Source organism: Corvus brachyrhynchos, unplaced genomic scaffold (assembly GCF_000691975.1).
Source record: "Corvus brachyrhynchos isolate BGI_N302 unplaced genomic scaffold, ASM69197v1 scaffold71, whole genome shotgun sequence".
Classification (NCBI taxonomy): Eukaryota; Metazoa; Chordata; class Aves; order Passeriformes; family Corvidae; genus Corvus; species Corvus brachyrhynchos.
The window spans coordinates 4,628,377-4,699,307 of record NW_008237609.1 but is presented as its reverse complement, the minus strand read 5'-3'; the positions used below and the strand labels follow the sequence as shown (position 1 = coordinate 4,699,307).

The window sequence follows — 70,931 nt, the reverse complement described above, 5'->3', positions numbered from 1 at the left end:
AATCCCCGAGTTGGTGAGTGACTCCTCCTTATTCTGTAAAATGGTGGGAGAACATTCCTTTTGACTCAGAACATGAGAATAACCTCTGGAACTAGGGCTAAGTTTCTCCTGAGCCTTCTCTTCCTGATGCAGTTCCTGGGATTTCCCCACCTTCCATTGTGTCCTTGTGTCCTTTTTTAGTGTGACCTGGTATGCAACCTAACAAAGTTCTTTGCTAGAAGTCAGGTATGTGGGAAAAATTCTATGCACCAGAAACAAGAGTCACAAGCATTTTTCTTTAATTTTATTACAGAGAAAAATTGAGCCTATATAGTTATATATGAAGTAGGAAAAAATTGTTCTTATACAACCAAATTGCTTTAAATTTTAACAATTTCCATTCGTAGATCTGTAGTGATGAACCAAGTAGTGCTTTGAGTATGCTGAAACCTCTTGGTTTATCTGGTAACAGTGTAGTCAGCAGAATGCAATGCAAGGTAAGATACACACAAAGATATGGAAGAGCACAGAACAGTTATCTGTCAGATGCAGCAGCATAAACAAATTAAAAAGTTTCTGAAAGAAACAACAACAAAAAAAACAACTTAAAAGGCATTTCAACCATGCACAAATATAAGAAACTCAAAATTTTTGTTTCAGTCATGACAGTCTCGTACCAGATACACAAAGGAAGAAAATGAGAACATTAGAACAGAACCAGTTTTCCACAGAACTGTACAAATTACTTCATTAGTTCATCATCAAAGAGGAGAGGTATTCCAGTTTCATTCCTATCTAGATAAATTCCATTTTCAATGTCTACGTTCTCCTGCCAGTGGTATTTTTTTAAGCTGTTTAGAATACCTGCTGATTGAATCTAATCTTGCATCCTTAGCTGCATTCCAGATGCTGTAGTTCCTGAATTTGTTCCTCTTGACTGGAACCTTAGATTCCGTATTAAAATTTTCCTTTGTGCAATGAATAGGATAACTATAAGACTCAGGACAGAATTAATGACAGCATGCAATGATAAGAGATTTCTCTAAAATAGGTAATAAAATCATTTACCAGTATTTGGATCTGTTCCAATCTCTACCTGTGTTTCTTACACATTCCCCTACCCTGCTGAGAAGTTTTGAGAAAAAATGTGGGTTAAAGTTATATATGGATGAAGATTGTTTTCCTGTTTTGAAATACATATTTACATGCATTGTGGGCATAAGCCAACATTAACCTAGTCTTTTTAGATCTGCAGGAGCTTTTTTAATGACTTTTATTTTATGCAGCTCTTCCTAGTGATAAAATTTTCTGAGCTTCCATACCTAAAACTGTTGTTGGGTCACATATCAGAAAAATAGTTATGTTTTTACGTTTATTTAAAAATCACAAGTAAATGCATTTTGCATATTTTGCTTTAAAATTTATTTGTATATGTACTTTCCTGTAAAGCACATAACATCATATTCCTTCCTCTTTGTTGACAAGAAAGGTATTTTTTTCCACTCACGAAACATTATGTCTCCAGTCATTCATTGGTTATTATAATTTCTACATATACTTTGTTTTAGAGTGGCCAAACCTTTCCATTAAACAGGATAAGTGTAATAATCATTCCCAATACAGAATTACAAAGGATTTTGAGAAGTAATTTCATCTACCCTGTGGTGTCCAGCACTTCTTCCTCCTTTTTCATTAAGCAAGAATTACATCTTCTCTTTTTCAGGGAGATGTTTTCATATCATGCACTCTTTCTTCTCATGGTCTCCCAGATAAAAATTGAAACTTGTACAACAGTGTTTCCCAATCTTAGTTGACAGAAAGGGCTGTTTGCTGTTAAATGTTTATTTCAGCTTGTCAGGCCTTCAATATAGTTGGCATTTGCAGATTTTAATTTAAAACAAATCAACAACAGTCACCTCATCCCTAAGGAATGATTAAAACAAGCTAAAACCAACAAAAGACAAGCAAGTCCAGAGAAGAATTTGCACTATTACGTTAGTTCAAAGCTCATGGCCTTTTACTAGTAATGGAAAAAAATCACTGTTATTAGGCTAAAATCAAAAGAGGCTGAAGATGGAAATTTAGATTTTGGAATCAATTCCCTGCATCTCTTCTTTAAAGTAAAACTATACAGTGAGAACAGTCATTTATTCTGCTGAAGTGTCATCTGGCTTATATTATATCTTGACTCCAACCACCTGTGGAGAAGGCAACCTCTCAGAAAGGAGCCTAGTTGTAAGTGATTTCTGTACAAACCAGTAACTGTCACCTGCTTCTGGGGCCAGGGAGATATCCCTAGTTCACTTTTGTTAATCAGTAGTGGCAAAGTAGTGTGTACTGTTTCCCCGAACCTTAAATCATCCGTATTCCCTACCACACTGAAAATACGCTGTAATTAGGAAAAATGCTTTTCTTACATGGTTTGAGGATTGTTCTAATCTGGTTCTTATGGTAGGATATTATTTTGAATTATCTTTGGGTGTTTTACAATATATTGTTTACAGGTTGACCAAACATCCTTACTCCATCAGGTGCTGAGGAATTATACAGAATCTCAGCAAAGTGAGGCATTGGAGGCAGGGTTTGATATTCATAATATACTCATGAGTCTGGGTTTTTCTTTGGTTTGATTTCTATTTTACTTTGGATATTGCTTTGGATATTACTCTATTTTTGTCCTTTGGATTGATTACATATTTTCAGCTGGAATGCCTGCAGTAGGCTGCTGTACAACACCTTCAGCTTAGCTTAATTGAAAACAAATAAATGTCATGTGCTCTGACACTGCTCATTTTTGCATACTGAAGTGCACTAAAAGTACATGACCATTATGTTTTTCATTTGAACCAGCAATGTATTTTTTAAACAGTTCTTCCAGTTGTCCATTTACTGAGCTTTGATTTTCATTGGAGAAACTCAGAAACTACAGTCTGGTTTCTTTATATTGAAAATGCACTGCTAACAACTTGCAGTTCACAGGGCAAGACTAGAACTAATTTAAAAAGCTCAATGAACTTCAGCAACTTTCATCAAGTTAAAACTTCTGAAACATTTGTAGTATTTGCATTAGATTCTCAGATGCAACTACTCTGCTTTGCATACATATGCTTCACGTCCTGCTCAGAATGGTCTTAGAGGAATATTTACAATAGTAACACTGTATCTGTCTAATTTTTATAGTGGATCTGCAAAGAAGGAATAAGGAATTTTGAGAGGACTTCAGCTCATATTCACAGCTGTGTTTGGCCTTTAGATTAAGCTTTAGTTACCACCTTTCTGCACTTCTATTTTCCTCAATAGATTCTTAGTTATTTAATTTTTGCTTCACTGAACTATATAATTGGCTCTAGAAAGGTGAAAACATGATATAATTCTATTCCACTTTGCATTCCTTGTTATTCCATTCAACTTTTCCACTCATAAGCACCACCTATCCAAGAAAACAGATGTCTATTGTCCTGAACTACATTGTGTGAGGAATCATCACACTGAAATAATTTGCAGTCTTAATGATGATGGTTCTAACATATTGACAATTTATGTAGTAGTATCCAGACAATAATGACACAGTGTGTGGGGCTTGTTAGAAAAGTGCCTGCTAGTATTTTGTTTCATGGTCTACTAGAAAACATGCACACCCTGCAAAATCAGAAAGAAAAACAAGATATGAAGAACGTAGCTTAATTAAACTGCAGCTTAATTACCCAATGTCCTGTGGGAAATACCCAGCAAAGGTTCATATAGTCCAGCTCACCACTCATTCTCTATTTTTCTCCACCTATGTGGGTAAGAAAGCTGCTTTATTGTTGTACCAGATGTAGAATACCCCAACTTTTTTTGAAGACTTCCTTCCTCTGTGGATTCTCAAGGAATCAAGCCTCTGCAAATAAAGGATAGCAGAACCTGACATCTGCCAAAAAAGGGCAGAGACAATTAATTGGTTGTCCTTCCTTCTCAACCACAGCTGGTACTTTGACAGCTCTCCTCTCATGTCAATGAAAAATCCGTCTGCTCCTTTTTCAAAGTCCATCTGCTCTCTTCTATCAGTCCTAAACACCCAGTGCAACAATTTTTGATAGGTAACCTTCCAACCTTCTTATTTGCATTAAAATACTGCTACCTGGTCTTTCATATTTCTTTCTCTGACAGAATACTACAGTATCTGTCTATGCCCTTCATGGATGCCGTCCAAGCAAATGTCCCATGTATGTGCTAAAATCAATTTACCAAAAAATAAACTGTTTAAAAGATCAACTCCCTGAAAAATCCCCAAATTCTAATCAATGTACTATTTAGTCTAGAAGATGCCTTGTGATTGACTTATATAAGAAGCATAAGCAGTGACAAAACCAAATTGTTCCCATTAGCACTGACCTTCAGGTACTAGAGATCCTGGATCTTGTTGGCCAGAGAAATCTACTATTTAGCTTGCACAAAATATGCTACTAAAAGCTGAAAAGTCTCTGCAGTTTTTGCTCTCAGTGATTCAGTAATTCATCTACATGATACTACTTTCAGTGCTCGCATGCTCTCAAAACTTCTAATACTGTTGAGAAGCAAATGGAACCTGCTTTTCATCTATCTGTTCATCCGTAAACCCATGTAAGTCTTTGGTTTGATTTTTTTTTTTTTTCTTTTCTTTGTTTATATTAGTGTATGATAAAATTTATAATAACCATCAATGCAGATTAGGCAAAAGCTGATGAGTGTAAAGTGCTAATCTATAAAGAGCTGAGTCAGAAAAAAGGCAGGGAAAAGCAACCTAGACTGTGTATACATTTCCAGAAAATAAGTTTATTAGGAAGGAGAAACCATACTTAGGAATTTTCCTCTGCCTATTTTATAAACTCATTTTAAACTCTAACATTTGTCTTGCTCTGTGCCCTAAATATCATTCCAATACTTATAAAAGTTACTTTTATTCATGTTGCATCTCTGTTTAGCTGATATTTTTTCCTATAATTGATGTGAAGTTACTAATCTGTAGTTCTAGGATCTCCTTGGAGTTTTCTAAAAGCACTTGCCATTGGCTATGTAAGTTCATTGACTAATTCCTTTAGCGCTGTCTGATGGATTTAATCTGACCCTACAGATTCCAAACATTAATTTGGTCCAGGTATTTTCTCATTTGCTCTTTAACAGTGTTGATGTCTGTTCTCTTATGTTGTTCATCTACTCCCAGCATAATTAATCATTTTACACTAGAGTCCTTTTGAGTGAATTGAAGCAGAGCAAGTACTTACAAATTCTAGTTTTTATTCCCTCCAGTGTATTTCCTTTCTGATAATTAGAGCCTTTACCTTTCCTTTTATCTTTCCTTTTTCTCTGAAGTATCTAAATAATTGTTTTTCTTTCCTTATCTATCACAAAAATATATTACTACTGAAGTTTTCTTATCTGCATTATTTTTTTATAACTTCGTATCCTGACTTTGCTTGCCCTTGCAATAAAATGTTGCAGTTGCAAAAAATTCCCATCTCTGCATGTTGTAGAACTTCTACCTCCAGACAGATTCTTTTTTTATTTTATTTTTAATTTGTTTAATTTGTGGAATATTCACTTAATGTGAACCAAGTGACATATAGAAAAATTTCAAGTGTTATAGAATAAAATACTGAACGTCCTTAAACCACTTGCTACTAATGGCTAAGTAATGCTTCAGGGAATTTCATTAAATTGGGGGGAAAAGGCAGTGGATTGAAAGTAACATGGGTACTGACTTTGACATGGGTTTGGAACAATTATGACACAAAGTTTGAATAGGAAGAGATGAAGGCTTCAGCATCAAAGAATTATTCAGCCCGCTACAAACCACACAGTTTTAGGAGAGGCTAAAACTTCATGTTAGGGATGCCTAAGACACAATTCAGTATGGCTAAGTAGCAGTAAAAGAAGGTAAAAATGATAAAGCTTCACATTTTAAAACATCTGAGCATATATAACAATAGTCCCTGGACTTTCCAAGTTAACAAAAACAAGAACAAGAATAGAGGTTAAAACTTAACAAGAACTGTTAACAGATACAATGTATCAGCTCACATGAAAAGTAAAAAGAGGAAGGTATACTTATTTGAATGTGATACTTGGTTAAAATAATGACTGAAGAGGTTGTTCTCCCCTGAATATTTATCTGATTTAAATATTTATTTAGCTTTTGAAAGGTGAGATACTCTCTTTTCTATTCAGCATACATGAAAGTGTTGAGCAGCATCACTAAGTGGGCTTTTTAGTTTTTCTTTAAAATAGCGCATGCTTTGATAGAGTAATGAGTAGCTATTACTTTAAACAGTTACTTATCGTAGCTTCCCTTAATTGACACAAGGAGAGTAAAGTGTCAATGATCAAAACATTTTTAAAAATCGCTTTACAGGACTCTTTCTAATAAGCAATACTGCTAAATATGACCTTTGATCTGTTTGTGGATTGAATCTTTAAGTGCCATAGAAAAAAGAGATCCTGAGTCTTTGTTAAATGAATACCTGTTGTCTCCAACTCTGATTCACCAGAACACAATTTGTGCAAGCATTTTTATTTCTGCCTCTTATGAATATTCACGAACATAATTATTTTAATAGGTAACAGATGACATACAGTTGCAAAAGCATAATACTGCAGAGAACAAATAATTCACTAAATTCATTCACTAATGTCTGACTTCTCCATAGCTGTATAATAAGCTGTAATGGCTCTGGTCCATGGTGATTCTTAGTTGCACAGGTTCAAGTGATCAGGCTTGAAAGCTCTACGACACAAGAAGCGGGAATTGAAACAATCTTGACATGTTTCTTGTCCACTTCTCTTTTTGGGTGATGCTTGGGTTTTTTATGTTGCTGTCCCGCTCCCAAAAAAAGGGTTCTTCTCTGGTCCTGACACCCTTTACTTCGGTTTTGGTTTTACAAGTCATGTTCTGCCTATTGACATTGCCATGCACTTACCTTGTCTTTTGTCTGGCAACTTTTTCTCTCACTTGAATACCTGCTACGGGCAGCTGGACATGCTTTTTCACATCTCAGATACTCTGTAAAATACATTTATATTGTGTTTGCCTATGCCATCCAGAGTATTACAAAATACATCTGTACCACTTGTCATTGACTGTTTTAGTAGAGTTCCATTTGGGTACAAAGGCAATTCCTACTCATTACATCCTGCTTAGTTAATTTACAATTTGTAGTTGTTGCAGCCTCTAATTAGACTGAGATAATTTTCTTGGTAGCATTTTTTCAGATAGAGTATCTTTTTTATTTTTTTTCTCTCTGTTTTAGTTATAAAGCATACAGATGCATTTATTTTCTGCTGCAATGGGATTCTGTACGTTAATTTGTTAACTGTGATTCACCCATTTATGACTCTACAGTGGCCACCATTAAAACAAGTGGGTAGAGTTGTCTGAGATGTTATTTTTGGGTTTTTTTCCTTTGTGCACTTTATAGTTCATTTTGGTTAATTCAGATTTTCTTACTTGCCTATAAATTCTCTTGTTTAGGGATCAACACTGACAAAAAATTTTCATCTTAGCCCACCAGCACTCTAAAGAGTTAGTTTGATAAAATGGTGTCAGAAACAAAGATTGCCTTATCTATTCCTTTTCTTCTTTATATTTAGATCAAAATCTGAATTTAATTCCTGGAACTCTTTGTTTTAATCTCACGTGGCACATGTATTGTTTAATGGAAAACACAGCTATCAGACTTATTTTTTTGTCTTTTACAAAAACCATATTTTCTTTGATTAACATACTCCCCTCCCCAAATTGCAAAAAAACAGAAGAGAAAAAGAACAGAGATGGGAAGACTAGACACATTCAGAACAAAAATGATTTCTGGAATCTAAATGTTTAGGAATATGGCTAAGTAATACCATAGCATTTTGCAACAGGCTTAACACTTGAATTATATTGGCTGTGACAGAAATATCTACTTCTGGATTTCAATTATTATACTCATCTAGTGTTATCCTTGGGATATATCTCTTAAAAATTAGATTTTCAGTAATGAATTTCATGGGGACAAGATATCGATATAAATAGACATAGACATAGATATAGATAGATATAGATATAGATATGTAACATACCTCCATTAAAATATGCAAGAGAAATACAACACCAGGCATTTCAATGTCACTTCTAAATTTCAAAAGTGTTAATGACAAAAACAACTCTTTACTGACCGTGACAGAATCTCAGTAAGCGCCATGACTTTTCCAAGGTTGCCATAAGCCAAATATAAAAAACAAGAACAAATTACAAACCTGAATAGTTAACAGGGGAAATATGCACAGTAAACAACATGGAGCATAGTGATATTAAATACAATTTAGGAAATTGAAAGAGCAAAATTAAAAACTGCTGAGGCATAAAAGGAAAGTTTCATATAGCTCCATGAAACATAAAGACAATAATAATATACAGGTTGGTTTTTTCCTCACAGTATTTACTTTAAAGACTGTAGCCTTTTTCTCCGACATGGAAGAGTTAGTAATCTGGGAAGTCTAGCTGTTGGAAGCCATGTTGGGTAGACTAATGAAAAATATGACCTTTCCTTTCAAACTTTGCCTTGTTACTATTATCCATTTACCACTCATTCAAAGTTAAAATATTTATTGGCAGAGTTTGCAATTAAGAAGCTTCCAACTTGTCTCTTCTTTTTTTCTTGCCCTTGCCATCCACCCTGCAAAAGGATATTTACCTTACAGTAAGTGAGGTAATTTACAGGGTAATTTAGAGTAAGTAACATAATTTACAAAATAAATTTTAAAGGCTGTCTACTTTTGCAAGCTTGAAAATACAGAATAACTATATTCATCTGAAAATGTTCATCCAGGTAAGCAGAAAGACGTCAAAGAATGCGTAAAAGTTTAAAAAGAGAATAGGACAATCTAATATTAAAGTGCCTGTGGACATTTATGCAGAAACTAAACTGAGCAAACTTACATGTTATTGTAAGAAACTGTTTTTCTATAGGTGTTAACTCTCTTGTTTCTTTTTCATCATTAGTGACAAAACGACTTCATGGAGAATACAGGTTTTTTCAAGTACAGCAATATATATTTTTTTCTTCTGCATGCCTTTGGAACTGTGGAGAGTTCATGCTATAGCTTGTGTTTGCTGTAGTCAGGTGTAATATTTTGTCTAGTTTCAATCAGTATTAGTGTAAATATGATGGATTGCAAAGAGGATGGACATGCAGCTTTTTTTAAGAGCAGATATCCTTGAGTAGCAGTTTGAGGATGTGTTTTTCATGCACACGCATGTTTATATCTTGTATCTTGGTGGTAGGTGAATTCTGTTACACTGTGAAAATAGTGGCTGCTCCTCTGTGAACCTCTAACCGTGGCAAGTGATCTGCACCAATATAGGAAGTAATGATGTAGATCCATGCTGCCCTTGGGAACATACATTGTTTACAAAGCTGCAGTGATTGCCTTTCTTGGATTCTGGCTACTTAGAAGATGGGTCAGATTTGCTAAATACTTCATTAACCTTGTTTGGTCCTATTACCCCTGAGCAACACTAGCCAGCTATGGACAGATTCTCCTGGCAACAAAACTTCAGGAGGATGACAAAAAGTCTTTACCTTGCAAAATATCTGAGAATACATGATCATGAAAAAAGTACAGATAGACTTGGTAGTTACCATACTTTTATCACAGATTGCTTCTATTCCAAACGTAATTGGAATTCATGGGAACTCAAGACAGTCAATCAAGCAGTTGCTCTGCTTTAGCTCTTTTTCCTTCTCAGTCTTTCATCTCTTGGACATGCTTCTTAAATATTAAATTTAAATTACAAAATAATCTCTTTAAGACAGTTACCATAATTCATTTTTGTATTTGTTAAGATTTTTTAAGAGTCTAGAACAGCATCATACTTTTTTAGAAAGTACCACAATTGTACATTAAATAATTGTTAAAACATTTTCTATTCTTTGTCTATTCTGTGTATCACATAACATTTAGGATAGAACTTTATTTTCTTTGAACGTTATGGTGACATTATGGTGATTTTATAATGGTGATTTCATAATTGTGATCAGGGTTGTGCTTCAGGATATTAATATTTTCAATTAAGCTATTGCATATTTTAACTTGCTGTGTATTTAATTTCAGTTTTATGTTACACATACCTTGTAACTTAAATAGTTAAAATTCTAAGGTATTGCTGCATTGAAAGTATGAGTTACACTTTGACACATCTTGTTATTTATTCTACTTTTAAAAGGTCTTATGCTATTATCCATGAACAGTTGCAATGTGTGTAAGTACATCAAGTCACTATTTCTGTTGTAAATAATGACACATTGTCACAGTAACTCATAAGATCTAACCTACTAAGATCGTATTGACTTGTAAATTACCTAGCTAATAAATAAAAATTTTATCACACAAAACTACAGTTAGTAGTTTCCATAGAAATCATCATAAAAAACTACTATTTCATCCATTTCCAGATGATAAAAATGAAATAGAGTAACTGAAAAATCATGAGTAGATCAATTCACTGGTCATGTTCAATTTTCTTTCTTAGTACTGATGAGTTCTGCTGGTAACCCTAAGCCCATCTTGTTGTTCAGTGATGAGTGTCTAGAGAAATGCATCAGTCTTTTTAGCTAATATGTAAGACTGGTAGATAAGAACTAGTCTAACTGTAGTCAATAACAATATTTTTCCTTCTCCATTTTTTATAGTATCCCCTTCTCTTTACAGTAATTAGATATGTTCTGTTCTATGCAGGTGAATAAATGGTACTATGTTTTTGTAAAACTTGAATATAAATATATTCTCAAAATTAGAAGTTATAATAGAATATTTTATTATGCTACAGTTCCCATTTCAGTTTTCAGACTAATTTCTGAACCTGTTAGAGCTGTCACAAATCAATTAATCTATGTTTGTTCAAGAAATCCTAATATTGTAAATGATTCCCATTCCACAGATTAAAAGGGGCTCTCAATGATACTGGAGATGTTGGTCAGAATAGGCAGTCGAACATGACATCCTAGTAAAGATCCTAGTAACAGCAACATGTGAGAAATGCCTAGCAAGGCAGTTGTGTCACTGTGGAGAACGTTATCAGGAGTTTGTGGATGAGAAAGGAGTGAGGAATAGTTGTCAGAGCAGTGAAATGTGGCTAGCAAAAATGTCGAGCAATGGTAAAGCAACTTGCGCCACAAGACCAGCAGTAGCTTTCATTCAGCTTTGTTACATAGAAAGAGCTGCTATTCCCAGACTGTGAATGACATTTTAGTGCAGGGGAAATTATGTGGCTGGCCTAGCCATTGCTTGACAATGTAAGACTATAATTTGTTTTTATTGTAGAAATTGAGTATTAATTGTTCCCTGGTGTAGTCACAGCACCAGGCCTGACGGAGTTCAAGAATCATTTGGACAATACTCTCCAACACATGGTGTGATTCTCGAGGAATCCTCTGCAGGGCCAGGAGTTGGACTCAATCCTTGTATGTCCCTTCCAACACAGGGGAAGTATTCTGTGACTCTGTGATTCTGTGATAACACAGTAGGGAACAAGAAGAAGGAAGAAGAAAGGAGTCCAGAGAAGATTTGAATACCATTTCTAATTTTATTAGGAAAAACAACCTGATACAGAAGGATACAGAAAAGAAAGTATATTTTTACTAAAAGTTTATTACATTAATATCATCGATCTTTATAATTTATCAAGAGCAGTTTACTAAATGTACAGTACATGAAAAAACAGTATTAAAAGCAGCTATGTTAACTCCGTAGCATTCAGATTTTTATTACATTTTTTTAGCATGATTACATTCTATTTTGATAAAAAAATCTCTAGGGAACCATATATTGCTCTGACATGGGAGGAGCCAATGAAGACATGCTGCAACAGAAAAAACCAGTATAAAACATGGTGTCATTTAAATGTTGTCTTGTGGAATACATATGTCTGTATTGAAAAGGTTTTCTCACTTATTCTTACAGGTTGAAGGAACTAAGACTGATATAACTGTATTAAAATTTCTTCTATTTGTTTGATGTCTTTTATTTTAATGGGATCACAGGCTTATTCATCATTCAGCAGCTGTTTTCTTTCAAGGGATTTTTACTTAAAATACATTTTTTTAAAAATATTATAATTTTACTGCTCAATGAACCTTACAATAACAACATTTTAGCATCTATCCACCATGGCAGATGGCAAACTAATGAGGCCTGCTGTAGCTGCATACTGATATGTTCTGTACACAACACTTCTGCACTCCAAAGGGAGGTCAAAGAGTAACTTTTATTTATATTCTTTGTTGTATTTGGTGGTTGAAAATCATAAGACAGATTACCAGAAAAAACACTTTTTGCACCTTTTAATTAGATTTGCTAATGTTTACTGCATGTGATCAACCTATAGAGCTCAAAAACAACAGAGTCCATATTTCAGTGTTCTTTAACTTGCATTTTTTAAAAAAAGGAATGGCACTATTCAAAAATTATTTTTTTCCATCTATTTAAAATTCACTTTAAAATAAAAGCTAGAGGTATTTTTGTTATGTTTGCATTTGTCATTTAGGAAAACTAATACATTAGTGGTTTTAGCTTACAAATTTTAAATAAAAATACATACTTAATATACTACCTCATTTTTTTTGTTTCAGGGCACTTTTGTTGCAAACTCCACCCTTTAGGATTCCGTATTTTTTCTTCATGAAGATAACAGATAATGTTCATTAAATCTAGTGGAGGCTAATCTGGTATAACTACATGTTTTAGTGGCTTCATGAAAAACAAGGTGATGAAAAATCATGAGTCTGATAATAAGTGGAATTGACTTGACCTCAGTCAAAGTGTGCAATATAAATAGTTGATCTGCATTCCTTGATAGAGAGAGGAGAGCAGCAGAAATGTCAGACCGAGGAACTGACTGTTCTAGAAAATTATTTACCTACCCCCTTTAAATTAATACCTGAATCACTCTTTGGAGTTGTTTTTCTCCTAGAAGAAAATCCTATGTGAATAAACAACATCTTACCTATAAAAACAGATTATATATAAAACCAGATTATGCTGCTGTTTTTTACATCAATTTTAGTCATTTTTTCCCCTCAGAGGTATGTTCCAAACTACTTGAACCAAGAACAGAATATCTAGTTTTAGACAAATAAAGTTTTACCTTTACTGTTTCACAATCTTTCCTAAATCAATTCCATGATCCCATTAATGATTGAAAGCTATCCATGAGAATCTGAGTAATCTCATTAAATTAGGGTCAAAAGTTAAAATATTGGAAAGTAAATTACTTTCAGGAATATAGCCTGAAATAACATTGCAAGTAATCAAGTAAAGATGATAACAACTTTCCTTTCAAAGCACTGTTCTTCACTGATTGCCAGTGCTGTGCTGTGTGCTTCTGTGTCAATAACATATTACTGAGACGATCATATTTCACAAAAAAGGAGAGTCTTGAAGTAATAAATTTTAAAACTGGTAATCTGTATCTGACCTTCATATACACTTCAACTATCACTTTTCAGGTCTTCTAGCAAATTTCTTTTATTATCACTTGCTTACAGCAGGAGATAGTTGTAGTCTTAGAGAAATACTGACATTAACTCTTATCAGTATTCTTACAACATATTGAATAATTTTAATAGTTTTATTATAATTGAAAGTTCAATATAGGTTTTCTCCCTGTAAATACTCTAATGTTACTTCCAGTGTGCTCATTTTTCAATCATATAATGTCATTAATTTAATTGCATTTAGTTTTGTTTGTATACCAGCATAAAAGGACTGGGACACTATTGTAATATGATATTAAAAGTAAATTTATTTTATATTTGCTTTTTGATTTAACACAGCTAGAAACATCTTGTCACAGCAGTAGGATTTCAAATATCACCTTAGCGTAAGTGCAAAATTTGATAATTATATATTTAGCATTGTGTCTTTTTTGCTTTTTTTTTAATAAGCTGTTTTAGTTTTCTTTCACGTGAAGGATTGTTCTGAAATAGCCTGGCTGAAGTAGCTTATCACATAAGAAAATTAGCAGTTAAACAGATGAAAAGAAAGTAACAGACTGTTTGTCCTCATTCTTTCACAGACATAATAATGTCTTGAAAAACCATATTCTCATCTTTACCATTTGCTTCAATCCACTGACCACAGCAAAAGATAAAGCAAATAGACTTCTTACAGAGCCAAAATTACTGTTATTGCACAGTAGCTTTAGACATGTTTTATCAAGATGCAAGTGATTAATTCCCTCACTGAACAAAATTAGATGGCTGAATACTGCTTGTAGTGCAAGTTGGCTGGTCTTCAGCTACATTGTCTTTTTTCTCTGTGCCTGGCTGCATACTCATAGATCTTGGAGCAGAGTTTAAGTGATTGCTTTCTTAAGTGGAACAACCCTACATACTAATTATTGCCAGTCTGATTTTCTGTGTTTATCCTACATATTATTTAATAGATATTTCATATTTCTACTCAGCATGAGGGGCTTTTAAGAATGTCATTAAATACTGCATAATCTACTCATTATCTTAGTAATTTGCCATAGAACACAAATTATAGTCAGAAGATGCTCACCCACTGTATTTCTGGAAGTCATGCAGGGAATCCACATTAGAGAAGTATTTGCATTTTTCTAGGAAGGTGTGATTTTCTTTCATCTTGTCATCTGAAAATATAGTATGAGTATTAGTTATAAATTGTGAAGTCACCTTTATGCTGGCTGTCTGATAGCTATGCATTTAAAAATTTTGCTTTTATATCTCTAGATGGTGCTATATGTACCTCTATTAGTTAAAGAAATATAAGAAATTTTAATATAAAATTATACAAATCATAAGTATGACAAAACAACTAGAACCATAAAAATGATTGTGAGAAAGTTCTTCCTGCACTTACTGTAGGCCATGAGGCATGTTTTGCCAGGTGATTCTACTCACGGGAATGTTAATCCTGTGCTGTATTAAGTAGGAATCACAAACAAGTGCCATAGAAAGACAACCTACATTTTTGTAGAAAATATTGGGCTATTTTCTTATCAGAAGTAGACTGGAGAAGCTCTTTTTTCATTTAGCCCTGCTATTTGCAATATTTGCTGTTCTCCCCATACCTTCATACATATGCATTCCTTTTCCTGTATATTTGTTTTTAATTGAAGAACAGTTGAAAAAACACATTCATTTGTGCTAAACTGCTGAGCTCCTTAACAGATAAACAATACATGAGGTTTGTAATAATTATAATTCATAATAATAATAAAAAAAAAAGTCTGGAAAAGGTTTTGGGTTGTAAGGAGCACTTTTCCAGTGGAATTAGACTGTTATGTAGATTAACAATTTTTGAGTACGTCATAGGTATTTTATATTCCTTATAAGAAGCTTCAGGGACACCACTGCATATTTCTGTGGGTACCATGTAACCTGAATGCAAAGAAATTTTATAGATTTATAGGCATATTAATTTGGCTAAAGAAATTAATCAAGAAACATGTTCATGATAAGGGCTACTAATTGAATACTCTTTACTATTACACTAAATTTAAAAAGGAAGTAAGATAAAGAATGATAAGCAAGTGCATAACAATATGAATATATTTTGTATTTCTGTACCTGAATCCATATTATTTTTATCCTTTGTCCAAATAATAAGTGCAACTGCACAAGGATGGATCTTGATTGCCCTCTACCTTTATTAGGCACCACAGATGGAAGCTACCCAGTCATAGTTCATCCAGAGTAGATTCTCTTTGCTGGCAGCTGATTTCCATTGTGTGGCTGATCTCAGTCCTTTGTCTCCAGTCTTTCAACAAGCATATTTGTAACATCCCTTTACAGGAAAATAAACAGAGTTTAAACACTGCAAGCAGTCCAATATAAGCTTCTGAGAGAGAAGTAGACAAGAGCAAATCAAGTTCTCATTTCAATCAGGACTTTAAAAAAAGCTTTTGGTAGCTTAAAATATGAGCCTAAACATCCTGTCCACGAGTGAAATAAGAAATAATTCAAGAATGAAGTGAGAAACCTATTATCTTCACCAGATGTGGAGGATTTGGCGTCCTTTTTCAGTCACAAGAAAGAACAGATTTATTTGTAACTTTTCTTTCAGACCCATGCCTTAATGAACTCCCCTTCTTTAACTTACAGTGAAATTACCAAGAGAAAAGGAAGAAGTAACTAGAGACAAGTGACCATATACAACTTAACTAATAGGCACAAGAAAGTAAACTCATATTTTTTTCCAAGACTGAAACAAATCTTCCCAGAGGTGTCATAGGAGTAGCACATCTTCCGGAAAGAATTGTACATTAACATTTGCATGACTTTATAGCAGTACATACTGACTTTTTCAAAAATAGTTTTAACATAAATTTGAAAAATTTATGAAATTAGAAAAAGAATACTTTGTTTGATGTTCATGAAAGCAAACATGATATTGTGAACATACATAGATGTTCTTTGTCAAAAAAATAAAGGACAAATCTTATGATGACAGCTGCATCCCATTCTTGGGATCTCTCCAGACTTTGCAAGATATTTTGGGTGTGAGTACAAAGCAAAATCAATATGTGCACTTTGGCTAAATCCCAGTGAGGCTAAGAAAAATGTTTCTACAATTTAGTCTTTACCTTAACAATTCAGGATGAGTCAGGGAAACAGGGAGATCTTTTGTGAATGCCAGATATCACCAGACTTTGCTTCTTTGCTTTTTTTTTTTTTTTTGGAAGTGTTTTTTAATTCTTATAATGTAAAAGATTATTTCGGCTAATAAATAGTCTGAGCTCATAACTCAAACACTTCTCAACCTGAGATTTTAAGAGCAGGCTGCCATGTGTTTTTAGGATGGACAGATGAGCAAAATGCGAGTGACACTTTTCCAAGTAAGAGTGCATATTCATGCAATTAGGCATAATCTTTTTTAGGACTCTTTTGACACTTCATTTGCATATTTTAGTAAAATAGAAGAAGAGTAGGATAAAACAAAATCCTCCTTAGCTTGTTATATTGTTCCATAGCATTAGATGTTAACCTAATTCCTCTTGTAGCTTCTCCTTGTTGATAGCATCTGTTAATATAAATCCTGTCTATGAACAGACTGCAGAGTTCCTAGCTTGGTCTACCCTGTGACTTTTTTTGTGGTAAGCAGAACAATGTATTATGAAAAAAGAGAGAATGTAGGGCCTGATCCAAATAGCTGCTTTTTTTTTTTCAGTTGAGCTCAATGTGCTTTCAAGTCAACTTCTCTAGAGAATCCCTTGCAAAGCAATCTCTATGAATGTTCATCTGAATTTTTAAAGAAGTGCACTTAGCATAAATCCAGACTGTTTTGTTTCTTTTTTTGCAATGCACATCAAAAATGCTCTCTGAAATTTTTGCAGAGAAAACAGCTATAATCATGTGTTGGAAAATATTCATTCTTTCTATTTGCATGAATAATTAAGTTTTGACTAGACAAAGAAACATAATGGAGAGAGGAAAAGCATAAGAACGATTCTACTCTAATTGTTTGGTTGTGCATTCATAGATAAGAAGCCTAATTTTTGCTCAGAAGAATGTATGAGTAAATAATACAAAGCAATTTCAGAAAAATAGATAGCATACACATCTTCAAATCCTTCAAAGTTTCTCCAAAGATGACCTTCTCTTTGTGATTGTAAATTTCTTATTGTGGAGGAAATATAGCTTTAATATGTCTATAGTAGAATCATGTTGCAAATGAAGTTCTTCTATATACATTTTTTTCGCCCTAAACATCTGAATAAGAGGGGCACATTTTGCTTCTCTACCTATATCTTCTGAGATAAATGTGTGTTAGGACTTCAGTAGTTATTCTATGGAAGCTAATACCAGCTTTTGTAATATTTGTTCAGAACCCTTAGGTCACTAATGGGCTTTCAGTGACTTCCTTTGATTTGCCTGCATCAGCATGCAAACCGCTGTACTTTCAGCTAAAATATGTGGCAGTCGATGGCTTCCCAGAGTGAAGAGTCTAACTGATGAGACTGCACAGTGCTAAATCAGAGTATAGATAGGTACCTTCTTACAAAGTCTTAGTCACCTAATTTTAATTTCTATTTAAAAACCTACAGCTTTTCCTATCATTTTCTAAAAGCTAAGATAGTTTCTAGAATTTACTGGCTTCGTTTTATGCTGATCTCAGATATCCAAGTCTTTCCAACTCCACTTGAATTCATGAATTCTAATGGAAACAAGGCAGAAAATTATTAATGTAAACTGTCTACGGTGTAAAAGTCTTTTCCACATCCAACAAACACTTAGCTCTTTTGCTTACTAACTGGTTAATGCCCTAGAAGAATCTGTTAAAATAGGTATTCCATGTCCAAGACATATGGTTCTAGCCTGCTTTAAAATATCATGGCCTGTTTTTAACTGATTGAATTATACAATATGGAAACATAACTGTTTAATATCATTTTATTATTTCTTTTGGTTTTATTTCAACTTAAACACAGTCATGTGTTTGAAATTACGAGTGCAGAGAACTATTGTTATAGATTATGTGCCACTTGTCTGACGTAATTTTCAAAACCTGGAATTTAAATAAAGTTTTTCTAAGGTAGAGGTTTCAAATAAGTCATACATGCCCTAAAAGCCTCTTTTCTTCCTCTTAATTGACTGTAAGGAGACTTATGAAAATATCTAGTGTAGAAGCATCTTTTTTTTTCCACATAAAACATCAATGGGTCCGGTCCTACTGCTGATAGACTGGCATAATTAAATTCTTAGGACAGAACAAAATTTCAGAATACCTTTAATAAACAGAAATTTTGAAGTGTTTGTTATATCATCTTCAGTAACATTTTCACTCCAATAGTAGTACTAAAAGATAATAGAGTTGTTTTTATTTTCTGTATTTATCTGTGATAGCAGGTTAATATTAATATGCAGCTGGAAGAATTTTTGGTTGTTCTGCATGGTATTCATACAGGTGTCACAGACATGAAAGAGATGTAGGAAATCAACATACTGAGTGCTGCCATACCTTTCCTTCAACAGTGGTGAGTCTCACTTTTTTTTCCTAATTTGTTCACTGTTATGAGATCATCTGAGCGCCTGTAGGCATTTCTCCTGCAAGAAACAAAATATTCATTGCCAGTGGAGATTTTACTCTTTTTTTAAAGAAAAATATTTTTACGACTATGTTGCATTACATGAATAAAATTGTATAAATTACCCATTTTTGGGAGGATAGATATGGGGCTGGATTTAATATCTGTTTTCACAAATAGTTTTATTTAGTCTGCAAAGATGCTTAGAATAGCCTTACATGAATTCCTGTGTGATTTTTATCTAGGTCAATTTTCATAAAATTATGTGAAAATGCATAATATGTAATATTCATATAATTACTGTTAGTGATAACAGCTGTAACCTTCTTTATGGCAGTTTGACAGCAAAACTGTTGTGATGGTGTTTGGATGTTGCAGTAAAAATTGTAACATTTTTTTTCATAATAACCTGAAACTTAACTTTTCCCATACTAGCGCATATTAGAAACGAGAAGTCACAGTATAGTATATATATAGTATATATATATACACAGTATAGATATATATATAGTATATATCTTCTTCTGTATTTCTATTGCTTCCTATTGAGCTGAAGGTAGACTTGCAGATGAAAAACTGCATGGATATGGAAACTGATTTTTTGCATCAGTTTACCACCATGGACAATTCAGATTATAACTCTTATCAGTAAAGTATCTCTGTTTCTGAGAGAAACATCAAATATCCTATATTGGACTGAGTTGCCAAGGTTTTGGTAGGGGGTGGTCTGCAGAGGTTGTTTCTATGAGAAATGCCAGAAGCTTCTCCCCCATGGTGGACAGGGCAGTCCCAGGCAGCTTTAAGAACCCAATGCTGGCCAAAGTTAAGCCCATTATTGACATTTGGTAGCATGTCTGTGATAACTTGTCTAAGAAAGGGTAAAAACCACTGCACAGAAGCTGTGACAGAAAATTGAGAAAATATGAGAGAAACAGCCCTGCACACACCCAGCTCCATAAAAACCAGCAAGAGGAGGTGCTGCAGGCACCAGAACTGAGATTCCCGTACAGCCTGTGATGAAGACCACAGAGACATAGGTCGTCTTCCTGTGGCCCAAGGAGATCCACGGCAGGTGGACCCACCTAAAGTCATATAAACAAAATTATTGTAGCCCATGCCACTTAAAAATTTGCAGATTTTCTTCCTTCAAAGTGAACCCGTCTCCACAGAGCCATGAAAGGAACCATGTTTTTACATCTTATTTTTCTTCCATTTTTGCAGATGCTGATATAAATAAGGCTGAACAAGAGCCCATGTGCACAACTAACATATATTTAGTCACAAACCCTGGTATCTCAAGCTCATTTCACTTTTCCTGTATATTCACACAGTAGCCAGACAAAATTCATTGTTTAGATTTATGAGCAGAATGTATGAATTATCAGACTCCTGCACAATGTATTTTAAGGTCATCATATTTACCTAACTATTACACTATCATACTATGCATTGGCTGAGGAGACTGTAAACACAGTCTTTTTGATCCAAACATTGTTAGATCAAATTAATTTCTTATTAGGGTGTAATTAACTGTAAGCAGAATTCATGTCACTACAGTTTCCTAGGAAAAAATTACTAGACAAAAGCTAGTTGCCTCCTTACTGCTGCTTCTCAATTAGAAGCGTTGTTTAGGTGAGCTTGTTGTTTCTTTTCTTAGCACCTGGACCTATGCCAGAAGTTCATAGGGATATAATCAAGGTCTTCACATGCCAAAGAGTGAATGAAAAACTCATGAAACATTACCAAGTAGTGTTTAGGGGCTAAGTTTTAAAGAAAGTCCTGCCAGGAATCGAGGAACTGATGCAAAGTTTGAAAGTGGTAAATACCTTTGGGATATTTTAAGAGAACCAGACAGATGCTCGGGAAACTGAAAAAATACCAGTATAGTAATTAGTTCTTATTCCTGAAGAGAAGTTGAATTTGGGACCAATTCAAAACGAGGGGCAAAGGAGCATAGAGTATATCTTATTCTTCAAAATGTACTTGCAAGGAAGCTCAGCTGTCATGCCACATTAAACCAGTTTTTATTATGTGCAGGAAACTGAAAGTACTAAGCCATTACATGTACGAACAGCTTCTGCCGTACACAAGAACAGACCATCAGGTGCACATAGGTTACATCTGGGGTTCTATATACACTACATTCCACTATTTTGCCTGTTAGAATATATCATGAATGTAAAATTTCATGTAAACATTTAGGTTATGGCACAACACTTGAAAAAAAATGTAGTGAAAACATAGTTTTGGTGGGTGACATGTATGGCCATTTTTGTTAATAACATAAAAAATCTTTACAGTCAGAGTTTTCCTGCTCATTCATCAGACTTCTTCAGTTATTACAATATGATCAAGAGGGGATGGAGTTGCACTTCATAAAGTATTAGTGAACTTCATGAGAAATGAAGTCTAGTGATTGAAGCAGGTATTCTGGGTTAGATTTCACCGTTGGACAGTGAAACAGTATGGAGAAGCAAAACATCTGAAAAATTTAATTTTGTGGAAAATAAATATTGGAAAGTTACCCTGTTCCTTATATGTAGTTGCCCACTTGTAAATAAAGTTGAGCAGAATTACTGAAACTAGTTAGGGAGGTTGTTTAATGTATAACTAAGGTTAAATCTAATATCAGAATATTATATTTTCATAGAATCACAGAATCTTTGAGGTTGGAAGACAACTCTGTAGATCACTTAGTCCAACACCTTTCCTCAAAGCAGGATAACCTAAAGTAGATGGTTTATGTCTGTGTCCATTTGGGGTTTGCATATCTCCAGGAATGTAGACTCCACAACTTCTCTAAGCAACCTCTTCCAGTATGTTATCAGCTTTGCAGAATTTTTTTAGTTTCAAATAAATGGAATTTCCTGTACTTGCATCTGTACACATTGCCTTTGTCTTTTCAATAAGTACCACTCAAGTGAGTTTGATTTCCTCATCTTTATTGCTAAGCATCTGGTATTTATAAAATCTGATAAGATATCCCTTGGATGTCTTCCCAAGACTGAATAGATCCAATTTTCTCAGCCTTTCCTTGTATGTCACACGCTCCAAAACCTTAATCGTATTTGTGGCCTGTCATTAACTTACTCTGTAAGTCCATGTCTCTTTTGTATTGGGAAGCCCAGAGCTGCACCCAGCAATCCAGATGTGTCTCACCAGTGCTGAACATAGTGGAGGGATCATGTCCCTTGAGGTGCTGGCAACATTTTTGCTGATGCCACTGTTTGTCTTCTGTGATACGAGAGCAAATAGGTGGCTCATGTTAAATTCAGTGCACATGGTTCTACAGAGCACATGTGCATAGCAGCACTTCTGATTAGGTGCAGAACGTCGCATGTCATCAAATCATAAGATGGCCTGGGATCTTGAAAGATCATCTGGTCCAATGTTTTGTGGGAAGGACAGCCTGGATGAGATTATCTACCTGCCTGTCTAATGTGATTTCCACTTGTTGAACTTGATGATATTATTCTCTGGCCATTTCTTCAGTTTGTCAAGATCTCTCTAAATGGCAGAACATTCACCTGATTAGTCATTAACTCCTTCTAATGTTGTATTGTCTGCAAACTTTCTAAGGCTGCACTTTTCTCAGTCACTGGGGTCATTCATGAAGCTTGGAGCTTCATCCATTCATTTGGAGCCAGTATTGACCTCTAGGGTATGCTGCTGGTGATTGGCCTCCAGCTGAGCTTCATGGTGCTCCTTATAATTCTTGCAATTCAACCAGTTTTACATCCACCTTATTGACCACTTATCTGGGCCATACTTCACCCTCAGTAGTAGACCCCCTTCTCTGCTGGTGTCATATTCACACTTTTTTTTTTTTTTTTTTCTAGAATTCTAATATAGAAACAACAGAATTGAAACCAAGAAACTGTCCAGAGTTTGCTGACACAGAAGGCACTAAAATTCATTGGACTGAACAAAAGCATGTGTATTTTCCATAAAAAAGAAAATATGCTTTCACCTATTTTTTTCTTATGCTCAACTGCTCAGAATTTTGTGCTCAAGCTCTGCTAAGATCCAGAAATTATATGGTGTAGCACTAACTGTCTCTGGGGTATAAAGTCTATTAGATGCAAAGCATCTTCAATATTCGTGGACAGAATATTGAATCAAACCCACATGAATTCAGCTATAGCACCTGTCCTTTTAATAATTGAAAATATTGAGGTAGTTACTTCTGAGTTTATACATAATCTACTTATTACAACCTAGTAAATAGTCTACTAACTGGAACACTTGGAGAGCTTACATTCAGTGCTTAAGAAGATACAGATTCAAATTTTCTAATGTGTGTTCTCTAGGCAAAGATTGGCTAATATATCCTTCATAGACATCTTAAAAAGATTAAATCTATGTTCTCTCTGATGGGAGAGTTTCAACAGGATATATTTAAAATGCCTTCATCCCAACCCTTAGTCAGGGATGACTCTAGAGCAGAATGCAGAAGTGACAGTATGTTGTATGTGTTGGATGTGAGCCTTACCTGGATCCAGAAATGAAGCATCACCTCCAGCCACACACATTTTAAAATAAATTGCAATTACTGACCGTTTTTTAAAAAAAATAATTAGAAGAAGCAAACAACCAGAAGAAGCAGAACATGAGCTTGTCTGCTTGAATGTACATATTTTCTATAAATTCAGAAACTCTGGTTCTGGACATGAGGAATTTTAAACATATCCAAATCCTTACTATTTTCTACCTGATGAAATGTGTGTGTTTTTTCAAAAGCCTGTGTGCAACACCACTTCAACAGGTGTGGAGTAGTAACATTGCCTTGGTAATCAAGTTTGACAAAAACAAACTGGAAATATGAAAGTAAGATACTATCTGCTTAATATCATATCAGTATTGTATCATTAGTTTGTATTTTATTTTATTTGATTAGTCACTAAATATAAAATACATTTTTTTAGTAGCACACATATTTTATTCCAGGTTTACATCAAAAATAAATTTGAACTCAAAAGACATTCTCTTTCACCTAAATGAGCAGGATTAAAGAATGATACAATGATACAGGCCCTTTCTCAGCAGTACTGATAAATAGCCCAGTGAGGTCCAATATTGTAACAGAGTAGGGAAAAATAATGAGTTTTAATACATACTAACTATGTATTAATTTTAAAAAAGTATTATAAAATTTAAAAAATTGAGTTCAAAAAATGGAAATAATTTCCCTGCCATATAATTCCTGCTTGCCTTTTACAGAGCAGTGGATCCAGTTTGTTAAAAAAAAAAAAAAAGGGGGTTTTCTTTTTCCTTTCCTTAGGAAACATAATAGATAATTTATAGAAACATAGAACATGTGGATTGAAAGGCACCTTTAAGATCACCTACTTTCACCCCTCCTGCCATGGGCAGGGACTTCTTTCATCAGACCAGGTTTGTCAAAGCCCTATCCAACATTGCCTTGAACACTTCTTCAGGGATGGGACATCCACAACTTCTCTGGCAACCTGGTCCAGTGTTTAACCACCCTCACAGTAAAGAATTTCTTCCTTACATCTGATACAAACCTACTCTCTTTTAGCTTAAAGCCTTTCCCCCTTGTCCTGTCACTACATGCCCTGGTAAAAAGTCCCTCTCCAGTTTTCCTCTAGGTCCCTTTAGGAACTGGAAAGCTGCTATAAAGTCTCTCCAAAGCCTTTTCTTCTCCAGGCTGAACAGCCCCAGCTCTCTCAGCTTGTCTTCATAGGAGAGGTGTTGCAGCCCTCAGTGCATTTTCATGGCCCTTCTCTGGACACGCTCCAAGATGTCCATGTCCTTCATATGTTGGAAGCTCCAAAGATGGATGCAATATTCCAGTTGGTGTCTCTCTGCACAGAATACAGGGGATGAATCACCTTCCTTGACCTGAGCGTCACCTTTCTTTTGATGCAGCCCAGGACACAGATGGCTTTCTGGGCTGCAGGCACACATTGCTGCCTCATGGCCAACTCTTCATCCACCAGTATTTCCATGTGCTCTTTGCCATTTATCAATCCATTTATCTCTGAGCTTTTATTGAAATGGGGGATTTCCCTGAAGCAGGTGTAGGAGCTTGCACTTGGCCTTTTTGAACTTCATGAGGTTCCCCATGGGCCCACCTCTCAAGCTTGTCAAAGTCCCTCTGGATGGAATCCCTTTCCTCTATGGGGAGAAATAAGATAGAATTGGGTTGTGAGCTGTAAAACCTGCCTGCAGAGGCACATGGCAGCACAAAGGAGCACATGGTGGCACAGAGAGGCTTGTCTCCACTGGACCCTGGGGGGAGGAGGCGTCACAAGGCAGACCCCTACGGAGAGGAGCCTGCCAGGAGCTGACGGACGGGTGAACAGTGAGTGATCATCCCACAGAAGGAAGTGTGCTGATGATGTGGCAACACGGGATAGGTCATGCCATAGAAGGAAATACTGTGCCGTAGAAAAGTGTATAAAACCAGCTCATTCCTTTGACTAAATGATTCAGATTCCCTGCCAGTCTGGGTCCATGCTCAATCACCAACACCCTCCAGCACATCAACTGCAGCATACACCTTGGTGTTGTCAGCGAACTTGCTGAGGGTGCACTTGATCCCACTGTTCATGTCAGTAACACTGGCTCCAATAAAACCCTTGAAAAATGCCTCACTGGTTTCCACTTGGGCATCAGGCCATTGACCAAAAGTCTTTGAGTGTGACCATCCTTACCCACTGAGAGGCCCATCCTCACATGAAAGAGAAGAAATTTCCTTGACGCTTAGTGTTTGATTTGTCTGTCCTTATCCCAGGAAACCAAGACCCCTGTGCCCAGCCAGGCTGGGGATCCTTCACTGATTGGTCCTGCTGGATCAGAGGGCAGTTTGACTAACTTATTCAGGAACACACACTAATAGCATAAGCGAGACCCCTCAGCAAAATTCCTCATTTTATTCAAGTGTGTTACCCACCGCCAGTGACTTAGCTCTCTTTATTAACTGTGCACCTTGAGTTTCCTTAGATGTTCTCCAACCTGGACTATGACTAAAGGGGGGCAGTTCTTCATTCTTCCAGTCCTTGTCTTTTCAGGGATATATATTCTGTACCTCTAATGAAGGATTGTACTCTAAGCATACCTTCTATACAGTCCAAGTAGAAAACAAAAGGAAAAGAAATATCAAGATGTCTGCACACCACAGACTGTACAGCACCTTTAACCTAACAGCTTCCCTCAGAAAGCTATTTTTCTTCTCCCTCTTGAATGGCCTCATCCTCTATTTCTGCCAACTGGTTCTACAATTATAATTAGAGTTGTTAGTCTCTGCCTACCTGAAATAATTGCAGGGTAATTATCCTTACCATACTGAACATGAGGTGCCTGGATCAAAGAAAAATTTGCCTTTGATTAGACAGACAAAAGAGAAAAGGAAAAAAGGATAAGCAACAGACTTCTTGTCCATATGAAGTAAATGACTTTGGACTAGGCCTTCTAGACAATGAGTGGCCTCACAATCTGAAATTGCAAGTAAGTAACTTTAATTCTTACCCCTCTAAATGGTTAACAGAGCCCTATGATAGGTGTAGGGCAAAAAGTAAACACAGCAGCTTTGCATTCTGAGATTGCAGCAAGTAATATGATGAACAGGAACTCACCCGCAGATCTAAAGCAAGAAGTGTCAGACACTATATTGACTCATCCTGAGGCTGTAACTTCAGTCAACTGGCCTTAACAGCTTCAAGTGCTATCCTAAATACAGTCTTCATGTTTCTTTCAAGATAGGAGTGATGGGTTCCAGTGTTTAGTTCATTCACCCTGGATATAAGGTTGCTATCTGAAAAGTTTAAAATTCCATTTTCAACCTCACAATAACATGTCTTAACAACTACATTGCAGGTTATGTCGGTAACCATTTACGGTTGTTCTTTATCTCTCCTCTTGAAGCCTTGCCATGGGGACAAATAAACTGAAACAAGATTCATCCAGGATTGGAAAAAGAGAAAGGTAAAGAAGCTGTTCATCTGAAGGGCAGAGACTTCAATCCAAGTCCATGCATTCTGCATTACACAGTCACTGAATAAAATATAAATACACTCCAGGTTTCAGGGCTGAAACTGAATATTTCTCTGTCCTGTGCATGGAGATTCTGTAATTAAGATTTTTTTCTTCCTGGAAAAATGAAATGTGAATTGTTTTCTTATAGATACACAGCTTTAGCAGACATGATTTTTGAGTATATCTGATCCATCTTAACCTAAAATACTGTGGCAAGGGGCAGATACAATGCTCTTGAAAAACAGAAATGAGAGAAGACATTTGTCAAAATAAGATAAAAATTGGGGTCACACTGTGTTTTGCCAATAAATTAATTCCTGAAAGGTTGGGAAGACTGTTTCTAAAAGAGTAATATCTTTTCTTTCTGGGTGTTAGCATTTCTGTCTCAAAAACTAGTTTTCAGTTAATAGAGATGACATGCTGAATCTGAATTTGAGCAATGAAGAGTTGAAGATTAAAAGGAAGATATTTCCTTAAAAATTTATTTTGAATGAATCTAGATCTTTATTACCAATTTAGATCCTCTTTGTGAAGCACTTTAATGTTCCCAGAAGTACTGAGTGTCCACCAGCTTTTGTGAAGAGTACCGAGTTATCAAGACACTTCTTTTATGTACAGTTATGCTGAAATCTAGGCCATCTGTATTAAAGTCCTTTATCTACACTATCTTCTAACACCTGTGATTTAAGTTAACTTTTTTGACTTTAAATTGCAGTAGAGCAGAAGAAGACCTCAAACAGCAAGGCAAAGGCCTCAGAAGGCAAGCAACATCCAGGTTACAGGCAGATTCTTCAGTTCTTGAGAATTTGGATATAAACTGCACATGGTAGACACAGAACCCTTCCTTCTCTTGTCCTGCTCAAGATAAGCTGCTGAAAGAAGCCTCCAAATCATAAAGTCCAAGTGCTCAGCCTGGACATGAATTATCTTCAGATTCACCCATCAATATAAGAAAATCCTAAATCCAATATTTGAACTAGCTTTTAGTCAATATGCATTCCAGCGTCAATGAGATTTTCATGTTGAAGGCCCCAGTGACTGGAAAAACGGGCTACTAATATTCATCTTTAAAAAGCTATTGTGGTTTGAAGCTTCAACTTACTATGTTAGGGTCCTAAGGAGACTTCTGGGAAGTACCAATCAGTCAGACTCACCTCAGTGCCCAGTAAGATAATGGGGTATGTCAAGGGAAGACAGGGAGGTGATTAGAGATAGCCAACATGGCTTCATCAGGAGCAAATTTTGCCTAACAAATTTAGTGACCTTCTACAATAGAGTGACTGCATCAGTGGACAAGGGAATAGCTACAGATGTCATTTACTGGGACTGATAAAGACCCTTTGATAAAGTCTCTCCCAATATACCTGCCTCTAAATCAGAGGCATATGGATTTGATGTATAAACAAAAAGATGGATAGGGAATTGGCTGGATTTTTGCATCCAAAGAGTTACAGTCAATGGCTCAATGTCCAGGTGGAAACTAGCAATGAGAGGCATCCCATAAGTGTCTGCACCAGCACAAATGTTATTTAACGTATTCATCAGTGACACAGAGTGTCTTGCACCTCAGCAAGTGTGCTGACAACACCAAGACTGTGTGGTGCAGTCGGCACACTGGAGGGAAAAGATGCCATCCGAAGGGACCTTAACAGGCTTGAGAAGTGGGCCTGTGCAAATGTCATGAAGTTCAACAAGGCCAAATGAAATGTTCTGCACAGTGAAATCCTCAATATCAATACAGAATGAGACATGAATGGATCAAGAACAACCCTGAGAAGAAACACTTGGGAATACTGGTGGATGAAGAGCTGGCCATGAGGCAGCAATGTGTGCCTGCAGCCCAGAAAGCCAAATGTCTCCTGGGCTACACCAAAACAAGTGTGGCCAGAAGGCTGAGGGAGGTGATTCTCTCCATCTAAAGAAGGGCCACAAAAATGATTAGAGGACTGAAGCACCTCTCATATGAAGACGAGATGAAAGAACTGGGGTTGTTCCGTCTGGAGAAGAGAAGGCTCCAGGGAGACCTTAGAGCAACTTTCCAGCTCTAAAAGGGGCCTGTAGGAAAATTATAGAGGGAGTTTTTACCAGGGCCTGTAGTGTCAGAACAAGAGGCAAGTGTTTAAAAATGAAAGAAGGTAAATTTGGATTGCACCCAAAGAAGAAATTTATTACAATAAGGACAGGGAGACACTGGGGAAAATTACCCAGAGAAGCTGTTGATTCCGCCACTGCTGGAAGGGTTCAAGGTCACATTGGGTCTTTGAGGTACATAATCTAGTGAAAAATATCCCTGCCTTTGGCAAAGGGGTAGAACAAGATGATCTTTGAAGGTCCTTTCCAGCCAAAACCGTTCTATGTTCTATAGCATTTTTGTGAAATGGACCTTTTTGATAATTTTGGCTCTGATCGTGTTCAGCTTCATGACAGATATTAAGCAAATTGATGCCTATCAAGACTAAAATCTACTGTGGACATGTGAAGAAGTTTAATTCTATCAAGGGTAATAAAAAGAAATGTAAGTACCCCTAGTATTAGGTAGTGAATGGTGTGTGGATTTTAGATCACAATACTGGACCTAGAAAAAAAATTGTTTAAATCCCTTACTGGATTTGGCTATTTATATCTATGTAAATTACAGGGACATGCAAAATGCTCAGACAGCTTTGGTGAAAGCAGTATGAAAGTAGAACAGCACAGCCCCTGCCAGTTTGTTTCAATGCCAGAACTCCAAACTCTGAGTTCAATCCTCTGGTATTTCTTCCAGTAAAATTTTTAATCTGTGCACTTAATAATACTGGGTTTAAAATACCTTGTAGCAATAGCTATTTCTATTACAGTCCAAATACTGAAGGACTTTTTGTGATTACGGTCACACAGAAATAAAGCTTTCACCGTTGCTGTCATAGAGCTCTTAAAAAAATTCAAGCCAGCTACTTATCATTCAGTTCTTTGACTGGAAAACCATTAAACAAAAAAGAAAAACATGAGCAGGAAGAAGGAGCTGTTCCAAACACTCTTGCATGATCTCCCTTGCCAGGGAAATGACTCTTTGGCTTCTGTGCACTTGGCTTGTTAGTTCTTTGCAGCTTTCTTTTCTATACAATGAATAGTGTTCCAATGTGTTATGTGGAAATGGAAAAAAAAAAAAGTAAAAAAGCCAATAATTTAATAAATATAAAATGAAAAATTTTAGAACTTATAAAATATATCACATTAGAATCTGATTAGGATTCTGCTGAAATTCCTGGTTTATAATTCAATATTTCTCTCCAGGTGTTGTGCATTTCTGAGAAGTCAGAAAGGGAGATAATGTGAAATGTTTACAACATATGCAAAGTTAATCAGACACTGGTTTCCTATGTGTTTTAAATGCAAATGCCTGGAAGGCTCCTATTTGTGTGGCAACAGAATCCTCCACAAATATAATAGCTTGTTTTAACTTTCCTCCTCTTTTCTCAAGGTATATATTACACCTCCCAAACTTTCACCCAAAAATGAAAAAAAAGCAAGGAAAAAATTAATGTGTGTCACTAAGTGTATGGACAGATGATTCCACACTGCTAGCATAATGTTCAGAAAATCCTACAGGTAAATACAGGTAGTAGGACACTGGGATAAATATAGAATTTGTCCAATCCATCAGGAAATTCTGATTGTATTTTGTTCCCCTCCCCTGACTTCTTGTCAGTTTCCCTCCCTTCCTCCCTCTCTTCCTCCTTTCCTACAACCTTTTTGCTTTCTCTTCCTCCTTCTCTTAATTCTTCTTTGGAGGTTTTAAAGGGAAAGAAGGGAACAAAGAAAGAAACAAACCTGTCAATCATGTCCTGGGCAGCATCAAAAGAAGGGTGGTAGCAGGTTAAGGGAGGTGATTCTGCCCCTCTTCTCTACCCTCATGAGACACCAACTGGAGTTCTGCTCCATCTCTGGGACCCCCAGCAACAGAAGGACATGGACCTGCTGGAGTGGGTCCAGAGAAGGGCCATGAAGATATTCCTACAGCCTGAGGGGTTTAATCATATATAATACTCAGAACCTTCTGCAAACATAGGACATTTTAAATTTTCTTGAAAAAAGAGAAGGAGAGAGACACAAAAGCCCTTTTAAAGACTGCCTGCAAAGCAGTGTAAACATGGGGATTGTTACATCCGTTCTGCAAAAATGAACTCCTTAAAAACTATAGTTTTATTAGCTATAGAAATAATTACACCTACTCTATTCATTTAAAACCCTCTTTGTAGAATCATTAATTTTACCGTTTATAGTTGACTTTTTTCTCTCCAGAATTCCAGGGAAGAGTCATGCCATGAAAATAGAGCTTCATTTATTTCAGTAAATACATGCTGTGTTCTGTGCAAAATGTACAAGATGTAAGAATACTGGCATAAACTATGAGTGAAGGAGAATGTATTAATATCATTAATAGGAGACTAATATCCTTTTTCTGTTGTTATTTAGATTCTAAACTTCTTTTTCCTAAAGAAAAAAAACAGCTTTGTTTTTCAAGAATTTAACTACTACCGTTAGTCTTAATTTCATAAATGACCCTTCTGTGCTACAGAATATTTGCCAGATATAGTATATGCACCCAGGTTGCAGCACTCCCTCATTCTAAGCACTTTACTCCAAGACGATTTAAATTCACATCATCATTTATCTGCCTAAAAGTTATTTAAATACTAGATTATACACTTTCTCTGCTTGTCAGTGCTGTGGCAATTTGACATGCATGTGATCAGTGCTTTGCTAAGAGTCCAGAAGTTTCTGCAACAGGTGTAAACTAAACATCCTTGTGCTGAACAGTTTATAGTCCATAAAGGCAGCATAGTTCATCATTAAAAAAAAAAAAAAAAAAGAATCTGTTGGTTGAGTTTTCCAATTTTGTAATGTTTGCTTTAATTGATGGTATACAGCAGGTGAAGTGAAAATGAATGAACAAAATATAAATAGCTAAATCCTATTAGGAATAAATAACTGCAGCATTTGATTAGAATTTTATCCATCCAGGATATGTAAGAAGTAAGAAGAAGAAAAGAATCAAGCATCCAAAATGAATGTGGTATATTGAAGTAAAAAAGTCTAGCGATAGTTGAAAAGTTGACTGCTTCTGAGGTACTGGTAGAATGAAGTTCTGGGAATGGTATAAATAGAAGTACAAGTTGAAATGTGGAGTTTGTTTGCTTTGTTTTGTTTTTCTTTTAGTTTAGTGAGTGAACAGATATTGTGGTTCTTACCATTCACAGTTGCTAAAATTAACATACCAGTTATGACTGCAGTGAATTTTATGTTGGCACACATTTTTTGACACCTTTATTTCATAGTACCTTGTTGGGAAAATGACCTGATTTTTTCCTTATGTAAAAAACTACTCTTCAGACTACTCTTCAGTCTCCTTTAAGACTTTGCTTTGGTCCACTAGAAATGCATCAAGTCTATGATTGATAAATGTGTATTAACATTTTGTTCTAACTCTGTAGATGAGACTGACAGTAAAGGTGCTTGTTAGTGTAACTAAAAATATCCTCCAACAGAATGGGAAAATTAGTTTTATATTTCCTCTGTTTCTGTCAGAGTACTCAGTAGCTCTTTGTATGAGTATTTTCAAGAAATCTTTTTCTTTTTTTAATAGAAAGTCGAATCTATGTACCCATAACTTCAGTAATTTTATAATTCTGAAGAATTAATTTGACAAAAAGTATTAGAAAGTAAGTGTTTATAGAAAAGGAATGATTTGTACCAATGAAATGTGGGATTTCTAACTTTACTTAGTGGTCTGGCCTAAAAAAGAAGTAAACTTTGAAATCCCTCCTGTCACATTTGAGAGCAAAAATCTCTTTACAAGAATGATTGTAAATTGTAGATTGTTAGATGATGATTTATATCCCTGTAGCACAAATCCAATATAGCCAAAGTATTCATATGAAAATAATAATATAATGAGTAAATAAAATAGCATAATAAAGGTATATCAAAGTCATCCTTGATAAAGAAGATCTATTCACTTGTCTCTAAAATCCATACCAGGGAATATAGATCAACTTAGTATATACAAAAAGTCTGTTTCATAGTCATAAAACCCATACTACCTCCTGGAACCACCCAGAAGACGCAAAGCAGTGACTAGTCCTAGAATGATTTTGTCTGCTTTTAGCAGAATCTTTGTACCTTTTTAAATTCCTAAACTGAGCAACCTGCATTGACAGTATGTGTTGTCCCTGTACTTTGACTGATTGTGTTCTGCATGGAAAGTGGGGATTTTTGTAATATGAAAGGTTGTCAGTTAAATAGTGATGACCATCCTACTTATCCTAGGTAAACTGAGGAAACGGATGTTTGGTCTTTAACAAATATAATTTATACTCAAAAGTTAAAGGATTTTTTTCCCTTAAAATATTCTACAACTTCCATCCATTTATCTGGATACTTAGTCACAATGTAACAAGAAGTCCTTTATTTAAATTTTAAAAAGAATATTTCTAGACTAGTTAAGTTTTTATAAATAAATAACTGAAAAAAATTGAAAAAGAAAATAACACATTTTTCACCTTCATCAGAGAAAGAAATAATAAAGACCACAAACTGTGACTAAAGATAGAAAAGTAGAAATTGCCAGATTCCTGGTAGAAAAGTTATTCACCACTCTTTTGCCACACTGGAAGTAATCAACAAGAAGCACATTTTTTACAGATTATTTTGCTTCTGTGACCTTAACTAAACAAAATTTTACATGTAATTTTTTTCCTTCATTTGTGTGCTTAAGGTGTAGACTTGATTTTCTGCCAATTCCATTAGTAAGAGTGAAGAGGAAGTATGAATTTCTGTCTAACTCTGTACCACTCTTGACTTTTATTTTTGGTTGGTTTCTTGGAGAATTACATATATCATAAAGATGCTGCTCTCACTGTTGTCTTACATTTATGTGCCTCACTCTTTAGCACTAGTCTGTGTAATGGTAGAGACTTGGGAATGAACTAATAAATTTATTCACAGACTATCTCAAAGAAATATAAACAAGATATAGATAAAGATTTTTTTTTCTTACTGATTCTGCTTTTTTTCCTCACTCTTCCCATAAAAGTAACATTCTAAAAAAATAAATCCAAAGTACAGTTCCTCTTACATTAGCTAATTTTATGGTTATATTTCTCGAATTTTTGCTATATTTTGTGGGCTATTTTGGTTATAAATCTTATAGTATCTCTTAATATACAATAGCTTTCTAATGAAAATATACTGCAATATTTTCTAGAGCCTTGGAGAAACTGGAGAAATTAAGCAAGCTTCTGTAAGTATGAACAATTTTTTTTTTTAATTGTCTTATTTTATTCTGCAGTGACTTTTTAGGTTAATGAAGAAGAACATTTATAAGTGTTCCAGTAGGGAAATCCATTAATCACTTGCAAAAATACTGAGTGTATGATCTTTTTCCTTTCTTTCATGATCAGAGAAATACCTACATTTTATTTGAAATTGTGAGAAAGTCTAATATCCTAGATCTTTGTAAGCAGAATGGAGAGAAGACTTGATCAGATTACCTGATACTGTTTAATTATCCTATGCACTTGTTTAATTATCTAGTGCTTTTTTAAAATTCAGAAATAATTTATGAAGCGACTGTTTTTTGCAGATTATGACAAATGAACCACTTCTAAGGCCAGAAGAGAATATTAAATCATTTATTCTGACTGCCTATATAGTGTAGGTCATAGAATCACTCTAATATTTATCTTCACACTTTGTTTTTGAGCTTAAAATCGCTTTCAAGAATGCACCAAGAATGTCTTGACTTGAAGACTTCAATATTGGATTTCCATTTGGTAACTGGTGAAAAATTAATTTGTTACTTAAAATAAAACACTTTTTGTGAATGTGCTCCACTGTTTTCTATTATCTCACATTTATTTTGAGTGTCAGCTTTTTTGTATCACTAATGTGGACAACAACATGACCTACATGTATTTGGCTTTAACTGATTAGCTTATACATTCTACAGGCGAAAAGTGACTCCTTTCAGGAAGAATTATCTTGCTTACAGGTTTGTTTTTATTTTAAGAATACTATGTCTCCATAACTCTAAGTAATTAATATATTTTCTCAATGTGTAAGTTTTTATACATTTGATCCCAGCATCAGGGGTTTGGTTTTGTCATTCTACCGTGAATTTCAAGGGAGTGCTAAACTCATGATAAGAAAGTAAAAAGAGTAAGTTTCTCTGGCGTAGAGAAAAGAAAATGTGTGCTCCCTACCACAAACTGGGCAAAACAATGACCTTTGTTATGAATTGCACACAGTGAGAAGAGACTAGTCTCAGGAGGGAGCAGCAAGGGCATCCTGTTCCATGAAGGGAGGTGAGCTGGGAGCCAAACATGAAAATAGGTGGGTGAAGATGTAATCTCACTGACAAGGAGTCAACAAGGTGCACTGGAAAAAGGTTCTTCAATTATGATCAGATGGAGACACAGAACCTTAATTTCTCCAGGGTCATAGCAGCAATTCAGAAAGCTGAGCTCTAACCCTGCCTCAGTTTGTGACGTCTTAACTCATTGAGTTAAAATTTTATTCTCAAAGTTATTTCAGCACTTGATATCTGCATGAAGACTACTGTTTATGTGAACATAATGTCCTTAAAGTGTGCCCAAAGCCGTCTTTTGTGGAGAAATATTGAACATTTTCTATACCTTGACACCTTGCTCCATTTTGGAATAAACCAATTGCATAGTTTCAGTGATAAAAACTATTAAGTCATGATGTTGAAGAAGTGGGGTGGAGTAGTTTCATTCACATGCATAAAGCTATTTCACTGGAAATTATGTACCTTAGAGAACCTTCCAGTTGTCAGAAACACAGTGTGTCAGCGTACAAGTACAGTGTAGATGATCAAGTGATTCTTTGAGGTCTGTCTCTGCTAATTTAGCAAAGTACATGTACAATTGCATAATCAGTTTGATCTACTGATGGCTACACTTTTGGTCAGTGTAATGTCTGGCAGCAGAAGATGCACTAAAGAGACAGATGAGTGTTTAATAGGAAACAACTGAGAACATCCTTTTCCAGAGAGAGTTGTAAATTCTCTAGGCTTGGTTTTGTTTCCTGACAGCTTTATGGCTAAACCCTGTTTTATAGATACCAATATGTCTTTATTTAAGGATACAGGTAGCATTTTTATGAAATATACCCAATGTGGTCAACAACTATTAATTCTACCATCTTTTCTCCATTGCAACTCCACCCCAGATCCAGAACTGCTTAGTCTTGAATTAAAGTCTATTCAAGAAGATTTCTAAAATAGGTTTTTGACTAACAGTAATAAAAGATGAGCCCTTGTTTAGAACCAGTACTGCATGAAAGTGTGTGCTCACTACCCATCCCCACATTGAAGAGCTTATACCTATACTGATGCTTTATATTCATACAGACTTAGACTTCAACAGTTTGCACCCTATTTCAGGTTCATAAAAAGATTAGAGTTTGTTTAGGCAGGAATTCTCTCATGTGTTTTGTGAGATAATCTAAGATCAGTAGGGATTCCAAGGTAAGCATAGATAATTGCTCTGGGGCAGACATTCTCTCAAGCAAGCCTTGTAATGTTTAATTTCCTTGTCCTGTAGGCATGTAGGAACCAAGTCTCGGTTCCTGTTTCATGAGTTACCAAATTAATTTTTTATGAGCTTTTACCAGTATAAGATTGCAATTATCCAGGCTTCAGTTAGTGTCTTCATTGCTGCATGGGTTTTGGACCATTTTTTTTTTTTCCTAGGTTGTAATAATACATAGTTTCCTTTCAGTGCTATAACGCCTAAGGAAATATTATTCTCTGATAATCCTAACAGCTGACAGGTACTGATATGACTTCATAACAGGTTTTGAACCAAACAAAGAGGAGAATATTTTCAAGTGTTGGTTGTAAATGTTGTTACTGGTAGTGAATAGCACTCTTTATAAAAGAGTAAGACTTGTTTGTGTCTATAATAACTCACTGCAGCTATTTTTAAATTACTTGGATTTTGTCAGCCACAGTTAAAACCAGAAAAAAATAGGTCTATCTTTTTATTTCAGGAAGGTCTATGTGGCCTTTTTTGCAATATATCCTTTTCAGCATGCACCAGACGCATTGCATAACTGGCATACGTTTCCCTCTGTAGGCATCACACAAAGGAGAAAGGCATGAAATAAGGCAAGGAATAAGGCATGAAATACTGCTTTTTGAAATGAACAACAGAACATAAACAATAAAAAAATGTTAAATTTCTCTGGTCATACATTCTGCTCTGTTAAAATTTAGGACAATATAAGCGTATATCTTATGTACTTTCAGCTAAGTCAATAAGAGCACAATGAAATTAAACTGGTACAGAATACATTTTAATATAGATCATGATAAAAAAACAAGACAGAAGTTGTTACAAACCAAAAAGAGCACAATCAATTCAGTATATTTCACCTGAAAGATATATTTGAAAGATTTACTTCTCAGAAATGCATTCTTCCAGAGCTGTTTCTGTCTAATGAAATGGTTATTTTAACGCATTCTGAAGATTCTTCTATCAGAGATTTTTCTATCTCTTTTGCTCTGTTTCAGCCTATCAATCTCAAACTATGGTTCAAGATAATTTAAGTTTATTGGCTATTTCTGTTGTACGGAAAACTGCAGTGATGTGGTATAGAATACAGGGCACACATTTTGTTAATAGGTAAAACATATTTTCAGTAACATTTTCTTGGGAAAAATTATCTGAAGAAGTAAATTACTTAATATTAGAAGGAAACATTCATTTTAGAGCCCTAGGCTGTGTCTGAACTAAGGTCTCAAGTTGTATGACAGAACTGTGCATTAAACTCAATTTAAAGAAACATAACAGTTAACTTATAAGTCTGGACTTATTTTGTGTTTTTTTTCAAATGTCAGTAGCATTTCATTATTAAAAATTAATGTATTTTGAAGCAGCAGCTGGAAGTATGCCTGCAGAGTGAGATTTTGCATTTCTCTAATTCTAAAGGAATAAATTTTCAATTGTTTTCATCATTTTCTCTGGATCTCACAACAAACAAAAATTAATTTTACTTTTCTCTTTGCTATTTAAATTTCATATTTAGGTGTCAGAGACATGTGAACTACCTAAATAATGCTTTGCTGTTAATTTTACTTAATATGCCAAATCACTTTAATTACAGTTTCTATAAATAATCTATGCAAAATACTTGCCTGAACAGAATGCACTTTTCCTTCTGTATGTGGCACATTTTAATACTTAAAAGCATTAGAACAGATGTTAGGTGCCTCCTAAACTTGTTTTCAGTTTTCTTTTATTTATATGTTAATGAGAATTTAATTACTTCATGAATACTTAAACAACCTGAGGGTGCCTGATATCATTAGCTTGAACATGACAAGCACCTCAAGTGACCACATGGGAAGAATAAAATTGCTTTTAGTTCACTTGAAGACAGAAAGATGAATTCATTTCACCCCCTGCTATGTTCGACCTGCCACACAAAACTGAGTAAGCTGTGGGCACTGATTCAGCCTCACTTCAGTGTGACCAAAAGTATCTGAGAAAGGAATGTGCACCAAAGCGCATAAATTGTTCCTTTTTAGTTTGCTTCACTGTCCTTCAATAAACAACCAGGGAATGTTATTTGCCATGTCTTATTTCTTCTTAATAGTTTTTTAAGGCAAAATTATTTTCTGTCATGTAAATTTTTGTGTTTCATTCTTGTAAAATTATGTACAACATGCCCTACAGTGATCAAATTATCCAGGATGAAAAGCAGTATGGAAAATCTTTAACTGTCTATCAGCAAAATTGTTGCAATAAAAGTATTATTTCTGGGTATTGCAAAGGAATAGACAGGGCCAACTCTCACCTATGTAAAGAATAAAGTAAAAAAAACTTAAAAAAAATTGTTTTAATACAATAGGATTTTTAACAGTAGTTCTATTTTTGCTATGCTCACTATGTAGTCTATATGAACAAAATAATGCTTCTGATACTTCTCTTACCTTATTCATATGGTCCTTCTTCTCATGATACACACAAGAAAAGAGAATGGTAATAACATGAGCACTAAAAGTTAAAACTGCAAGAAAAAACTCCCTTTCTTTTCAGGGGGTGAAGGGACATTTGCCCAATCTGTTAATTAATTTTTGAAGGGGTTTATTTAATTTTGATTTAATTTCTGCAGACAATCCCTCTTCAATAAATTCTACTTCTATAAATGTATCATGGAAGAGCATGCCTTAAGTAATGCAGATACTTCCAAAATACATTATATGACAAAGTTTAACACCTCCCAGGAAGAAACATTTCATTTGTTCATTACTGTATCATATATCCATTTACATTCACTCTTAATGACACTGAAACAGTAGCCCAGCTAGGCATGGCAACAAAGTTGTGAATAAAAAAAATATTCAAGGTCCTACACTGAAAGCTTCGTCTAAACTATTTTTCTCATGGCTGGACAGGAAATGGAGAATATCAGAGCAGCTTAGCAAAATAAATCAACTAACATTGAGATGAAAGGTATGGACCACAAACACACTGTAAAAAGAATGATGATTTTACTAATAAAAGAGTGCAAGTATTTTCCAAAAGTTAAACCCTTGCCCTGAGGAGATCATATTTGTCAGGGAAGCATTGAAGCATCAAGTGTGTCTCTGACCTTTCTAGCTTTATAAGAATAATATTCTCTTTTAATTCAAGCGCCTGAAAAATAAAAAAGCAGTATGTTAGATAGAGAGATGCTTTCTTTGAACGTCAGACATGTCCAAGATAAAGCTGTTTAGCTTTTTTTTCCGTTTCTTTTTTTTTTCATTTTTCATTGCACAGGCATTGATATCATGTGTCCACGTACCAAAGAAAAGTTTTGTTAGATAGATCCATTAGATGAAAATCTGTGTGCTTCTGAATGCTTATGGAGAAACAGTTACCAAAAAAGAGCAGGCTGCAGAAAAAGAAAAGATATGTGCTGAGGGATAATTTCTGAAAGTCTCCCAGGAAATGAATAGCTCCAGAAACTGTCAGTCCTTTTGAAGCTGCAAGAAATGACAAAGTCAGAATGGCAGGAGCAGCTGAATGTGTTCAAGGCCGCTAACATACATCTGCTTCAGCAAAATGTTCTATAGTTCTAACCACATCCAAGAGGCAACAGCTCTACATGTAGACAGAGACTACAGGTTCCTAGATATGCCTGGTAAAACGTAAGACTTATAGAGGTATTTTCCAACCACTTAGAAAGAAAGTAGTGACACATCTCTGTGACCCTTGGCACCTGAGTAAACTGTTGGGGTTGGGCTCTCAGCTGATGATCCAGACCTATTTCTGTGGGTGAGAGGGGGTGTGAGCAGTGAAGCAGTCAGAGTTACTGTGTAATGTCATTTCTATGAACAATAGCAGCTCAATAAAAAGAAAAACAGCTTAATTATTATAAGATGTTCTAGTAAACACTGACTGTGATGAGTCTTCACAGTTCAACCTCCAGGCTTGCAAATCCTTTTGCAGATGGTCAGGGGGCAGAAACAGTGGCCTGTTCCTGAAGGGATGTAGAGCTGGAGGCCAAGGATGACAGGCAGGGCAATGCCCTCAGTGTCAGAGACACAGATCCACACGTCTTCCTGAAAAACAAGAGCAGAGCAGGTCTAGTGCTGGTAAGTAGGTTCAGCCAACAGCTGGGAGCAGGTTGTCAGGCCAATGTATACAGGGTCCAGGGTACGTGTAAGATCCCAAGTCAGTGTATAGGCAGGGCTCTATAAGGATGAGTTCCTTACACACCCCACATAGTCAATCCAGCTCTGTCCCAGCTCTATTAAATACACATGCTCTAACAGCACATGAAGAATCAAAATCCATGGCCTCACATAGAATAAAGATTGATTTTTTAGGATACAAAAAACTCACTTTAATTTCTGAGTCAAAGAGATATGTTGATTTCATAGTTCATAGGATATACACTCTCCACAGTCTAGCACCTCTGCACCATTTCACCTTGGGAAAAAGAATCACTCTCACAAGCACAAATGTAGCCAGAATTGCTCAAACTTTGGATCATGTCTTTATTTTGCCAGGGAAGAAGTGACAAAAGTCAATGATAAAATGTATCTTTCAGAAGTAGGGTAGAAATTTGGTCTTACTAACCAAACAACTTTGAATCTTTAAATGAAAATTCAGAATAGCCAGACAAAGGAGAAAAATTTTGCAAATATAAACATTAAGTTATTATATTTACAAAGTGAAAAAGATTTTTTCATCATACCAGAAAAAACATGTTTATAAATCTCTTTCCTCTACTTACAGTGCAACACACAGTGCTCCACAAGGTATTGTTTCTATTCCTATTCAGGCTGGGTGTTTAGAAGAGATCTGAAACTTCAAAGTCTTGTCCTTCTAAAGCATAAAAACATAACACTATAGGCAAATTTATGCTAATGGGATTTGTTTGATCAAAAGTAGTGATAAACAACCAGAATTCCCTAACAATCAATGAGGAGAAATAAGGACTTGAGGGACAAAATAGCTGCCAAAACAGAGGTTACTGGAGACACTTAAAGTTCCCAGTATTTCCCATATATTCTCAAGCTTTATTTCTGAAGCGCACAGGGGACCCGCAGAGAAGAGGGTGTCTGAGCAGCAGTCAAAACCGTTTTGACACTGCCAGAAGTCACCCTGTGACACTTCAGCTTCTGTCCAGGCTGGGCACAGCAGTCTTCCTGAAAGCTGCAGTGAGCAGCCGCACTTCAGCTAGTGGGGTGATTCATGAGGACCCACATTTCAGGTGTACGTGTCTGGCACCATGGGCTGCTGTCACACTGTTGAGTACATTAGTGAGGGATGGGGATCATCAACAATGCATAAAAAACCAGCACCCACAGCTACCCCAGTCAGAAGTGGGTTTGCAGTGTGATTCTGGGTCAGGGATTAGAAATTCTACAATGAGTTGTAGAAAGGTTTTTAGGATATTGATCCTGAATGTGTGGTTCAATGACTGCTGGTTAATTGCATGTTGTTAATAAATTGATAGACTACTTCTCTCCTGATTTCTTTCAAGCCAAGTGAATTGAGCTTTTTTTTTCCCCTGCAACTTACAAGCTAAATTATTAATGAATTTCTTAATTAATAATGCAGGCATCTGATATCCACAACAAAATTAAAATTATTTCAGCCAAAAAAAGTTTGAGAGATAGAATGTATCCATTTGAAAACAGAAGCGAGCAGAAATCAAGAAACTAAAGCTACGAAATTTTATAAAAGATATTTGAATCGATAAAATTCAACTGCTTTAATTTTCATGTTCTATGCAGTTAAGAATAAAGGGAAGGTAAACAAAAAAGCTGTTTAATTATATAATCCTAACTATCCAGATGTTTAGCTACTTGCAGGTGCTACATTTGTCAGCATTTTTCTCACGTCATTAACAATTTACAATTATTTACTTTTAAAACAATATTCTTCCCAGTGCCCTAAAATTTCACTTGAGGGACCTTGGACTTCATCTTGCAATGTTGTTTGTACCTATATAAAACATTAGGAGTGGATAATAATCCAAAAGCTGTGCTGATCTAGTCAGTTTTCTGGTAATTTTCCCAATCCAGATAAAGTGCTCTGGTTCCTTGTTAGTTAATTCACGATGTGGGTGAAGTAACAGCAGTAGTTTATCCACTGTGTTTTAAGTATGCTAACATGACACGGTACTTTATATATGTAATCACAATATTAATATTTCTTAGTAATATTTCTCTGCTTGGGGCTATGACACTTCATAGTCTTTGAAGTTTCAAGAAGATATCCCAATGCCTTTGAACTCAGCTGAAAATCTATTGATTTTGCAAGTTTTAGGATGATCCATGAAGTCAACTGAAGTAATGTTCTGCACAAATCCAAATTGCCATGATTTCAAAGAATTTAGCTCTCTGTTTTAAAATTTCTGTATCTGACCAAGTGCTACAAAATAGTTTCTTTTGTTGCAGCTCTGTTCTTATCCCTGCCTGTTTCATCATAGTATAGAGAGATTTATAGTAACATTCCTGTTACTTAATGTTGTGTGGGGGCTGGGGTAGAGGGGGTGGCGGGTAGGAGGACAGGGGGTGTGGGGGTGGGGGGGCAGGGAAATAAAAAATTAATAACAAAAAATTTAAGATTAATTACACTAACTGCAAAATTTAAGGATTTGGTTTGTTTGCTTTCTGAAAAAAGTAAAAAAAATAAGTCATATGTGTGGTATATGTAGGTATGAAATTCTTTTCTGTAAATTGATCATCACTAAAAGAGAAAATAACCTCTTTCTCAAATCTATTCTGTTTCCATGAATGTCATCCCCATTTCTTGATCAACTGTATAGTAGTCAGGTGAAATGTACTGCTTCTCCTTCTTCCTCCTGCCCTCCCTGTAGTCTGGAGGTTAGGGAGCTTTCTTCTGACCTGGAAATTGCCTTTTGATCTTTTTGAATAGATCATGGACAAGTTCTCTAAGCTACATGGTGGAGCAAAAATTGGTTTTTTTACACTCATGTTTATTTCAATATCATAATTGATTTCATGTCATAGTTGACAATACGTTCTTCCACCTTTTAAAACAAAATTACCCAAACGGAACAACCATGTCAGGAGTTCTTGAAGCAATTAACTATACTTTATCTATGATGATTGAGTGTATTCTATCCGATTTGCAAAATAAAAACTTGGCTTCTGCTTACGTGGAGTTTATTAAAATTTTAGGAAGTGTAATGGCTCCAAAAGTGGTATATGTGCATCTTTTGAAATATTAATAGAATGCAGTTGACCAGGAACACTAAGATATTTCTTTGTCATAACTGTAATACATTTCACATGAAGTTAGTATAATTAAACATTATTATAGCTGTACTATATATACTGATGATTTTGTTTATGGAATACTGTGATAAAATACTGTCTTTCATTTGAAATAATTGTTGAGAGGCTTGTTTTAATAAGCAAAAAATATGAAGTTACATGATTCCCTGACATAAGAAGTGGCATTTAACTTAAAATAATCTGACTTTGAATGAAAAATTTAAAAGTTATATATAGTTTAAAAGTTTATATATAGTATAAAAGTTTATAAATTTATTTGTAATTATTTGGTTGTAATAGTGTATTGTCTGTAGCCTGACTAGGTGATGCTATTTTTTAGAGAACAAATCTCAAAGAAAATAAAGGAAACATAAAATAAATGCCTTCAAAGAATTAAGTAAACAGCAACAAAGCCATCGGCTACGAAGGCTTCATCCATTGCCTGGATGTAAAACTTGCTCTTCTCAAATTCATGTTTAGCACCAAAGTAGGACACTAACTCACTGTGCTATCTCAGGCCTACAAGAGAATTATGATAATTATTTTCACAGGAAATCTTCACACTTCATGAAGTAATTACTAATAGACAACTTGAAAAATCAGTGTTTAACTGTGCCTTATCTATTTATCTTGACATTATGTGTGACAACCCACTCTTAAGGGGTGGGTCATCACCTTATGTCAATAGGAAGACCAAAATAATTTATTAAGTTTAAAGTTCATAAAAGTTAAAAAATCTGGCACTGCCTCTTTTTTTAGCCTGATGTTAACAATCCAAAGAATAAAAGGGGAAAATTATTTTTCTTTGTATTTTTCTATATATTTATACATAATGTAATCAGGTGTGTACCGAACTAATTAATTTAATCTGGACAAATGTCAGCAAACCCAGTATATTTATTTTAGGCATTTTTGACAAACTTACTAGAGGATATTGCTTGCTGGTATATACACAAATTGCTTGTAAAGGCAGAAATATTTACAGTTCTGTTAAATAGTGACTTTTTTCCTCCTTGGCTGTGACATATTCATATTTAAGTTGTCTTCATTGGCTTTCTAAATCATGGGGAGGACAGATTTGTCTATCAGAGATATAATTTACTCATTTCCCATGGGAAAAAAATCTATGCGGAATTTAGATAAAGTGGTGGGTTTTTTTAAATGTCATATTTAACCAGTTTATATGTTGGGCATTTGAAGTGGTGTATATAGTCTAAAATGGATAGTAATGATCATTAGTGGCTAAATTCTGCATTCAAGAGACACTGCACCCAGTAATAATCATTTGTCTCCAAGCATTGTTGTCTGATACATCTTCGTGGACTGATTCATTCAGTGATTCAACAATTTTATTGCTGTTCTACAACACTATGCTTAATTGCAATAATGATATATTAACATGAATATATTTTTTATTATATAAATGTTCTATCCCTATGCTATGGAATTTCACTATTGACTTGTATTTTGAAGAAGCAGAATCCTTTCTAATGTTCATACAGAATCTTTTGTCTGAGCTATGAATTTAATATCTGACACTTCTGAAAACACTTTCAAATGCTGTCTGGCAAGATAATTTTTTTCGTATCCCTAGCTATTAGCTAGACTCTGCTTTTAGCTTTACAGTAGTATTGCTTTGTACTCATGAGTGGACAACAAACATAATATTTTACTTCAGGCTGCAGCTTTTACTTGTGATGATCCATTAGAAAGGAAAAAATAAATAATAAAATTTTAAATAATAAAAAGTTATGACCACCTTCACAAAATAAATGAAAAACAAATGAAGAAAAGCAAAGGCAATCCATATGCCTGAAAGCTGAAGGGAGTTCTGAGAAGAGAAGTTCATGTGCTTGTTTGTGGGTTGTTTATCTTATGCCTTTGCTGAGATACACCAATTTATAATCAGGCTTCTGTTCAGGTAATGTGCATGAATGTGGAACAGAAAGAGAGGACATCTCTGTTTAGGGTAGATCAGATGCACATCACTGTGCTGTCCTCCAGTTTCTGTTTTGTCTTCCATTTTCTTAAAGACACATATGACAAAAAGAAGACATGTAGGAAATTTTTGACAGTGTAGAAATATTCTGATAGTGGATATGTAAGATTTGACAGTGTTGATATTCAGGATTCACTATGGACACTCATAGCAAAATATCCAGGTGATAAAAAAAGAGAAAGAGAATCCTTCTACTGGCCCAGTGCAATAGAATTATAAAGACTTCTCTTGTGCTAAGTTCTTCTCATATTTTTGAAAATTTAAATTTTCAAATGAATGAGGAAAGACAGATTACCTTTGCTATAACTTTGCTAAACAAATATAGGTTTCCCACAATCTCATAATATGTAAACACAAATAGCAATTAGTTGCTGACTAAATGTTGTAAGACACATAAAAGATGTTTAATTATTTGGATTCAATATTATGAAGAAATTCTCAGTGAGGGTTGTGGCACTAGAACAGGTTGCCTAGAGAGGCTGTGGATACCCCATCCCCAGAAGGGTTCAAGGCCAGGTTGGATGGGGCTTTGAATACTCAGGTCTAGTGGAAGGTGCTCCTGCTCACAGCAGGGAGATTGGAACTAGATAATATTTAAAGTCCCTTACAACCCAAACCATTCCATGATTTTATGATTCTATGATTTCTTTTAGCTGAATGGCTCTATTGGTCAGCCTGAAAGCAGTGAAAGGTAATGATAAATGAGCTGTTCTAGGGAGGAAAAAAAGATTGAAAAACATTTAAGGAGAAAAAAGATTTCTCAGTAAATAAGTTTAGTCTTCTCTAGGCTATCTAGTGAAAAATGGGAAAATTGCTTTGTTTGGCTTTTTTTTTCAATCTGCACTTTGTTTTCGATACATCATTGATCTTTGTGTGTGTGTGGGGGGGTGCTACATGAATTTGAGCAACAGAAGTGGGATTCATCCTGCTTTCAACATTACCTAAGTTCTCTTTATTTTCAGTGTCAAAAAATTTATATAATCTCCAAAATTATTATAAATGCCACCCTCAAATATCTATCAAAACAGATACCTTCACAGCTTGAATTCTTAACTTCTGTGGGGCCCTGTTGACTACAGGGGGAGCTAATTTTTAAATGGTCAAACTTCCTTCCAAGGAATCATGCCTGTAGACTCTCAGCACTTAGTCCAGGGATCTGCTATTACTAAAACCCAAGTACCCTCATTATTGGTTACTAGTTGAGGTTTTACAGTTTGATCTAGATATCTGAAGTTGTAGTCAAGTTTGAAGTCTTCCTGCATAGCTGTCTCTGAAATAAATTCCTGATGTCATGGAAAATGATTGAATGAAAAAGAATTTGAATCTTAATTTACTTAAACCCAGAATGTCCTAGTAAGAACTGCTCTTCAAAAGTGCAGAAATTAAAAGCAAAAAGAATGATGCTAAGAATACTATGACAGTACATTGTAGCATGATGCTTGGCACAGAAATGACTGCTGCTTTCATCTGAAGCAAGATATGATAAACTAACTAATTCTGACCACACACTTTTCATCAAGATTTGTATTAGCTTCTTCTGTTCAGAAATGTATGACTTCATCTTTCTTCCATGCCTTGTGTTGCCTTGGTTTGGCTTTTCTCCCTTACTTATTCCCTTCTTTTCTCTTGGGTCAGATAGAATATAGGTTCAGGTGCTGCTTTTATACTCGTGAAAATTGCTGGTAATGTTGGCTGTTTCTTTTCTCATTGGAAAATAAGTTATTCATAGCATTACAGATCTTATTTACACTTTAATGATGAAAAAAATTTTGTAAGTAATTGAAAAAATGCGCCTACAACTTTTTAGAAGTGCTCTCTAGAAAATTCTTTCTATAACGAGAGTGTTTTGAAGAAGCCTTTAATATACAAAAACTGACAACCATTTGGATAAAAGTGATTAGCATGGATTTGAACTCCTACTTCTGTCATTTTTTTAAAGTGAGACTAGTGTGATTTGTATTATAATCGATTTGAAATGATCACACATCATTTCTCACCAATTTGCATGCCAATACTTTGATAGAATAACAAACTATATCTGACGTTTACAGAGACATACAAAGTAAAAGAGAATTAACAACTTCTACTCTGAAGACAGAAAGTACAGTTATGGAGCCCCAAAGAAAATGACAGACTGTGACATGCTAATTGGTAAATCTCTTTCTAGTTAAAAACAAGCAATGCTAAGAGATGGTTGGTAGTTTCCAGCTGACATTTCCATTTCATGCTTCATATTTTGTTTTCTGCTCCATCCATACATTGTTTCTCACCAAGCTATGATTTTTCAGTTGTGAGCCCTTGTAAGACAGAATACTCTGAGAAGCAGAATAGCATATTCCATGAATTAAAAATAAATGGAGAATTTTCTAGAGCTCAAGTTTGTCAGAAGGATTGACTGACTGACTTTTGGAGAAAAGTTATGTGCTTCATTTTTGTACCAATGAACAACATGAAGTAGCTTAAGAATTTACTTGCTCCTGCACTGGGAATGGAGGACCTACAGATTCTTTCCACTGCATTTGAATTGTGATCTTGTAAGTCACAATTGCAGGTAAGGCAGTCATTACTGCCACTCCATGGATCTGGTTTCCACTTGCACACTTGGAAAATGTATGCTTTACATGTGGCAGTCAAAGTGTCAGCTCTAATTCAACAATGACAATCAGAAAAGGACAAAGAGAGTAGAAGGAATATGAAGAATATGCAAACGCATATATAAAGCTGCATCTCAAAAATACAGTGTGTTTGGCTGTTGTTTTTCAAGCTGAGAGTCCTCATTCATGGAGGTAAATAAAGTTGATTTACAGGTATTTAAATTCTTTCCTTTTTTGAAAGATTTCTAAACCATTTTCAAGACAATAGAACCCTTTACTTTGTAGTGGATTTGATCTTGATTTTTTTACAATGAAAAATAAGGAAGTTTTCCTAATGTCTTTATTTTTTGTAATTTCAGGAAGAGAAATTCATGAAATATTTTTAATGTATTCTATCGATTTAAACAAAAAAAGCATTAAAAGTATAGAATCAAAACTGTGCTACTGATAATAGAAAAAAAATTAATGGTATATTATTGATGGCTGAAAAGATAAAAAATCTTATTTAAAATGTATATAGATATAGTAAGAGAAGTTAAAATTTATGAGAACTTGAATATTTTTCTGGATTTCATTCATGAATGTCAAACAATATACGTATGCAGAGATAATCTAAAATGGCTTTAATTATTAAAAGTATGTACTTGTTTTCACACCTTACCATTCATGTATCTTAAAATCTGTGTATTCCCAATGCCCTTTGACCCTGTAACAGGGTGTCTTTCACTTCTAACATGAAGGTAATTCCAATGCCAAATGTGACCACTGTAAAAGAACAATGCTAACTGCTTCTGCTTCTATGTAATTATATTATATTCTTTCCCTTCCCTTCCCTTCCCTTCCCTTCCCTTCCCTTCCCTTCCCTTCCCTTCCCTTCCCTTCCCTTCTTCCCCAGATGACAATTTCTCCCTTGGCTTTCTGTTCAGCAAGTCTGAGTGTAGGTGTTTAAAAATTTGGGAGAGCTTGTTAGCAGCAGTACTACTCATCGGAGTAAGAAGCAGAAATAATCCATCAAATTTTCTTTTGGGCTGCGCACACATTCGTGTTGTCCCTCAAAAACTGCAGGGCAATAAGGAGACAGGAAAGGTATCAAAGAATGATTAAGGGGCACTAAGCATATGTACCAATACAATGATTTATTTCTAAAAAAGTTGTCCGTGAAAGCCATAAGGAAGCCTACAAACTATGGCCCAGCAATTTCATAAGATTATTTTTTTTTCATCCACATCTCCCTCTAATGTATGTGATATTGTTTTGTTACTAATATTATATTAATGTTTAATTTGAAATGGAAATACTGAGAAAATCATCCCTGAAGCAGTGGAAAGGAAAAAAAATGTCTATAGAAAATTGCAGAATGATATTTTACCAAATTAAGGATTATGAGAGCAAAGGTTAAGAAGCTATCCTTAACTGACGGGTGAATACTTATGATCATTTAATTGCTTCAAATGTCTACAAGAAATTCTTCTTAATGGGATGTATTTGCATTACAGAGATAAACTGGAAATATTGTTAAAGAAAATTAAGTACACTTTGACATGATGTCTGGAGAATCACTACAATAATTTGCAGGATACACCCTGTAAAAAAGTGGTAATTATTTAAATATTTATCTATGAAGAATTAAAGGCATAGACCTAAGAAAATATAATTTTAGAAGTGAAATATTATAAAGGACAGTTGAATAAGAGGAACACCATAAAGTGTACATGAAATGTACAGCAAGACTTTTATGGATATAAAAATTCTTCAGCGCTTTATGTCTTTGAAAGACTTAAAAAATTATGTATTTTAGTTTCTTAAATGCTCTATTGAGAAAAATTTCAGAACAAAAGTCCATCCGTGTTATTGGTTATGATCCTTCATCTGGCTTCATCTCATCAGCAATAAAATCTAATACCCTGAAGGAAATAACACATTACAAATACGAAGCTGTCCATCTCTGCAATATTAATCTGTAGCTCTCAAAATCTTTACATCTAAAATTAAATGTTTACATTTAAAATTTCTCAGCCTTTAGTTGTTTTAAGGGTGAAGCAAAGCATTCTTCTTTCATTTTCTTTGACAAGGCAGCACTTACTATATTTAGTATGTCTACTTTGACCTTGCAGACCCAGAGGTAGTTTGATGATTGTTTATGAAACACTGCAATAGTTAATCAATTGATCCATTGTTAATTTAACTGTTTTATGTAAACAAACCAGACTCTTTCCTATATGCTTTATCCCAATAGTTTCTCAGGCATTTGAAATTTATGTTGTTGAGAGGGAAGTATTTCTAGACATGACTCCGCTTCTCCTCAGTCAAACTTGTTCTTGTCAGTCTGTTTGTTATTTCAATGAGACTTTGGTCATCTTTTGTGGGGACAAAGCAAAACCAAAAATCCTTAAACAAGAAATAAAAATAGTCAACCCTCCTCCCCCAAACAATGCCCATCTTTTTTCCAGATGTGTAATATGACTTATTTTTCCTTTAATATCAAAGAATCTTTATGGACAGACAGGAATCTTTCATTTGATTTTGCCTAATTGTGTAAAGTTTACTTGTGCACTTAAAGAAAACGACCTTGGCAAATTAAGCATGTTCTCCATTTGGGTATTTTATGATACTTTTCCAAAGACTCAAGAAATTAAGTTTGGATAGCATCATAATCCTCCATAATATTAAATTTTAAGCAATTTTGTTTCTTCTCTTTAAAATTCTTTTATCATTATGTACATCTCATCTTTCTACTTTTAAGGCCTCTTATTTATACAGAAGAATTGGTTGTATCATAATAAGAGCTTATACATTTTGTCTTTTTTTTTTTTTTTTTTTTTCCTAAATATATATCTCTGTCTTTGCTGGTTTCAACTTCCATTTTATTATTACATTTTATCAGACAACTTTTCACTGCTGTGTGTGGGTCTGGCCAGTTTAGAACTTTTATAATAGCAGTATTTATAGAAATGAATACATGAATCCATGTACCTATTCTGGAGTAGTAAGTTCCTTATTATATTCTGGACAAAAAAGAAAAAAAAAAAGAAAAAAAAAAGAAAAAAAAAATTAATAGAGAGCTTTACTTACAAAGCGTAATTTTGAGGTAAATTTCATCAATGATGAAATAAATTTAATTACTTACATACAGATCTGTCAATAAAAAGTATAAAATAGTTTAAAACAACTATTTCAATGGCAAAAATTTTAACTCTTATTATTTATTATTATTATTTTATTTGCATCTCTCAATGATAAAATAATAATGCTTAAATTCATGCCATTCTGATCTTTATTTGAAAAACATCACATGGTGATTTGTTCATGTACACAGAATAAGAGGATCCTTAACAGTTGTTGGGCAGGCAGATAAGTTTATTTACAGAGAACTAAATAATTTATAAAGAAAGAGTTAATAAAAGCTATGAGAGCAAATGGAAAAAAATTACTTATATGGAAGAACATTCAATGTCCAGGGACTGTGAATCTGGTAAAAAACCTAAAGGTAGTAGAAAAAGCAACCATATACTCCTTTCTGTTCAAAGCTTTTAGCATACATTAAAAAAATAAAATTGAAAATTAAATCTTGTGGAAAATAAGACTGCAGAAAATATTTTGCTCATTCAACAGGCCAAAGTATTTTATATTTATCAAATAAAATAGGCATAAAACTGAATTTGAATCTGAATCTCTGCATGCTGTACAAGTCCCTCTCCAACATTACAGAAAAAAACCCCAACATACGAGCAATGGAACTGGTAAAGAGCTCATAACATAAAAATTAGCAAATAAAACATAAAAAAAGTAACCAATACTACAACTTAATATTCTTTTAGAGAGAATATAATCATTGTAAAAGTGTATATTTTTATTTATTTTTCATTTTATTTTGTGTCCATAAATTGTAGTCAAGTACTCTAAGCCACTGCATACATGAAGAAAGAACAAGAAAACGCAATTGCTTAGGCTGAGTGATCCAAATGTATCTAAAAACCCCAGGGGTAATAATTATTAGATAGTCACAGTATCTCTTGAAATTACTCAAAGTTTCTTTTTGGAGAAATTGTACATCCCATACAATGAGCCAGAAGGTGGTCATGAGGTGAGGGTTATAGAATTTTGGTACCTGAGTACATGTAGGTTAGTTGTAGAATTATCTGAAGATGTGTCTGCTCAGATGATTGTGGCCCAAATATTCATTCTGCTTTGCATACAGGTTGCAGATTCCACATTATAATAGAAACTGAGAAAAAAAGCATTATTAGCCTGAGGACTAGAACAGCTACTAGCTGCTAAGTCTTCTAACTTTCTTTACTAATGGAATTCTGAGTCATTTGGTAACAAAAAGGAAAGTCTGTCATTTTCCTAGGGCTCCTCAGAAGCCTGATGACATGCCCAAATGCATTCTGAGGCTACCAAAGAAATTAAGAGATCATCCTGATTAGGTGATAAGGATCCATCTAAATGCAATTAAACCATTGACATTTATATGTTACATTGACAATGCACTGTTATACATGTAGTTGCAAAATCAGGAAATTCGAATAAAGAACATCAGTGAATTTGCTGGCTTTCTTTTCTTTTCTTTTTCTTTTCTTTTCTTTTCTTTTCTTTTCTTTTCTTTTCTTTTCTTTTCTTTTCTTTTCTTTTCTTTTCTTTTCTTTTCTTTTCTTTTCTTTTCTTTTCTTTTCTTTTCTTTTCTTTTCTTTTCTTTTCTTTTCTTTTCTTTTCTTTTCTTTTCTTTTCTTTTCTTTTCTTTTCTTTTCTTTTCTTTTCTTTTCTTTTCTTTTCTTTTCTTTTCTTTTCTTTTCTTTTCTTTTCTTTTCTTTTCTTTTCTTTTCTTTTCTTCGCTGGAAAAGCCTTAAAACTTTTAAACCATGTATTTTCTGTGAGTTGGATGGCTGTATTTATAAGCATATAAAACAAAAGATTGTTCAGAAATAAATTGTGTGATGACCTCCTCAGCTCATTGATAGTTCTCAACACCACCTCTGTTCTGGATTTTCTATGTGTTTAATTGCAATTTAACCTCATTTAGATAGCAAGAGTCCTGACAATCACAAAATACAGAAGTTCAGTCAATACACAAATATGAAGGGATATAAAATATCACCACAGAACAAGAATAATACACATTTAAACAGAGGAGTATAAGCAAACAACATCTCTTTTGCTTGCCATATGAAGTGGCTGTATATGCCAGTACCAATCCAGAAAATTCACAGCACTATTTTCACAGTCTAGTTTGTCCCAAAAACTGAATCCCACCTCTCAGGAGGCTCAGTGCTCATGCAGCCACATGGCTCCTGAGTCATGGCCAGCATATGCCCTGCCAGACTGGATCGTGAGCACTGCAAACGCATGTCAAGCTGCACCTGCCCATGCAGACCCAAGTGTTCGCCTTCTCAATACTCATGTCTGTTCCATTCTCACTGTGTCTGTGGTGTGAGAAGCTGCCACTGAAACTTCAGACAAATCATATTGAGGGCTGTGGAAGCTGAAAATAGAGTTTGATATGAGGCACTAAGTGAAAAATTTCACTTACTGTATAATTTTGAAATATTTTTAAAAATATACAAGCAAATTATCTAAAGCTACTTCAAACAGAAAAAATTAGCATTGGACAATTTCCACATACTGGCAAAATATCTCAAAAGATAGAAATTGCAGTAGTTGAAAATATCTCCATATACATACATATTTCTGAATATTTGTACCACAGTAAACAAAAGTGTTTCTTCTTACCATCTGAATTTTTTTGTTTCCTTGTTTTAGTACATATTTTTTCATTTCTGCGTGGTTAGGGTTAAGGTTTCTGTGAATTTCTTTGTACTTACATCAGCAGGTATACTGTTAGATTAAAAATGTTCCATAAACACTTTCACATCTTTGTATTAAGACTAAAGTCTGAGAAATTTTTTCTCAAGTATTTCTTAAAGATAAAATTCTTTGAAAGCATTTTCAGTGGCCCGCAGAATTAATCAGTAAGCAAAACCCAGAATCTTTTGTGTATAAAATAAAGTCTTGTACATTTTTTTTTCTGGATCCATTAGTTTCCAAGGAAACTACACTAGCTGTGGCACATCTTATAACTAAATTAAAAATTAAAAAGGTTCAGTTAGCATGATTTGAATTGGAATTAAACAATATTCTTATTGCTTTCAAAAGAAAATATTTCACAGGTTCACGGAAACTTAGACAGCAGACAATCCACCATGAGGGGATCTTTTGCTGTAATATTTTCTAAAAAGTGGTCTTATGCTGTGGTGTCTAGCTGTGGCACATCTTATAACTAAATTAAAAATTAAAAAGGTTCAGTTAGCATGATTTGAATTGGAATTAAACAATATTCTTATTGCTTTCAAAAGAAAATATTTCACAGGTTCACGGAAACTTAGACAGCAGACAATCCACCATGAGGGGATCTTTTGCTGTAATATTTTCTAAAAAGTAGTCTTACGCTGTGGTGTCTTTTTTTACCATTTACAACAATAAATATGAAGATAATGAGGAAGTAGGGGCAAAAAAACACAAAAAAAGATTAGAAGGACTGCTTGAAAATTTATTGTAAAAAAACCTGTTTGCACCACTTATTGTACTCCTCTAAAACCTAAAACTGGTTGAGAGGGATTTGAGTGACAGTCATCCCACACCTGGTGGAAGTCTTTACAAGAAATCCACATAACTTCTGGTAGATATATACACATCTGCCAAAAATCATAATTAATACTCAACTCCCAAACAGTTTAGAAGAAAGTTCCAGCCATAATAAGCTTTCAAAAGTGAGCTAGATAGACATAAAACACCTAAACGAAAGTAGGAACTGATGAATAAATTCAGATGCATACTCTGTACTGCTTAGAAAAGCTTGCACTTGTCTGCTTGGAACTAAAGACCATATTTTTTTAACTCTTCTCTATGCAACATTTTGTTCTGTTAGATAAAACTACTTACAACAGAGAGGAGGATGTCATCTTGATCGTCTTTATGACTGTCATCAAGATTTTCCCTTGTCGAAGGAGTAGAAGAAAAATTACCTATTGCTAAAGTTTTTCATTCAACAACTAAATTTGTCATGGATATTTAAGTTTTTGTCATGTTTGTCCTTTGAAACAAAGAGTATTTCTTTTGAATGTATCCCTGACTGAATCCTGAGTATCCATGTGTGTCATTCTCTAATGATTCCCTTATTCTTGTTATGAAGAAGACCCTTATGTTTCACATATTTCAATCATCTTGTTGGTATTTCCTGTTGTCAAGGGCTTGTGTCCTTTTAACACTTGTTTAATCTCTTAACTGGGTAAACTTTACATTTGTAAAGCAAACATTCCCAATTTATGTAAAAGAGGAAAGAAAACTATCCTCTCTATGGATATGGAGAAACTGGCCCAGCAATTTGCAGAGGATAGATCCTACTCCCCACCTGTATGGACCAGCATCTCAGCTACCAGAGAGCTATCCTCTTTCTCTTGCTTGAGAAAGAGGATATAGGAAGCACACACCATGAGGTGTCCTGTGCTTTTACCTGCAGGATCACAGAGAGGACCTTGGGAGGAGAGATGGGAAACCTACCTTGACCTAGAGGCACAAGGACTTGAATAGCAAAGGAAAACAATTGCAGATGGGTGTTCTTCCAGGAAAGTTGCTGCTCCAGTCTCCAGTGGTCAGTTTCCCAGACAGATTGGAAGGGCTGATTTTGCTCCTGATCCTATGGGAATGAATTTTAATCTGTTTCTACGAGAAAGAAGTGGAGAATCCTATGACCAGTTCTAGAGGGCCCTGACTCAAGTGAGGTGGAAAAGAGGGACAACCAGGACTGTCAAGGCTTAAACCCAGCTGTTAACTAACCAGTACTCAGTTGTTCTCTCACTCCTCTTCCGTTCTTCCCCTGGTGGTGTAGAGAAGGATAATAGGAAAAAGGTAAGACTCATGGGTTCAGATAGGACACTTTAATAATTTAAATAAATTAAAATAATACTACAACGATATTTATCATTATTATTTATTATTATTACTACAACTAATAACAACAATAACAATAACAGCAATAATAGGAGTCAGAGAGGAAAAAAACCTGAGAAAACCAAGTGATGCACAAAACAATTGCTCACCACCAATACTCTGCCAGTCTCCAAGCAATTGGCAGCTGCCAGCCAACTCTCCACAGTTTAGAGACCCAACATGACATTCTGGTATGACCTGAACTTTGGCCAGTTCAGGTCAGCTTTTCTCGCCATGCTCCCCACCAAAGCTCTTTGTGGCTTTGCTCACTGGCAGAGTATGGGAACCGGAAAATTCCATGACTTAGGGTAAGCACAGTTTAGCAAAAACCAAAACATGGGTGTATTATCAACATTATTCTCATACTGAATCCAAAACTGTACACTACTGTACTGACTACTAAGAAGATTAACCCTATCTCAGCTTAAACATGGCCAGAAGAAAATGATATAAGTTTATAATTTTATTTCCTAACATGAAAACCCAAATAATTGGGATTACATTATTAGTGCTGGAGAAGAAATAGGAAAGTCCTTGAGTGTTAGTAGTGTTGTAGTCACCTGCAGACACAGGATAAAAACAAACAGGCAAACTAACAAGCATTAAGTTGTAGAGTATGGCTTTGACAGCTTTTTTGTCAACCTTAGTAAATGACTTTATCCTTCGGCTAGTAATCAAGAAACACTGCCAACTGCAACCTGTGAGATGTTGGAACCTGAAGATATAATGCCACAATCAACGTAACTAAACAAAATTAAAGTGCACACAAATTTTTTACATAGCAGTTGATCAGACCAGAATCAGGTTCAAAGCACAATGGGTTTGTTTTAAACATTACTCATATTTAATTGCTTCAAATGATTTTAAGTGGCTCAATTTTTGTGATGTTTTTCACCTTTCCTTCAGGTTTGAGTGCATTTAATTTTGGCTAATGAAAATTCAAATACATGAATGGATTTGTTTAGCTAGGTCTAAATAAGACATAATAGCAGTCTGATCTATAATACAGTGAAATTTATGCTAAGATTCTCTTTTATTTTAGGACAATCTTGTTTAAAGCCTTGGTAATTCCAATAGTGTAGGCTAGCAAAAATTTCACAGGCATCATAGACTTCCAAACTCAACACAGTTGAAACCTTATTGTCAATACTGTTTGCACAAAATTATCAAACTTTTTATCCCCCCCCACCCTCCCTCAGGCACCTAATCTGCTAAATTTAAGCAAACATACTAGATGCTGTGTTAAAACAAACGTGATTTTTTTTTCTTTTTTTTCTTTTTTTTCTTTTCTGGAGACATTCAAAGGCACTTCCCTCTTCTGTGTGGTGGATAAACTTTACGAAGATTAAATCTCTAAAATTTCAACATAAGACAGAGGCTAGATGTTTTAATTAAGTGTTCTAGGTGTCTCATAAATTGAGTTGCTTACTGGCTTGTGAAAAAGCCAGTAAGGAACTCAAATTTTACATTGATAGAGTCTGCATTTCATCTCTTAAAACAGAACTCATATGAAAATAGAGACAGTAGCATGAACAACTGCTAATTAAAAATACTTTAAATGTTAAAAAAAAAGAAGAAATTAAGAAAAATTATCAAAGCTTATGCCTTATTGTGATACAGAAAAATTGGAACAGTTATACTGCAGATTGATTTAGTCAAGCTATTAGTCTTCAAAAACTAATTCTAAAAAAAAAGAAAACAATCACTATAATTACAGTCACAACTAAATGTCTTAGAAAGTGTAATGTTTTGATGTTTAATGCGAAATATTTTAATATATTAATGAGGTGAGCTTTAGAAACACTTTACTCAAACTGTTACCTGTCCTATCCTTCACAATATCATCAGAATAGCACCAGTCTCTCACTTGACTCCTGATTTTCTTTCACAGTAATAAAATGTCAATATTTTTGAATAGTTAGCAATGTCAAGTGCCTTGCTAATGTCTGATTGCCTGTAACTATTTATAGTTCAAGCTATAATACATCTACACTTATTACTGAGTGCAGAAAGAGTTGCAAAAGCTCTAATATTTTTACAGACAGCAGGCTCATTATTGAAATTTTATCCAGTCATGTACCCTTTTGTTTTGACTAAATTAAAATTCAAGTTTGGTAAATAAATGCAGTTTGAAATTCAACTATATAAAACTAAGTTTTGTCTCTATTGCTATCTATATCTCTATCTCTAAGAATATCAATATCCATGTTAAGATCTTTTTCAATTTTCATAACATCTATAGTCTGCTGAGGTAACCTTGTGCTCACTCAGACATGATTGAGAACACTATTTCTTTTTTTTTCCCCCAACATGTATTTTGGAAAGTGCTTATTTGCTAATTATTTGCAGTCTTAAGGTATTTTTTTTTTGCCTTTGATGAACTTGAATTTGAAAATGTTAGAAGTATCAAAGAGTAGTTGGCAATTTTGAACTCAAAATTTAGGAGTGAAGCTCTTGAAGAGGGATTTCCAAGGTCAACTTTTGTTCCTAGTTTCACACAGTGCATTTTCTGAAAGAAGGGAAAGACAGGACAACGTTGTCAGTCATTGGATGTGTTGGAGTCAGCATCCCTTGAGGTGTTTAAGAAATTACTGGACATCTGGATATGGCACTTAGTGTTATGGTCTAGTTGACAAGGTGGAGGTTGATCAAAGGTTGGACTTGATTATCTTGCAGGTCTTTTCCAACCTAAAAGATTCTGTGAAATCTGTCAATAGATGTAAACTTTGGGATTTCTAACAACTAGTGCTCTGACCAGAGCTCCATCTCCTGCATGGCTTTTAGCATCTGTCTCAGGACTACACATCCAGTCTCCTGAATCTATGACTTTGAATTTTGTAGTAAGTTGAATGCTTCATAGTTATAACACTCTTAGATGTGGAATGAAGTTTCAGAAACAAACATTGACCTATGAACCTGCTGGAGCCAAGACAGACTGCAGTAAAGCATTCAGGATTTGTGGATACTGGTAAGAAAGAAGATCTTAATGCTGTAAGGGAGGGTAGCCTTGGTTGTGATTCTTGCTTCTTTGCATTCTATCTCATTTTATTCAGTGGTTACTTAACAGCCTATGAACACAGGAAGCTCCTCCCTGCTGAATGCCCTAGGATGGGATTTTATGTATAAACAACACATAGCACTTTACTTTTTTAGCTCAACTCTGATCTAGATGCTTCCACAGTGATAAAGGTGACAATGTCCATCACCATGAATGCTAAGCATGCTAACCATTTTATCCTCATTCCAATTATTTAGATAAAGGCATTTTATTAGTTTAAAAAACAAGTAAATGGATTCCATAAGTGACAGAATTTTACAAGTTGACTCAATTTGCTCTGAAAACTTTTTTCAAAGTAAGAATATGGTCACCATAAATATATTGCAAGCCACTAACAAACAACCTCCCAAGATAAAATGAAAATATGTTTGCATTTCCTGTGATACAGCTGTGTACACAGAAGTCTCCTACTTTTCTCTTTGAGGGGTCCAAAAATGTGATTTCATTATTAGAAAAATTATGTGATTTTAATATTAAAAAGCAAATTTATGTTACAACTTTCTTCTACAATAATTTAAAAGTCTGCAAACACTGAGTCCTATGCTGCTCAAAATCAATCACCCCTGAAAGTATTTGAGTGATGTATAATTGGAGAGGCAAATAAAATTGGAATATATATATATGTTATATATATATATATGTATTTAAACTGCAATAACTTTTGTGTGCCCAGTTACCCTATAAAATGCATATAACTTCTCCTGAGTCTTGTTAAAAAATAAATAGCATCTTTCCTCTTGCCTTATCAGGAAATTCAAGCTTAGTTTAATTTTGACAACACTGTTATTTTATAAGTATCGTATAATATACACTCTCGCCCATAATATTTGCTGTTAATTAATAGAGCTAATATGTGTGAATCAAAGAGATAATATACCCTTCAGTAAGAAAGAAGACCATTGGTTTTAATTAATGTTTTACAGGTCAGAGACGTGATTCTGGCCATGAGGAAGAGCAATAATATCAATTGAAAGCAATAGAAAGAGAAAATCAGAGAGGAAAAAACCAGCCAAACACTTAAGTGGCCCACTGATCAACTGTGGGAACCTGAGGCTGTATGCTAATAGTTCCCTTAGCTGGCTGCTATTTCTAAACTTGTGGTAAAGTAATAAAATAATTTTTGCCATTGACAGAGAGGGATATTAAGTTGCCTTTTTTAGCCTCTCTTTTGCAGTTCTATCCCTATTCTGTTCACATAGACTTATCTCATATTTTTCATGTGCAATGGGATAAATCTGATTAATATAATATTCCTATTCACAAAACAGAATTATACTCTTTGTTAACCCTGTAGTTTCAAAGAATTAATTAACTCCTAACTGATAAAGTAACAAAATGTACCACTGAAAGCTATTAGAAACAAGAAATCCAATATAAGCCAGATTTCTGGTGGCTTACCTGGAGCAGCAAGGAATCTTTAAACTCAGTAATGCCACATATGTTAACAGTGTTCAGGTGAAGTAGTTTTCTTGGTCTCTAGACATCAGTGTAATCATATTCTAGAATCTTTCATGCTCTTTTTTCCATAATATGTGAACATCTTCTATATTAGCAAAAATATTTGTGGAACATTTGATTTTGTTATAGAAGATAAAGGGAGAGAGCATGATTTCTATTACAGTGCCGTTAAATGACAAACTGTTTTCTGGAAGCAGCTATTTTCTGCCTGGCTTTGCTGCAGAGTGATAGGTACCTTAAAATGCAAATCAATCCATCTGCCTTAGAGGTTTATTTTAGGATGGACTGAGTCACAACTCACAATGTCTAAATCTCCTCATATATAGATGTAGATCATTGAAATAATTTGATGGTTGTCAGAAACAAACACGTTTCAGACAGCTAAACTGAGACCAAATAATTTTGTTTAATAAGTGCAATAAATTAAAATTTCATCAGAATGAAGAATAAAAACCCCCAAACAACCACCCTAACCAACCAACAACAACAAAAGAGCGAGAGGCAGTTCAGAAGTTCCTGGAAACAAATTGTAAGCACTTCTACCTAATTCTAGTCCATTAAACACCACTACATATTCACAATGAGAAACTGTCCTAAGATTCATATATTTTACTTGGATATTGTGAATGTTACATGTGATTAAGAATATAGCCCAAGGTGTGAAAAACCCCAATATTTAATATCAAAACTCATTTAGAATCTTGAATTGAATTGATTTTCTATGAAGACTTGAGTCCTTAGAGTTTAATATTAAATTCTGTCTCAATCTAGTTAGGCAGATAATTATTTATTCAATGAAGTTTGGTAATCAAAAGTTAAGTCAACATAATTATGTGGAAAATGAAACAGAACACAGTTATTTTAAAACTTGGAAATTATTCAGTACTACTAATTTCAGACAAGCAGTGAAACGCCACAAATATGAAAAAAAATGGCTGCATTGGAATTGAATCTGCTACTATCCAATGTCATAATAATGAGCTGAAGTCACAGTTTGTTTAATTGCATCTGCTACTGGCAAAAAAAATGAAAGTGCACAATTAGTAAAGCAAGCATTTGTAGAATTCCAATCAGTGAAATGTGTTACTGCATATTGCTTTTGAAATTAAGATGTTTTTAATATTTCTGGGTTGTCTTTTTGTTGACATTTTTTGCTTGTGTAGTTTTGTTTGTTTGTTTATTATTTGGGGAAAAACCCTAAATACCAATCACCCTAAACCTAGTATTTCCAGCTATTTTTCCTATAAGTATAAAATACTTTCTTCTTTATTTCTGTCCTTTTAAAATATTTTTTTGCATAGGCAAACTGTACCATTCAGTATTGATTATAAAATATTTTCCCGTTTTATCCCAAACCTCATTCAGAAAATTCTGAATTTCATTCATGTTTGACCCAAATTTTTTAGCTATCCAGCTATCTATTGATTTCATATAATGTATCAACTTTCTAGATACTACATTTCTAAAAATGAAATAAAGAAGTAAATAGTTTTTCTTGCTTTCTTTTTCTTGTTCTTAATTTCTACTGAATTTATATAATTACTTATATCAGCATCTTAAATAAGGTTAAAGAACGCAGACAGAAAAAACCCGTCATGGCAAATTCTACAATGTCTCATGCCCTCATGAATATATACTGAAGTACAATGAGAGAAGAAGAAATGGCACCTTTGCCATATAAAGATACTTAAAATTTTAAATTGACAGATTTTCATATAATAAGGGTACTCAGAAATAAAGTCATGACCAGTCTTCTTGTCCTCCTTCCCTCAGATATACAAACTCATACGAGTGTCAGACTTACACTGTTTAGCTTGTTTCGACTGGTTGGCAACATCATTGCCAAGAAAAGGCCAGAAGTTTCTTCTTTCCCAAAACTTCTGTAATGGGAATTAAATACTGAGTGTTATCTAAGCTTTTTAACTATTATAGCCTGTTACAGATGTCAGTATTATGATCTGAAATATGTCTTTATACTCACTGTGAAAGATTTGCCAGTGTCCTCAACTGCCAGTTTTAGCCTAGAGAAGCTCCCAAAATGCCTTTTTCTCCATATAATTTTTTTTGCATTAGTTTTTGCTGTGTATCAATAGATTTTTCACTCTAACATATTATAAGAATTGTCCTAGCAGAATTTCTGCTGATCTTAGACCACTTCTTTTTCTTTCCTCTGGATCATTACAATTGAAAGAAGGCAGCACTGACATTTTTAATAACTTTTTTTTTCTTTTCTGGGAAGTGAGTGCATCTGGGAGTTGACTTTTTACTTTCTTTGAAAATCTGCAATCTATAATTTTATGAGCAGGGGAGACAACTAGGAATAAAAATAACTCCCCTTTTCAACTCCCATCAAGAACAGAAAATGGAAAATTTAATCATCTTGAACAGAGTGCTAAAACAAGATGTGGTTTGATTGAGACTCCCTAGAATCTCCTTTTTATGATATATATTAGAATTAAATTCACCTTAATTTTACAAGAGGGACATTATTTGACAAAGAGGCATGAAGCATGCTGAAATTATCTCTCTTTTGTGTCTCATCATTTTGATCACTTTTACGATGTAAACAGAAGGCTCATCTAAAATTTTTCTCTGCTGCTTAAATTCTAAAAAAAAAAAAAGAAAACCAAACCCCAAAACCTCACAAACTTTTTACAACCTTTTTCATAGTTACCAGTGGTTTAAAACCAAAACATACAAATCCAAAGCATTTTCCTCAAAATCAGCCAAACCCCAAATATTTGCAAATTATTACATTAATGGGTCACTTTCAACAACAGCAACTACTACTACTTAATGAAATATGTATTTATACTGAAAATATAGCATGATTCAAAAATGCAATTGATATCTCATACATAATAGATATATTATAGATTATATTATCAAAATAATGATACTCCGTATGGATAATCATATGTATAGCATAGTACATTTTCTGATTTTTGTTTCTTTCTTTTTTTGTTCCTATTACATTTATCTCTGCTTGTATTAGCATTATTATAGCTGTATACCTCTTTGAAATATGTGATCACATAAACTATACAGAACTACAACAGATTTTTAACTTTGAGAAAGAAAAAAAGGGAGTATGGGCTCTGGGGATGATAAAAATGTGAAAAATAAATATTTATTTTCACATTTTTTTGCATCTTTTGTAAATCACCCCTGTTGCATAAAATCTCATAAACCACCTTTATGTTACTAAAATATGTAATGTCAACATTATTAACCTGAAAAAGATGCAAGAATTCTTTCTGCCTTCTTCTTTCAGTTGGTGTAATCCTGTAGTGTTTCATTTTCAGTAGTTACCATTTCCACCCATGAATACTCAGATCAAACCATTTTCTTAAGAATAGGCAAAAATGCTTTCTAAGGTCTAAACACACCAAACTTCAACCTCGTTATGGACAATTCAGTGCTCGAACACACACCTGTGCAACGGCAAGTGATGACCCCAGAGTTTTGCAACATGGAGACACTCCTGATCATTTAATATCCAAGGCTAACTGGCCAAGAATCAAGCACTGCTAGCTTCCTGCTGTTCATTTTATGTGGGTTTCCAGCTATCACAGCAGATGCTGCAAACTGATGATTTATGTCAAATCCTTTGTATAGTTATTTTGGAGTTCTTACCATCCTGAGGGAGGGGGTTATTTGTTTTGTTTTGCTTTGTTTAGCAGGGGTTTTTTTTTGATATTCAAAGTTAATCTTTCTTCCTCTGATCATATTTATGTCAAATTCTATAAAATAGAAATGCAGCTCTATCTTTTGCTTGAAAACATATTGAGCTGTATGTGATATGTTTGCATATCACACATATTTACAGAACCCTTTATTCTGCAAAACTTTGACTTTTTTAGTTCTCCTAAAAATATCAGAAAAAAATTAAAATAGAATTCTGGGAGACTATTTTGACATTTTTTTTAAATTAAACATTCTGTCAACCTCCAATCCAACTTCATTTCCCCAGAGTCTTAGAAAAAGTGCTGTTTATCCTCAAGACAGTCATCAGTGAATGTAACCCCTTTAAAAGAAATCACTTTTTCAGAATTCAAGTGTTCATAGTCAGTGCAGAATTGGCTACTTCCTTTAACTGTTTTAGGCTAATGAAATAAATGATATTTTCCTTCTGAAGACTGTCTACTTCTGTTAGTACAGCCGAAGGGGGCCAGCAAAGAATAAGGTCAATGTGGGATCCATCGAAATAAACATAGATATAAATATTTAAGTTAGTTATTTCAGGGTCCATTTCTAGTCAGTACATAGAAATAAGGATATAAGGACATGGATTCTCTGACCTACTTTAGATGTTTTTGGGATCATGTCCAAGAAATTTTTCTGTGGCATTTACAGAGGGAGCTGAGAGTGACTGGTTCGCATGAAGATGTTCATGTGGTAGACATCTATTCCTACATGAGCAGAATCCCATTAAGAACTACTGTTGTAAAAACAGTTCTGTTGTGAAATATTCCATGGCTATTGAGCATTTAGTGATGCACCAGCTTCACAATTGAGTACACAGCTGAAGTGATACATTTTAGGAAACAAAAGATTTAAAGATAACTGGAGTGAATTAGTATTAAAAATTGAAAATTTCTCCTAAATGCAAAGTTATTTTATAGTGAAAGCCATATGGCCGTTTTAATAGCACGTAACAGTATTTTCCATAAATCTTTTTTTTTTTTTTTAATGGAAAGGCCATAGAAGAAGGAGACTGTGCTAATATTAATAGCAAAACACATTTGACTCTTTTCATTGATATATTGTACTTCTGCTCAAAACAATAGGGATACGTGCTCTCCAGGTCCTTTTTTAATTCTTCTTTCCATCATGCTTTCATTTACTTCTCATGACTGCTTTCCATCCACTCAGATACCTCAGAGAAAGCAGAGAATAAGAAAAATTTATCATGTCACAACCAAGAATTCAAAGAATGGTACGACTCTTGGTAAAACAGAGGAATAGAATAAATACAGAATTTCAAAGGAAAGCCTAGTTAAGAAAAAAAAGTGATGAGTTTAATAAAATAGAGAAAATTTAATATAGATTGCAGGAAAAATAGCTTTATATTTATTCACTTGCTTTTTAATGACATCCTTCTTACGGTTTTGACCTCATTGAAATCAGGGAGAGACTTCTTAAATCAAAAGAGCAGAAAACGTGTTACCTTCTCTGCCTTCTTTCACTGTACCTCACTGATCTTGTTTTGATGGCTCATTCCAATCCTTCTGAAGCAGCCTTTTAAAATACCTGGGTTTTTTCCTTATTGGATAGTTAGGGTGTAAGAAAAGAGGAGGAAGAAATTTCAAGTTTATTCTCTCATACAAATTAATTACTCTGTGTTATACAATAAGAGAATATTAATTAATTCTTTTAAATAGAAAACGCAATAGAACCTTAGTACTACAAACCTTGCTTAGGTGCACATTTTATCAAAACACTTTTTTGAGCTGAAAATTAATCAAATAATAGGTTATTAACGTATTTGTAACTTAGTTTATAACCATTTAGTTAGCTAGCAAAAAATGTAAACATTTATTGTAAAATGTAACAAAATTAATGGAGTTGCTATTGCTTTTAATTGCATGAAGAGATACTGCTAGTTCACTTGTAATAAAAGATAAACAAGAATAGATGGTTTAAACATCCTGGGTGAGATGCTAAAATCCTTGAAAGCGTTGTCTTAACTAAGGAAAATTAAATTAAAACAAATAAGAAAAAGCAGTCAGTAGTCTGTATTACATCAGTTTTGCCTTTTATTGGATTTTTTGTTTCAAATATATAGTCACTGTTCATTTATTGTTGATGACAACAACGTTTTGCTTTATTGTGTTATCTTTCTCCATGTAAAATGTCATCTCCTTCAAAGTTCAGGGTTTCTCTTTATCAATTTAATAAAATCCTAATAGCAGTGATCCATGACTTTTAGGTCAGAGGATGATTGATGAATGCCTGCAGGCATAATAATGTCATTGCCTGAAATAAAAATATAATTCATCTAGTGTGAAATACAGATTGACTTTTAAAGTCCCTGAAGTGTCACATGGATGCAATATCTACTGCAAATGCTAACTGCTAATTACTATTCATGTTTGTCACTGTTAATACTCTAAGCAATTTATTACAGTCCATAATGCTGTTATTGGATACTACTGTATCATCAGCTGAGTTCAGGCCCCACCAAGAGAGTCCTAATTTGTAAGTTTATTTCTTACATCATCAACTTCAAAAAACAACTTGGGGAGTTACTATTTAGGGTCAGTCCACCAATAAATGTCAATATCCCAGAGAGCAGAGACATGTGCCACATAACCAGTAATGTTACAGTTAAAGAAACATAAACATGATTTATGTCAGCATTGAAATTCTTTCTGTTATGTAAATAAGCTACACAGTGTCTGTGTCTAGACAGATTTTACTTGATGTCTGATCTGATCATCGGTTCACGTGGTTCTACTTATGCAATATTTCTACCAAAAAACCAAACCAAACCAAAACAACAACAGAAAAACAGCATCTCTGATTAAATATAGATAGATATATATATGCAAATAGATACATATGGCTCTTGGAAAGTAAACACAAGAAAGATAAGAACTACTTTCACAGATGTTGACTAATAATTCATAAGGAAGGAAAAACATGTTAATTAAAAAAAAATCATTTTTCAACCTATGAATGAATTTTTGAATTTTTCAACCTGTATGAATTTTATAAAAAGTAAAAGAATTCTGAAAGGAAAATCTGCATGGGAGCAGCCAGGAAGACATCTTTGCTACAGAAACTCATTGCAGTATATTCAACCCACAGACAATGTTGCAATGTTGTTGTGCAACTCAGCTGTAAAGAGACTCGATCTCATTTCCTCCGTTCATGGTATTTCTACAACTTTTTAACAGAAATGAGAAATTTACCCCTGCAACAATATATTTTTTACAACCCGTAAAAAACCTGTCTGTAATTTGATATGGTTACAAAACCAATTTAAATCACTTTAAATCACTTTATTTATGAAATGGTTTTCTATATTGCAATTAAATAAATAAATGAATAGCAACATTATTAAATAAGCTGAGAAACCTCCTATTTACAATAGGGACTCATAATTAAGTTTTCATTGTGAAATAAAATTTCCAAGCCTCCATAGTAAAGACACTGTGAGATGTCTCCTGTATGAAGAAATATTGGTTGTAAGTAGGAAAAAAATACAGCAAAATTTCATATACATACATGCATTTCCAGGTAGATTATTAAGTATTATGACTATCTTTCTTCCCATTATTACTGAAAAGGTAATGTGAAAATAGAAAATATTTTCAGTAAGAATAAGAGCATTTATAAGTTAGGTGTTTGAACAAATTTAAATACTGAAAAGTAAGAAGGAGTGATTCTAAGCAGTAGGGAAACCTAGTCATCTGACACCTGAACTTAATATCCACAATATTATTGTGAACATACAAGGTGAATAGCTAAGCCCTCATTAGTGGAGATCTGGGACTTTGTCCATCTCCATAAGGACTGGTGAGTAATACAGTTTGAAAAAGCATCCTTCATCACAGAGAACTGCTTTCTGTGATATCCACAAGGCACTGGCTAAGATGGGTCTTGAGGAGGTGTACAGTCATTACCACCATCTTTTAGTACTTATATGAGTTCTACTGTTTCCAGCTTGTTATTTATTTACATATGTATTTGTGTCATAAACATATTCTCCTAAAAAGTGTCATTTTAAGCTAATTTATGCATCTATTCTCTACCATTTTATTTAAAGATATGTATGTTTATTGACAGTGGTAGTGAGATTCATCTCAACTAGTAATAATATTATTTACCAGTGATATTTATGAGTAATTAGGCACCAGATACAGAGTGAAAGCAACTCAACATACTACCCAGATGAATCAAACGAGTATATCTCCTCAGTTCCAACTAAATAATATACTTGATATGACCAGGAAAACAAACCAAAAAAAAAAAACAATGGATGAACCTTGTTTCACAGCTGTTTCTAACTTTACACTGTAGGAACATATTTTGGGACAGGAGACCACAGGGCAATAAATACCCTGGGGGCAGTTGGATTGGACATAGATATCAAGAAATTCCAAAAGTTTGGTTTGCAGCTGTGTGATTTAGCAAGGCTGTGGCCAGTTTATTTCAACAGTCTACTTTAGAAAAAAATACATTATTTTTAACAATGGTGTCTGAAGAGAGCAGGCAGAGACATCTTAGACATCTGATGCTGTGTAGAAGGCTGAGATTGAAGTTGACCCTTTATATGAACATCCAGGACCTGACAAGTTTTCTGACCAGGGAAACTGTCTCGTTCCCCTGCACCCATGGCATTGGTCAGAGACAGATTGGAAGTGCTGGGCCTCTGAGGTGTTTGAGTTGGGGGTGGAGAGAATGAAAATTCTAGAAGTGAAATTGTTATGCACCCACTGACCTCATCCTGCTGAGTAAAGAGATTCTAGATTTTATGTCAGCGGGTCATGTGGTTGTGACTTTGTGTCTACCTCACTCCTAGCTGGCTCCATCATCACACCTAAGCATGAGCTGGCCACTCTAAGATCCATTAATGATCTGCAGAGAAAGAGAGGCAAAACTAGTATTTCTTTTAGTGTACATTTCTTTACAGAATTGTCCTCTGAGTGTTTCTGTTCTTTCCAGTCTTGGTATAAATTGAACACAAGTAATTATCTCTGTCATTCCTTTTTCTCTCCTGCAAAAATTATTCTCAGTCAGCTAATATATACAAGAACAGATGATCATGTTGTAATCTGAATGTCTAGAAGCACAAACACCAAATTAACCTTGTTCTTCCAAGAATCTTCTAACAATACCGTTCATCACAACCTGTAATGACATATTTGTGTAGATTGATTTGTGTACATTGACATATTTGTGTATTGATACAGTGTGTATCACTTCTAGAACAGGAATTACAGACATATCAATGATAGACAGCATTAGTATAACTATTTATAGATTTTGTGTTCTCTGCCAGGATTCATTTCTAGACCATGCAGAAGAAAGAAAAATATTTTTCTTAAATTGGACATCTAATACCTAAACAAACCAATTTTAATCACTAAATTCATTAATTGTACAAAACACTCACTGACAGTACAGAATGAGTATAAACCAATTTTCTCTCCTCAGCAGAAACAGTGGGTTTAAAAATCAACTTTTTTACAAAACAGTAGCCTTTGTATAAAAATCTCAAAAGAGCAGTTTAACAGGTGGCATGGAACAATTAATAATTTATTATTTTTTATTAATTTTCAGGTAATGCATTGCATTTAGCAGTCAAACTGTCTTGTGGTTTAGATGTGAAAACCACAAACTCTCCCCTGCCTATTTAATAAAACTTTCCCTTTACTCTGCATCATCCCTTATGTGTTATCAATACATAGATTTGTGAGCTGTCTAGAGCTGAAAAGAATGTCACTGTTTTAAGATTAAGTCAATATAGTAACTTGGAGACTACATCATGTCTCTGCATTACAGTAGAACTGTGGAATCAAGAACTGGACTGAAAGAGAAATTTGCTGTAAATATATTCACCTTTCCAAAGCATTTTTAAATTTTTAAAATAAGAACACATATTTGTGTGTATAGGTGAATATATATGTGTATATATATATATAGTACAAACGTCCTAATGTGGAAATATGAAACTGACTTGCAACAGTTTATTAATGCTAATCTTAACAGGAAGTATAAATATTTTCAATATATAAATATTTATTGAAATAATTTCAGTGTCCATAGAAGTACACTCCGTAGTTATAACTTTCTCAGACAATAATAGGTTGTTTATTCCAGTCATTTATGAATTACAGTCTTTTCTCAGCTCTGACATTTCTAGCATATTCCACTGAAGCCCTGATACACACAATATCCAGTTTCTTTTCATTGCAGTTTCAAGAAAAATAATTCCCATGCATTGGTTGAAAATTAATCAACCTGTAGCTTGTGCATTTGTCAACATTGAACACTCT

At 34.4% G+C, this 70,931-nt stretch overlaps 1 long non-coding RNA gene across 1 annotated transcript; it reads right to left on the bottom strand.

Annotated features, from left to right (window-relative positions):
- Positions 1 to 53,202: 53,202 nt before the first annotated feature.
- On the bottom strand, positions 53,203 to 61,134 carry LOC108446093. Its single transcript, XR_001861195.1, has 3 exons — positions 60,865 to 61,134; positions 55,980 to 56,295; positions 53,203 to 53,904 (listed from the first exon to the last, which is right to left on the bottom strand). It is a non-coding gene; the product is annotated as an uncharacterized LOC108446093 (long non-coding RNA).
- Positions 61,135 to 70,931: the final 9,797 nt, after the last annotated feature.